Genomic DNA, 71,823 nt, shown 5'->3' with positions numbered 1-71,823 from the left:
AGCAAGCTCTCTGGTAAACTTCAGATAGTAATCGATAAGCTAAAAGGTATTACAAAGAGTTAGGAGAGACTCCTGGACGCCGCCATGTCCTGCCATGCAGGACTGTCCAGTCCAGCCCATGTGAGCATATCCTGGCCCTAAAGCCACCAAGGGACTGTCCTGCTATCAGCTCACCATGCAAGCAGGGACTATTTTGCTAATTATTTTCCAAAGCCTAGGAAGAGCCTGGCTCATATTAGATGAAACTGATCATCAGTGAGGCAGAGTTCAGAGATAAGAGTATAATCATGAGGTGTGAACACAATAAATCCACTGTCATTGGCTTTTTCCTTGCAGGAACAATGGAGATGGATTTGAGCCTGACAGTGGACCAGTTTTCTAAAATTTTTAAACTCTGGGCTCCGTCTGGGTTGGGGAGAAGATGCAAGAAGTGAAAGAGGCTGCTGAAGCCTCAGAGAAATGTACCTTGAAAAACTGACCTGCCCTTGAGCCCATCAACTCCCTCTCCCCACTTTCAGTTTCTTTCCTCTGAATTTAGAGCCATCCCCTTAGCAACGCTTGTTTCCATGGTTTCCTCCTTGACAAAGATCCCCAAACCCCTCCTCTCTTTTTCCTTCAGACAGTAAGGGGTGATAGGGATCCTCAGGGTGGCCATTCCATGTAACCATGGAAACAATTAACTGAGCCTTCATTTGTCTTTTTGTGAAGAGAGCTAGGGAATATGGGAAGAGAGGGGCGGGGGAGGGTGCAGGCTACAGCTGCCATTGTCACAAACACGAAGTTGAGGGACTTGTCCTGACACTAGCCTGTAGGATTCAGTTCAGACACTTGCTGAGTCCCTACTTTAAGTGTGACTAAGCCCCAGGGAATCAAAGGTGTACATGACATAGCCCCTGTTATTGAAGGGCTTAGAGTTTGGTCATTGCCCCAGTCAGACTCTGGCATAGATGGAGTTGCTAAAATGAGGTGGCTCTTGTTGCACCATCATGGTCAAGATGCTGTCCACTCCCAGTATCCCCTCCAGCCAAGAACAAGAAAAGACTGACCAATGGGGTCTGTACTTACATTAAGGTTTCTCAGGTTGTTGTCAGATGATTTCTGTCTTGGAAGAGAAGGAACTTTGACGCGCCCTTCCTTTTTGAGAAGTGGAGACTAATGTGAGCATCCCTAAGCAAGACTATTTGGAAAAGGGAGAAAGAAAAAAAAAGACCTGCCCAACTCCAGCACCACGAGAGATTTGGGTAATCTCCAGTCCCAGGGATCTCTACCACCTACCTGTCACAGCCTTCCTGAAAAGTTATGTCTTCTCTTACACCAAATTAGAGGGTCATTGTCTCCATCTATACACCTTTTTGTCACTGAAAATGCAGGCCAGAAGACAGCTGTGAAGAATTAAAATAGAAAAACAAACAAATAAAACTACCAGGGACATCAAAGTCGGACAGAATGAATCCAAATGCTGAGATATATGTTCATCATAAAGAACAAAACTCTTTCCTTTTCTGGGTTCCCAACCTCAACTCCTCAGATTTTCACCAAATCCCTTAGGGTGAGGACCAATTCTATACTTCTAAGGAAAATCACAAAGATCCCTGGACCATTGGTGTGCTGATACTTATAATCTGCATGGACTTGGAAGAATGATTGTAATATATTTTAAAATAAAAAAAAATTCACAGAATAATGTGTAATTCAGGACTTCCTCATGGTCCAGTGGTTAAGAATCTGCCTGTCCGATGCAGGGAACAGGTGTTCGATCCCCAGTTCGGGAAGATTCCGCATGCTGCGGAGCAACTAAGTCCGAGCACCACAACTACTAAGCCTGAGCTCTAGAGCCCATGCTCCACAACAAGAGAAGCCAACATAATGAGCAACCTTCACATTGCAACTTGAGAGTAGCCTCTGCTCATCACAACTAGAGAAAGCCCAGGCAGCAAACCAGCTCAAGACCCAGCCCAGGCAGCTGAAGACCCAGCTCAACCAAAAATAAAATTAATAAAAATTTTTGAAAAAGAATAATATGTAATCCAGAGGTGTTCGAGTAAGCTACAAATAACTAGATAGCAAAATTCATCTTTGCAAGTCAAAGGAATCTGAATTGGCCAAAGCAAATAGCACATCCTGGGTCTCAGAACTCTGAGTTCTGTCCTTTGCTACTGGATGGTACTAAAGCATATTCAATCATTCTGGGTACCCTGCTCACTTAGCTAGTCAGAAAAGGATAAATGGCATCCTCTGATTGGTTGACAAGGCAACATACATCAACCAATGAAAGAATAGTTCTTCCCTTCTGGCCAGTAAGATCTCAGTTCTCTTCTTGAAAGGAAAGTAGACCCTTTGTCCATAAAGAAAATGAGCAGAAAGGGAATAATAATTAAAAAAAAAAAAAAACACTGTTGCTATGGGACTTTATTGATGTGATCAATGATAGCTGCCCCAGAGAATTCATAAAGGAAGGCACTTCTTTGAGAAGAAAAATACAAAAAGCAGACCAGCTGTCTGGTCTGAACTAAAAAGAAGTTTCTATAGTAACGTGTGAGGGGAAAGCATTTTAATGTAAATGTCCCCAAAATTATATCTAGCCAGCCCATGGAGGATAATTTTGGCGTTCAACTTAGTCTGGAATTATAATGATCTTTTAAAAATTTTTTTACATTAGCAATGAGTGAAAGAAAAGGTGAAAAGTAAAGATATATGTGTCTGTAATGCAGAGCAATAAAGATAAAAATGATAGTTACTGCCTGGAAGAGAGATTTCCTCTATTCCTCTGTTGTCAAGTGATAGCTCAGTTTAAAACAAGGTTTTGTTGTAGAAAAAGAAAGTTCATGGGTCTTAAGAAGTATTCTGAGTAAAGTAGTGCACAGAGCTCAGGCTGTTCTGTTAACTTACTGGCAATTTCCCCTTAAGTCATCCTGAGAATGTTACATCTTACAGCCTTTGAAAAATTATGGGTAAAGTGATTTTCTACCCAGATACTGCGAATGAATGCAGGCGGACTAGTCTGATAGGTGAAAAGCAGAATCAGTGTTTGTCAATCCAGGGAAATGGAACAGCTCAGAGGATTAGAAGCTTTAAGTGCTTCATTTCCTAATTATGAAGGCAGACCTGAAGAGAAAGAAAATAGAATTTTGAGGAATCTGATGCTGGTGATGCAAATGGCTTTTGCTAAGGAAGTCCCATTTTTACCACCTGTGCTTTCTGTGTGGTCTGTGGGAAGAGGTGAAAAGAAGGGGGTGATCAAGAATTCACCCTCTCCAGCATGAGGGGTGTTTAGGGAGGAAGGAATCACTGCCAAACCAAGGAAAAGGCCTCTCTCTACTGGAGACACTGCTGGACAGTTTTCTCTCTCCCTCCAGTTCATGAAGACCAAATGTGTCTTTCTCATGTAAACAGAAAAAAGCAAAGTGCATAGGGCTGGGGTGGCAGGGGATGAGCCCTTCTGTCTAAAGGACCATAGGCGAAACATAAAAGCCCCAGTAAACCCCAGAGAAAAGACAGGGTAGGATAGGATTACCTTTCTGAAGGAGGTGGGAGAGAGGAAAGGAAGGACTGAGGTGGCAGAAAGGTAGCTGCTTCGCCAGGCACCTTGACTTAAAAGAAAAAAAAATTTGCCTTCCAGAATTTACTCTTAACTCCCAGGAATTTTGAAGAAGTGGTTGTTGACTCACATCCAGACCAGGGAAGGCAAGAGCTCCAAAGCAGATATTTTCAGGAATAAAGGTGCTTACAAATAAATCAATAGCCAAAGCCCCTCCACTCACTGTAACCACTCACTGTAACCACGGAAACAAGAGGCTGGGGCTGGTTGCCTGGCAACCACACTCTAGTTGGGGGGGGGGGGCTTCCTGTCCCCCTCTCTTCCTTCCCCACCTCTGTTAGCCCTTTTGTGATAACATCTTCCCCTGGGTGGGTTTTTTCCTTCTTGGCAAAATAGTCATTCACCTCCTAACACAAAGGGCACTCTGTGCTCCTTTGGCTAAAAATGCCAAACGTGCAATTTGGACAGATTTCATCTTCACTAAGTTGTTGCAGTCCAAATAAAATGTGGTTTTTACCTTGGCCTCCATATCTCGATATCTTCTCCCACCATCCCACACTTTTCTCTTTATTTACCAGTGTTAAGGCCTATGGAGACTTCGGGGAGAGTGGGAGAGAAGGGGGGTTCACAGTAGCAAGAATGTGACTTGGATGTGGCGACCTTCCACAGGACACCAGTGCTGGGGTCCCCGGTAGAACCACTGTCCCACTTGTGCCTAAGTTCACCACTTACAGGAGCTCATATTTCCTCTTCGACATCCTGCCTGTGCTTGGCCCCCAGTTATTCCAAATGCTTTTAGAGGAGGAACGATAGAATGCACTCCCAGAATTTGATACTTAAAACAGGGAAGATGAAACCCTTCCCCTCCTTTTCTCCGTGAACCCTGTCTCGCCTCCTGGCCTCCCTCACGAGGGATCTGGGGAACTGGGCTAGGAAGCTGAGTACCGGCGGGAACCCACCCTTGGAGGAAGACCGGCAGGGCGCTGTCCACCCTCTGGTGCTGAAGCTGAAGTCTCGACCATCGGCCACCCCGTTTTAACTCCGAGGTAGGGACCTAAAGTGCAGCGCTCCGTCCGCCGCCAGGTTAAAAGGCGAGACTAGGACTGGTCTGCACCGAATGCGCTTTTTGCAGTAGACCCGACTCCCTGTCCGGCTCAATCCCCCGCTCCTCTCCTTTCCCTTCCCCGAGTTAGCGGGATGATTTGCCACAGTCACAGTGCGGCAGTTTGCAGTGGGATGATTCCCCGGTGGCCTCCCAGCACTTACACATTTTCTCTTTCGGCTCTAGGCTCTCTGGGCGTCTGCACGCAAGGTCTTGGGGGCTCCTGGCTCTCAGATCTCGTGGCGGGCGGAGGCCGGCAAGGTGGGGAGGAGAGGCCTGGAACACCTCACCCCGCCGCTTTTCTGCATGCAACAGGTCGACTTGCATCCGGAATCTGAAAAGCGAGGAGCGCGGGAGACCGGGCGGCGGCCACGGTGGGCTTGGGGAGTTTGCGGCCGAAGACCGCGCACTCCGGGGTCTGGGGGTGCTGCGCATCTCGGATGGGGCGCCGGACCCAGCCAAACAGACGGCAGACCGGGTTTCAGCGTCGCCCCGCGAGTGGGTACGAGAACTAAACGCCCCCACTGCTCCGAGCGGGTCGAGCACCCCCTTTGGAGCGCTGGGATGCCAGGTTTAGGAGCTGCTTCCTGCTTTCCAGGCGCCCTTACCGTCTTCCCCGCCCAGCTTCGTGAATTTGGCCGCAGCCGCGGCACCTTTGGCAGATGCCAAGCCCGGCTTCCCATTTCGGCCCCCCAAAGCAGCCCCAGGCTCATCCTGGGGAACCTCAGTTCCGCTCTGCTGTTCCTCCAACCCACGCCCTTGCCCTGAGGCAGAGAACTGGACCGGGGATCCTGGTGAGGATTTTACCTGGCTTGGGTCGCCACGGCCTGGAAGAAAGATCGTTGCTCTCCACTCCTCTCTGGGAGAAATCCCCTCACTACCCCGCCGCCGGCTCCTCCCTAGGAAGAGGCTTCTCCCCTAGGAGCTGCAGATCTGGGGGCGGGGGTGCGGGTAGGAGTGGGGAGGACTTGAGAGGGAGTTGGAGCTTAAGGAAGAAAACCCGTGAAGCATCCTTGAATACTTGCCTCTCTCCGGTAATCAGTGCTGTCCGGAGCAGTGGCCGCTCCGCTCGGGCGAGAGGCGGATCCAGAGTCCCGGCGAGGTACCCTCGGTGCCGACACCGTCGCTGCAGCTGCGGGGGCCGGGGGAGAACAGCAGCTTTAAAGGCGAGACCGACTCACAGGTAGCCAGTCAGCGCAGAGGACGCCCATGACGTCATCCAGAAGGCAAGCGGAGAAGGGAAGTTGGTGGGGGGGTGGTCACCGCACTTCACATCAAAAGTCCCCGGTGGCCATGGCAACAGCTCGCGGAGGTCGGGGGCTAGCAGCTCGCCGCCTTTCCTCTCTCCTGTGAAGCGACTGGGCTCCGGGATTCCAAGCCCGTGTATGGCTGAAGGCTAGAGTAGGGTTCCAAGCCAACTTTTCCCCAACAGGACAGGCACTAGAGCTAGACTCGGGTCCACCTCTCTGTCCTGGCCCCGGGTGAGGGCAGGAGAAGGGCTGCCTAACCCCCAGGATACGCTGGAAGGAGGATAACGCAGAAAGTTGCATTTCCACAGGGGCATCTCCTATAGCTTCACTCCCCCCAAATCGCCCGCGCCAGAGCAGATCAGACCCGGGTCACTTGACCACACACAGAGACTACTTCTCCCTGAATTCAAAGATGCAAACGTTCACCCTTCGCATCCACTCTTCGGGGATGCGCTGTGCCCGAGCCAGCACACCCGGGCAGCGCCCGCACGGAACCATCTGCCCCAGTCCCCGCCGGTGTACGCGGGTAAACCGAGGCTCCGAGGTTACCTTATTGGTCCGGAAAACAACCAAACCCACGAGAAGGAAAGCCACGGATCTAGGGTTCGCAAACTGGTGGCCAGGGGGCCAAATGGGGGCACAGAAGTGTTTACTGGGCTCTCAGAATTTTAAAAAATATGAAGTACTTGTCTTCAAGATTGAAAAGGTTCACGCAGAAATCTGAGATTTCTGTCTCTTGAACAGGGGAGCTGGCATGGTGCATGCCATGAAAAAACACTGACCCTGTAATAAGGGCTGAAATCGAGTCCAGCCTAGGCCCATCTCTCCTTTAAAAAAAAATTTTTTTTTTTAAAGGTAATTAATTAATTAAATAATTTTGGCTGTGCTGGTCTTCTCTGCTGCACTGAGGCTCCTCTGTAGGTGCGGGGCCCTGGCTGAGTTTCCCGCAGGCATGTGGAATACTCCCAGACCAGGGATCGACCCTGCGTCCCCTGCATTGGCAAGCCAACACCCAACCACTGGACCAGAAGTTCCCAACTCTTCTTTTTGTCAGTGTCACCAATGTTATCTTCTTTTTTTTTTTTAACAGTAGAGAGGAAAGTGAAATATTTTTGTCCCCACCTCATCTGCTCACTTTTTAAAAAACGGATTTAGTTATTATCGCTTATTATCATGAATGATTCTGTACAATTTGGTCAGTAACCATTTAGTTATCTATTACTGCCTAATAAACTACCCTCAAATTTAGCAGCTTAAGTAACAATCAATTGTTCTATGTTTCTGAGGCTCAAGGATTGGGGAGAGCCTAAGCTGGGTGATTTTTACTGTTACCTGGTTGTAGTAAAGGTGTCTCACCTGCTCACTTAATGTTACCTGTCAGGCCCTGCAGTCCTTGAGTTTTCTGCCCCCCTGCTCCCTAGCCCCCACCCCCATGTCTGACAGGAACTGGTAATGGCTTCGCTCAAGCTGAAATTTTTGCTTCACTACCTGCCCTGCAGGTCCAACCTTTGGCTGACACTTGGACATCTGTCAGAGAACACAGAGCAGGATATTTCCTACTAGTAAAGCTGTCTTTTCTCCCCACCTTCCATTTTCACATTTCAACTATGCAGCTTTTGGAAACATTTAAAAAACATTTTTCATTGATCACCTAGAGATTTGCTTACATAAGACATTCTTTGCATTTCCGTATCGCAGGAATAACATCTCATTAATAAAAATACAGAAAAATAGAAGAAAAAAATTTTATCACTCATCCCCTAAGCAATGTTTTACATTTTCTGATTGGCAGTTTAAATATAACTATAAAAAAAATTGTGAATACAACCAACCAACTAACCTGCAAACAAATGAACAAAACCCGCCACCATCAACAATAGAGCCATATAGTTGTGTCTCACATATTCGCTCTCACACAGCCTCACTTACTGGGACAACCATTTAATGTGCATTTTGAATATATGCAACAATTGGGAGGGCAATTATCTTTTCTTCCCCTTAGCAGTAGAATCCCCCTAAGGAGAAAGAAGTTTTTTTTTATATGTACTTACTATCCAGGCAATTCTAGTTGAAAGCAAAGGTAACTTTGTACTAGGTCAACTCCCAGTCTTGCCCAATAAGGATTATGTCCAGCTTATTCAGGAAAATGACGGCCGGAATAGATTCTGCATCACTGTCTCGGTGGGAAACTGTTAGGTTTCTGGCTAGTACATGGAGTCCTCCAGCATCTCATCATTGTCCTGATTTTGTTCCTTCACCCAGCATATTTTTCTTAGAGCCATTCTCTTTGTGAATTTTAGAACTCTAGGCTGTCGAAGTATTGAGAGTAACAATATTAATGTTCCATTCATTGTCTTTCTAAACCACTTGCAAGTTCAGCAACCATTTCACACGGTGTATTTCTGCTGATTCTGGAAACTTTTTGTTTTTTAATTAAGTTTATTAATTTTTAATTGAAGGATAATTGCCTTACAATATCATGTTGGTCTCTGCCATACATCAACACAAATCAGTCATAGGTATAATACATATGTCCCCTCCCTCTTGAATCTCCTTCCCACCTCCCACCCCTTCCTATCCCTCTGTGTTGTCACAGAGACCTGGTTTGAGTTCCTGAGTCATGCAGTAAATGCCTATTGGCTATCTATTTTACATATGGTAAAATAGATAGATGTAGAAACCACTTGTTTTATAGATGAAGAAACAGAGGTCAAACCACTTAATTCACCTTGCATTATCAGTACTCTTTTTGCTGTCGACCCAATTGTCTCCCTTATATGAATCATCAAAGTTATTTATTGAGCATTTAAGAGAATTAAACAGACAATGTACAAAAGTGGAAAAACAATGAGTATACCAACAGTTGGGAAATTTTTTTCTGCTTTATCTAAAATAGAAATGTGAATTATGACAATATGGGATACCATTTTTCACATATGATGTTAACAAAAAATAAAGATATCTACTTCTCAATGCTGGAGAGGGTATGGTGAAATGAGCACCAATAATTTTTGGAGAATTTAAGTTAGTTGAATTCATGGGAAGGTAATTTCGCAAGTTGTATCAAGATCCATAAACATATTGACTCCCTTTGGGTCAGGAATTTTTCTGTGAATCTATTCTAATAAAATAATCTTAACTACAAGAAAATCTAATTGCATAAAATTGTTCTTTATAGCATTATGTAATTTTTTAAAAATGGAAGGAACATAGATATCCAACAATGGGAGATTGGCAATTGTCTATTGAATGGATAGAATGTTTTACCAATTCTAAAAACCTATGCTAATATTGAAACATAAGCACAGAAAATGCTCATGATATAATTTTGAGGAGGGAAGTAAGTAGAATGTAAAATTGCCTTTATAGTTATGATTAAACTCACAGCTTCCTGCATTCAGAAAATATAGGACAGAGTATATCAAAGTGTGGTAAACTTTCTGCTAAAGTGAAGAGATCGTAGGTGGCTTTAAAATTTTCTTTTCTTTTATCATTTTTTCCAAATTATCTGAAGTGTGACTATGTAGTTTCTATAATTAAAATGTAATATGATATGAATATAGGAATAGATGACATTTATTTGGGATCTATTACTTATTTATTACTTACCTGCTAAAGTGAAGAGATTGTAGGTGGCTTTAAAATTTTTTTTTCTTTTATCATTTTTTCCAAATTATCTGAAGTGTGACTATGTAGTTTCTATAATTAAAATGTAATATGAAACAAATATAGGAATAGATGACATTTATTTGGGATCTATTACTTATCTAGCACTGTTCCAGGTGGGCCTAGTTGGGACAAGTGTGGAGACTGGATCTCAGACTCTGTAGGTTACTTCAGAGTTTGCCCAGGGTATTCAGTGACCACAAGAGGGTCAGACCTTATCATTCAAGTGCTGATACTGGACATTTGGTTGTTAGTAGACTCAGATGTGTCATCAGCCCTCATTGACCTCACTCTCCTTCCCAGTAAGCTTGGTCCTGCTCCTAGTATCTACTTCTTCACTATGCAAACCTGAAGTAACAATGATGATGATAATTACATTTTCCTTACATTTTTAATAGTACTTCACATTTTTTAGTGTTCTGACATTCAATATTTTACATAAATTTATAACAGCTAATAATAAAAAACTTAAATAGTGCAATATTTAATTATCACAATAACCCTCTTAGATTAGGTATTCTGTTCTCTCATTTTGTTGAACCTCTGTTTAAGTAACTTGCCAGGAATCACACAGCTGATTAGTGATGGTTCCATCCACAATTTGACTTTTAGACATTCCCTCTTCATAGGAAATAGACATCTTCTCTATGGATAAAAATTCTTCTTTAGAGTAAATTTTAACTGGAGGACAGAGCAGAAGCTTAGCTGACTTGAGTTCCATCACCTCTAGCCAAATAAAGATAACCTTGGGTACTGCTAGTTTCCTCAATGTCCTCATCCATTTATTCCTTGGAATTTGCAAACAACTTTAGTGTGTGTGTGTGTGTGTCTGTGTGTCTGTGTCTGTGTGTCTGTGTGAGTCACTCAGTCATGTCCAACTCTTTTCAACTCCATGGATTGTAACCTGCCAGGCTTCTCTGTTCATAGACTTCTCCAAGCAAGAACACTGGAGTGGGTAGCCATTCCCTATTAAAGGGGCTCTTCTTGACCCAGGGATCAAACCCGGGTCTCCTGCACTGCAGGCAGACTCTTTACCATCTGAGTCACCATGCAAGCCTTAGCCCCAAAATCAAAATATTATGGGAGGACTTCCCTGGCGGCCCAAGTGTTAAGACTCAGTGCTTCCTCTGCGGGGCGGGGGGTGAGGGGGGCAGGTTCGATCCCTGGTCCAGAAGTGCCACATGCCGTGGTGGAAAAAAAAAAGATTATGGAAAGGTCAGGTATTCTGAAGGTGTTACTGAGTTTCCATGTGGGTCAACACTTCCGAATGTTTTTCTATCTTGTAAGTTAATGAAATTAGATTACAGCATCTGAGAGGCTCACCTGCTGTCGGTAACTAAGAAGGCCCCTGTCCCATGACAGCAACCACACATCTCAAATGTGGAATCAGAGAACAAGTGCAGTGAACACAGTTATCTCTTCTCTACACACACGGTGGGCATTGCAGTGAACTAAGGCTCTCTCAGTGTTCATCCCAAATGAGTAGCAAGTATTTCTCAACCCTTCCCATCCCAAAAGAATGAAAATTTAATTTCAACGATTAACCCAACACTTAGTGGGATGTCATCATATCTAAAGATGAGAGTCTATTATTCTAAAAAGAGAAAATAAATATATTGGAAATGAACACTGGTCCCTTGAAAGGCAGTTCTAAAATGTAGACTATACTTACCTGTGGGACATTCAAATCCAATAATGGAGAATTATAAATATATAAATAAATATATTTTATAATTTTATGGTTCAGCTAATCTGGGCAATTCCAAAAGTACCACAGATAAACTGTAAAGAATGGAAAATTAATCATTTTCCCCAAGTGTGGAAAACTGTGCAAGACCAGGAGATTCTTTTTTAATTGAAAAGGAGGTGATTATATACTTATATGCGCGTGTTTATGGCAGCATTACTCATAAAAGCCAAGAGGTAGAAGCAGCCCAAAGTATTAGCTGCTCAGTCATGTCCAGCTCTTTCAGACCCCATGGACTATAGCCTCTGTCCATGGTATTCTCCAGGCAAGAATACTGAAGTGGGTCACCATTCCCTCCTATAGGGGAATTTTCCTGACCCAGGGGTCGAACCCAGGTCTCCCACATTGAAGGTAGATTCTTTACCATCTGAGCTACCAGGGGAACAACCTAAGTATCCTTCAATAGATGAATGAATAAAAAATGTGGCATATACATCAATGGAATATTATTCAGCCTTAAAAATGAAGAAAATTCTGACACACGCTGCAACATGGATAAACCTTGAGGACATTATGTCAAGTGTAATAAGGCAGTCATCGCATTCAAAGATAGTGGGACAATCGGTAAGCTTTTAAAAATTAGAGTATAAAATTAGGTATAAAAATATACCTAGTTTTTAAGGTCTTAGAAAGAAGGACTAAAAACCATGCTGAAAGAGTGAGCAATCATTTTTTAAATGAGCAAATATATTACAGAGAAACAGAATTTGAATAAATGAAGCATCTTTAATGGATAGGTTAAACAGCAGATTAGTTTGTGCTGGAGAGAGAGAATTAGTGAACTGAGTGATAGTGAAAAGAAATTATTTTGAATTTAGCTGAGAAATAAATTGATACAAGATAGGAAAGAAATATTAAGGGGCAAGAATGAATAAATGAGAAAGCCTAACGTATTTTTGGAGAAGGAAATGGCAACCCACTCCAGTGCTCTTGCCTGGAGAATCCCAGGGACAGAGGAGCCTGGTGGGCTGCCATCTATGGGGTCGCACAGAGTCGGACACGACTGAAGCGACTTAGCAGCAGCAGCAGCAAAGTATTTCTATTAGCTATTCCAGGAGAAGAAAATAGAGAAGCAATATTAGAAGGGACAATAGCTAAGACTGTTTCAGAACTGATTTAAAAAGCAACAACAAAAAACATGACTCAATTTAAAGAAATCCACAAGTCCTGAGAATAATAAATAAAAATAAATTCACACCCAGACACTTAATTGTGAGCCTACAGAACATCAAACACACAAAAAAAATCCTAGGGGTAATTAAAGATGAAAGACACATTAATAATAAACAAAAATGAGTGAATTGTTAGTATTTTTAACTAGCTTTTATAATTAAGGTCAAAATGACATTTTCAAAGTGCTGGAGAAAAATAAATGTCAGCTAGAATTCAATACACAACTAAACAATTATTTAAGAGTAAATTTGAAATAAAGAATATTTTAAAGAACCTGGAACTATAGAGCTTAACAGCCTTTCTTCATTACAAGAGCCACAAAAGGATGGGCTCTTTTGTTTTTTAACTTTTGGCTGTGCTGGGTCCTTGTTACTGTGTGTGGGCTTTCTCTGGTTGCAGCAAGCAGGGGCTACTCTCCAGCTGGGGTGCATGGACTTCTCACTGCAGTGGCTTTTCTTGCTATGGTCCGTGGGCTACAGAACACTGGCTCGGGAGCTGTGGGGCCTGGGTTTATTGCCCTGAGGCATGTGGTGTCTTCTCAGCCCATGGATCGAACCTGTGTCCCCTGCATTGGCAGAAGTATTCTCTACCACTGAACCACCAGGGAGGTCCAAGAATGGGTTTTGACAATGAAAATATTGAGTGTCAAAAGAAGGAATGAGATGAAAGTTGTAATAATGACAACAGAAATTAGAAAGTAAGCTTCCCTGGTTAAGACTTCCAGTGGTTACGACTGTGAGCTTTCATTTCATGATGCACAGGTTTGATCCCTGGTCAGGAAACTAAGATCCTGCATGCCTCATGGCAGCCAAAAAGAAAAAGAAATTAGAAAGTGTGTTCATAAATCCAACATTAGATATAAAATATAACAATAACAATTTCTAATTTCAAATGGGTGGGACCAAAATATGAGAACAACTCAAAAAATTATGAAGAATGAGTATCATACAGACCACATGAAAAACAGGAGGGTGGTTGTAGAGTTTAAGAGCTCAAATTTCTTGTTTTATTTCAGTATATCTTATTTACTAACTTTATATTGTGCTAAATCATGTATGGATGTTAATATGTTAAGAAAGCACCTTAAATTACAGAAATGATAAGTTTAAGTTCCAAACTAGTAGAGGGTAAAGAAAGAATGAAGAAAATTAGATTGATCAGTAGAAAGTTAGAAAGAAAAAGAAAAGAAGAAAAAATCCAAGACGAATCAAAAACAATAAATAAGATGGTAGAAATAATTTTAATATTTCTAATCACAATAAATGTATGTATTATATCATCCTCTTAAGAGACAGAAACTTTCAGACAGCTTCTAAAAAATTCCAGCTATAATCAAATTATGAGACATTCATAACTGCATGGATATAGAAACTTTGAGCATCAAGAGTTAAGAAAAAGTATATTTGGACAATACTAACCAAAACAAGCCTGGTGTAACAACTAGCATAGAATTTAAAGCCAAAAGCATTAAATGAGGCATGACAATGATTTTAATGATTAAGTAATTGGCCAGGAAGCTATAATTGAATTGGTGAATCTTTAACAAAAATCCAGCATGCTCTGCCCTAAAACACATAAACCACCAGCTTCAGATGGTTTTATACCAAATTCTACCATAACTTGGAGGAACAGGATATCTCTGTATTACAGAACCACTCTTCCCAGAAAAGAAAGGAAGGAAGGAAAGGAAATAAGGAAGGAAGGAAGGAAAGAAAGGAGGAGAAAGAAAAAAAGGAAGAGAGAGAACCAAAGGAAAGAAGGAAAGACAAAAAGAAAACAACAAACCACAAGATGCATGGATAATAAAGGTAGAGGCCCTTCTAATTTATAAACATAAGTGTAGAGAATCATAAATAAATTCTTAGTAAGCCAAATTCATATAATAAGTCAAGTTTATTCGAGGAGAGCAAGAATTTTTAACATTTGGAAAAATCTATATAAATTAATTCATTTTTAACAGAGTAAAGGAAAAACTCTTATGAGTTTCTAGAGTATCTAGAACTCTAAGAGTATCTAGTATCTAAGAGTATTTAGAAACATCTGATAAAATTAAATATTGATTTAAGATAAAGCATTTTAGCCCATTTGGAATGAAAGGAAATTGCTACTCCTTAATAAAAGGTATCTACTCATAGCTAACACCACATTTAATATTGAAATTAAAGAAACACTCTGTTTGAAGTCAGGAATGTGATTACTTGTAATCAATATGGTACTAGATTGAACCATGAAGATGCCAAATTGTCCTCATTTCGGAATACAGGATCATCTTTGTAGTAAATGTAAGAGAGTCACAGACAAATGCTATGAACTAATAAGACTGTTTGATAAAATATCAATATCAAAAATCAATAGCATAATTGAGAAAAATCGATGAAACTGAAAGTGGTTATTTTAAAAGCTCATAGAAATGAACAATTCTCTCAGTAGGTTGACCAAGAAAAAGAGAAGACTCAAATGACTAAAATCAGGAGTGAAAGAGGAAACATTACTACTAATCTTACAGAAATAGAAAACATTATAAGTGAATTCTATGAACAATTGCATGCCAAAAAATTAGATAACATAAATTAAATGGAAAATTCCTAAGAATACACAGATGTTTAAAATTGACTCAAGAAGAAATAGAAAATCTGAATAGACCCCAACAAGTGAAGAGATCAAATCAGTACTCAAAAAACTTCTTACAAAGATAAGCCCAGAACCAGGTGGCTTCATTGTTGAGTTCTGCTGTTTCAAGAAGAATTAGCACCAATCCTTTGCAAATTCTTCCAAAAAATAGAGAAAGAGGGAACACTTTCAAAGTCATTTTCTGAAGCCAATATTACCCTCCTATCAAACCAGACACAGACATCATAAGAAAAGAAAACTACACATTAGCAGTCCTTGTGAGTATAGACGCAAAAATCCTCAACAAAATATGGAAAATCAAAATCAGAAGCATTTTAAAAGAATTATACACCATGATAAAGAGGGATTGATTCCAGGAATGCAAGATTGATTTAAAATCTAGAAATCAATCAATGTAACTATCACCCCACATTGAGTACAGTGTTTCTTTTTGTTGTGAAGAAAACATTTCGGAATTGCAAACCTTGTGAATAGTCTGAAAACCACTGAGTTGTATACCCTAAAAGGGTGAATTTTACATCATGTGAAATATTTCTTAATTTAAAAAAATGCTTATTTATTTATTTTTGGCTACGCTGGGTCCTCATTGCTTTGTGTGGGCTTTCTCTAGATGCAGCGAGCTGGGGCTCCTTTTTCTTGCAGTGCTTGGGCTTCTCACTGCAGTGGTTTCTCTTTTTGCGGAGCACGGCCCTAGGTGCGCAGCTTCAGTAGTTGCAGCATGCGGGCTGAGTAGTTTCAGCTCCCCAGCTTACAGCACAGGCTGAGTACTTGTAGTGCACAGGCTTAGTTGCTCTGTGTCATGTGGGATCTTCCCAGGTCAAGGGTCAAACCCCTGGCTCCTCCATTGGCAGGCAGATTGCTATCCACAGCACCACCAGGGAAGACCCTATTTCTCAATTTAAAAAAATCATTAACATTCTTGCATAACACCTTATTTTAAAAGATAATTTAATAACTTATTCAGAACAACAAGAAAAATTCTTAGATGCCTAGGGATAAATCTAATCATGATAATGAATCTAATCATTGAGGATATTCTAAAATGTTATTGAAAGTCTTAAAAGAAGACCTAATAAATGGAGAGACAGCATATTTGTGGATTATGACAGTAATATTACAATGTTAATTTTCCTAAGTTAGTTTATACATTATGACAATTCCAATAAAAAGGAGATTTCTTGCATGAACTTAAAAAACTGATCTTAAAATTTATATGAAGACAAAGAGCCAAGAATATGCAAAAGAATTACGAGTATTAGGGAGGGAGGCTTCCCTATGAAATATCAAAGTTTATCACAAAGCTATACTAATTACTACCAGATGGAAAAGCATAGAGATATTATAATATGCTGACAAACTTAAGTAGAGAGCTCAGAAACAGACCCATGGGTAATATAGGAAACTGATATGTGAATGTTTGACAATTGAAACATTTATATGGAGACATTTATAAGGAAAATAAAATAAAATTAGTTTCTAACCTTATATCATATTCAAAAATAATTTACATTTGGGATTAAAACAAAAATGTGAAAAACTTATAGAAAGAAAAGGAAAACATTCAGGAGGACAGTCTTAGAACAGTGAGTGACTTCTTGAATAAGATACAAAAGGCAAAATAAAAAGATAAATTCAATAACACTAAACTTTGAGACTTTAGAGGAAGCAACCTACATAATCTAAGCTAAAATCAAGGTAAAAACTGGGAAAAGATATTTGGAAAGCATCTCATCAACAAAGAATTAATATCTAGAATCCCTAAGAAACTTGCAGAAATCAATTTAAAAACATTGGGGCATGTGGAATCTAGTTCCCTAACCAAGGGTTGAACCCAGTCCCCTTGCATTGGGAGCGTTGAACCTTAGCCACTGGAATACCAGGTACATACTCTGAAGAAGTTCTTATAGGTGGTCACCAGGAAGCATGGGGAAAATATTCACTGTGGCAGTGTTTGAAAGTAGAAAGACATGGAAACAGCTTAAATAATCATCAGTGGGAGAATGGATAGGGCTTTCGTGACAGCTCAGCTGGGAAAGAATCTGCCTGCAATGCAGGAGTCCCAGGTTTGATCCCTGGGTCAGGAAGATTCCTTGGAGAAGGGATAGGCTACCCACTCCAGTATTCTTTCCTGGAGAATCCCATGGACAGAGGAGCCTGGCGGGCTACAGTCCACAGAGTTGCAAAGAGTCATATACAACTGAGCGACTAAGCCCAGCACAGCACAGGAGAATGGATAAATAAACTGAAGTCTATTAATGCAATTGAATACTATAGCTCAGGGGAAGAATACATAGATCGATTAACTTGCAGCTCTGCATTAATTAACTTGGGCATCTAGAAAACCTGTTCAGTGAGAAAAGAAAGTTACAAAAAGATTCAAAAACTATAACATGAATAATAAAAAGAATGCACACATACTCTTAACATATGTTTTATGAGTATACAGAGTAGTAAATGCTTAATAACAAGGACTGAAGGATGGACAGATAGATAGAAACTTTAAGACAGCAATCACCTCTAGCAAGGAAGAGAGGAAATGGGGTGGTAAAAACTGTTATCTGTATCCTTTTATCTACTTTTTAAAAAGAATCTGAAGGAAATATGCTAACAGTTGGGAGATAGATAATGTGGCTTTTACATTTTCTATATTTTACATTCCTTTGAAATACTTAATACTTTATTTTTACAAGTAGACACAATCCTTGCACAAGATTGCTTCATGGTAGAAATTGATATTTGACCTTGGAGAGACGTTTAACCTCTGTGTCACAGGTTCTCTTTACTCAAATAGGACTGGTGACCCTTCCTTTTCTCTCTAATAGCATTTTACTGAGCATCAAATACACTTAGACACAAGAGAGCACTTTGAAAACTATAAATTCTGCTTAATGCTGATACTATTGTTATCGCATAAAATGAAATGGCAAAAATATAATGAGCTAAGAACAGCTTAATCTAAGATTTACAACTAGAGCACACACTAATTTTAAATTAGGTTATAGACAAAGAGACAGCACTCAATTTCCCCCTTCATGTGTCCCCAGGGTGTTCTAAGCAGTGCAGATAACAGGCCTTTTGCCTAAGGAGGTGGGTGAGAAGGTCCTGGGTTTAAGGGTGGGCATAAATCACTCCTTTGGCAGTCTTCTGTGTTATCCATCAGGGGAGCCTTTTAGTGGAAAATGCCAGAGGCTGCAACAGAAAGAAGCAGGTAGAAGTGATCAGTTCATTTGTCTAGGAGGCAGACCGTTCTGGAGAGGATACTAGTGAGTTCCCGGCATCCTCGAGGCAGGAAAGCTGGGGAGACTTGCCTCTGGGCCTCTGTCTTCTCTTGCCCTTGGGAAGGAAATTGATGAGTTAATTAATATGCACAGGAGATGCATCGAGGCTGACTGCTGCTGATCCTCACTGTTATTACTAAAATGAGCTCAGCCCTTCAGCTGGATTGGGAGAAACCAGTTTCCTGGGGAAATCTCAGTAAAATCATTGCTGTCCTCTCATCAGGTGGGAAATCTCATTAAGTGCTCCAAGAACCTTAGTTTTATGGGTTTGTACCACAGCCCCTGGCAGCCTTGGTTAGGATTTCATTCTAAAATAATATTTCCTTTTGGTAAAAAATGTTTTGTTGCTCCAGGCTCTGTGGCTCAATGACCTTCCTGAGCTTTTGACTCCAGGGGACCCAGAGGTGAACTGGAGGTTTGCAATTTATGTCAAACACACACACGTGCACACACACACACACACACTCACACACTCTCTTAGTTGGCCTACAGAAAGAAGTGGGGACTTCTGTGACTATCCAGACAGAGAGACCCTGTATTCTCATTGCATCGTATCAGGGGGACCACAGTGGTATCATCTTACAGCTGGTGATGTTAGCTTTTTATGACTGCACTGGGTCTTCACTGCAGGGCATGGGCTTTCACTAGCTGGGGAGAGCAGGGGCTGTTCTTGCTTGTGGTGGGCAGACCCCAGAGGGTGGGCTCAGCAGTTGTGGTACACGGGCTTAACTGCCCTACAGCATGTGGGATCTTCCCAGACGGGGTATGGAACCCGGGTCCCCTGCATTGGCAGTCTTATTCTTAACCACTGGACCACCAGGGAAGTCCAGGAGATCTTCACATATAAAGAAATGATGACTTTGTGATATAAGTTGCAAATTTTTTCCCCAGTTTATCATTTGCTTTTGCCTATTGTGGTCTTTGCCACATAGAATTTTTAAAAATTCTATGGTGGCTGAATATGTTAGTCTTTTGGGGAATCTGAGGCTTGCATCATATTTTCCTGTGCTAAGATTACTTTTTTAATTACCCATAGTTTGTCTAGTTTTGTTTATATTTAAATCTTCAAACTAATATGTTATCTTTCATTTCTAAATAAATCGTAATTTGATTTTTTTTTCTTAATGTAAGAATTATTTAAAGTGAAGTAAAAGTCGCTCAGTTGTGTCCGACCCTTTGCGACCCCATGGACTGTAGCCCTCTAGGCTCCTCTGTCCATGGGATTCTTCAGGCAAGAATACTGAGTATGTTGCCATGCCCTTCTCCAGGGGCTCTTCCCGACCCAGGGATCGAACCTGGGTCTCCTGCATGGCAGATGGATTCTTTACCACTGAGCCACCAGGGAAGAACTATTTAGGGGAATATTTAATTTTTCTAGGCAGATAATATTTTGGCTATCCCTTTAAAATTATTAATCTTGAATATTATTTCATTGTGCTCAGAGATTGTGTACTGCACGATTTTTGAATTTTTGACTTTGTCCAGTTTTCCTTTGTAGCCTAAGGCAGAGTCAACTTTTTGAGACTTTTCCTTATATGCTGTGTATTTACACATCATTTTATTAAATTTTGTGTGTCTTTTGTGTATATATTTGCATGTACATATAAATGCAACATACATTTATATATTATCAAATTTAATTATGTTAAGTGAAAGTGTTCGTCTCTCAGTCATGTCTGACTCCTGTGATCCCATGGACTGTAGCCCACCAGGTTCCCCCGTCTATGGAATTCTCCAGGCAAGAACACTGGGTCCCCTTCTCCAGGGGATCTTCCCAACCCAGGGATTGAAAACCGTGTCTCCTGCATTTCAGGTGAATTCTTTAACCGTCTGAGCCATTCCTTAAGTAATTGTGTTATCAAATCTCTTATTTTTACGTAGTATCTAATAAATATGTTCAAAACCTTCCACCGTGTGGGTTTATTGATTTTACTTTATTTTTCTATCCATTTTTTGGTCTATATATTTCAGTCATGCTCTTAAGTGCATAAGAAATCATGATTTGTATTTCCTTTTGTAGCTAAGCTGGTAAGGAATCTGCCTGCAATCCAGGAGGCCCTGGTTCGATTCCTGGTTGGGGAAGATCTGCTGGAGAAGGGATAAACTACCCACTCCAGTATTCTTGGGCTTCCCTGGTCACCCAGATGTTAAAGAATCCACCTGCAATGCAGGAGACCTGGGTTGTATCCCTGGGTTGGGAAGATCCCCTGGAGAAGGGAACAGCTACCCACTCAAGTATTCTGGCCTGGAGAATTCCATGGACAGAGGAACCTGGCAGACTGAAATCCATGGGGTCACAAAGAGTCGGACATGACTGAGCGACTTTCACTTTCACATACACAAGTTAGTACACAAATACATCCTCATTGTTAAAATGCAAACAATACAGAAATGGAAGTGAAAAGTCACTACTCAGTATTATGTACATTAGAACAACGAGATACAATTTCCCCAATAATTGATTGGCAGAACTTTTAAAGACTGTTAACAAAATAAATAAATAAAAAATAAAGACTGCTAACATTCTCTGATGGCAAGCATGTGGAACATATACCTAGTCTCATATTGCTGGTGAGAGTGTGACTAGGAGAGCCCTTACAAGCATTTCCTGGCACGTGTTAAATGTACAGTGAATGTCACCTCTTACGACAAGTGAAATTACTGAGTATGATACCACCAAGTTGTCCACCTAAAGAGCTTTACCCACTCTACTCTGCTGAGTCCCCATCTGGCTTCAGTGAGAGAAATACAATATAAATCATTGTTTCCTCCCCTATCGTCAGGCTTGTGCAAAGGTTCTGGGTTGCTGGAGAAGCTAAGGCATTGGGGTGACCCCTCTGTGGCTCCCCAGCTCGCCTGGATTTCCCTGAAGCCAAGGATCACTGGCCGCCCACGTGGTTACCCCTCACCACGAGGTCCTGTACTACACATAGCTTAAGGAACCCTTTGGTGAGGTTGGGAGCCCAGGCGCCTCAACCCACCTGAAACTGAATCCGAGCAGGACCCTGCGGGATCCTCCCAGGGACAGACTACCCCCTACTCCGCCCCTTCCAAGACTCTTCACATTATCCCTTGTTCTGTGGCTTAATATTTTCCTAGAGGGGAAAGGCCTTTGCCTATAGGCTGTTTCTGCTTTCTGTCCTGCTCTGATTAAGGAATTTCAAGTCCTGCTCAGCTACTAGAATTAAGGAGTCAGAAAAGAAAATTAAAGTGTAAGCAGATAAAATGTGATATTTCATAAATAATCCTGGCACAATATCCTTCATGGTGATTCCATCTTAAAGCCTAATACTCCTTTCTTCTTTCCCACCTTGCTTTGTGTATGTACCCCCAACACACACACACACACACACACACACACACTCCATTTAAAAAGACAGCTGGAGCAATGTGACTCAATGCCAGCCAGGCCTTTCTTGCACCTCTCAGAGGAGCAGAGGCTCCCATTCAATAGCTGCTAACTAGGCTCTCTGACCATGCCGCTCTCTTGGTCTTTTCTGTAGGATCATCAAGGTTGCCTGGCAACCACAAGCCCGTTGGCCTATCACATGGTTTCCTTAAAGAAAATGGCAAGCACTCGCTCCTGACGCAGTCCCAGCAAGGCCTAATTAGTGTGAACCGGGAATCAATCATAGAAGCGGGGGGGGGGCTGTAAAAGGGTGTAAAGAGCACAGAGGAGGGTCTGTGATGGGCGCCTGGGAGCTGGTGTGAAAATAGCTGTCGTTTCTTAAATTTACCCCTTGCTGTCTCCATGATGGAACCAGGACGGGGCACAGCAAGGTGGATGGCAGCAAGACTCGTGTCTGAGCTATTGAAGGAATTGAAGGAATCTTTAATCTGAAGAAGATTCCTTTAGAGAACTGGAGACATGGTTGTCTTTAAATATTTGGAATCTCAGAGTGTAAAAAAGGGATTAGTTTGGTCTTGGGTGTGGCATGAGGGAGAAGCAAATGTGGGCCCATTATGAGGTAGTGTTTTTTTTAACTTTATATTTTATATTGTAATATAGCCAATTAACAATGTTGTGATAGTTTCAGATGGACTGCAAAGGGACTCAGCCACACATATACATGTATCCATTCTCCCCCAAACTCCCCTCAGGCCGGGCTGCCACATAACACTGAGCAGAGCTCCCTGTGCTGACAGTAGGACCTTGTTGGTTATACATTTTAAATATGGCAGTGTGTACATGAAGGAGTGGTTTTGAAAACTGCATGTTTCCTAGAGGAAGGGGCTAGTCTTGGGGAGGTGGTGAATTCTCTGCAGCACAGGCATGCTTGCTGGGGAAGGATGTGCTCAGATGGACACCGATGCCCTTGATATGTCCATGTACATCCACAACACCTCATCTTGGACGAGTCAGCATTCCTAGTGGTTGCAAGTAGCTCATTGTGTAGGTACTGAGTCTGTCTCATCCATATCCTGGGTCCTAAGAACCAGATACCCTCTGGTCTCCATTGCCAAGTTCTGGGTATGCTGTTGACCTCCTCATACGCCATGAAAATCCAAGCCCAGGGTATCCTGAACGCACAGATGGGGTGGGGACCCAGGCTGGGGTGACCCGGGCTGCTGCTGGGAACACTGAGCGCAGCAGTGGGGTTTGGGTGAGCTCGTGGATTGGATGCTAAAAAGATCGACCCACTCTTGCTGGAGTAGGTGGCAGTATGAACAGGGGACAGGTCGAAGGTTATAAGAAGGACTTCTGAAGGTGAAGTCAGGACCAGAAGATCATGGAGTGCATGAGAGGAGGTGGAGAGAGAGAGAAGTTGGTGCCATGCAACATCAAAATTCACTTCAGATGCTGGGTGTGTCAAACTGAGATAAGAACAGGTAAGCAGGAGAAGCAGGCTCCCAAGGGGCAAGCTACTACACCCTGACCAGAGCTGCCATTTCCCGTGTATCTGCCACATGCCAGCGTCTTTCCATTGAACTGTCTTTGATCAGTTACAACTGGTAAGGCAGTCAATAATATCACCGCTTTACAGGTGTGGAAACTGAGGAATGGAGGGGCCAAGTGACTTGCCCAGAGTGACTTACAAAGAGAGGAGTCAAGATGCAAACACAGGTACGCCTCCTCCAAAAGTCATCTTTGCTACTGACCAACCGCCAACCCCTACCCATCTCCCCACCACCACCCCTACCCCCACATCAGCAAGCAGAGATCCAAGCATTAAAGCTCCAGTTGTGCACACACAGCCTGGCTCCTTGGTTGTGGGCTGGGGGTATGTGTCAAACCTAAGAGCTTAGCAACTTTCAGTTGTGCATTCCTTTTTTTAAATAGATTTTTTTTCTTTTACTTTCTAAAGTAGAAGGATAACACAGAGACAGTATGTGTATAAAGGACATTTAGGCATACAGCTGGATGATGTTTTACAAATGCATACGTCTGTATAATCCAAGGCAGGATGCAGACTATGCCTTTGTAAAACATCAAATCATCCAGGGACTTTTCTGGTGGCTCAGTGAATAATAATCTGACTGCCCAGCAGGGGATGTAGGTTCAATCCCTGGGGTGGGAAGATCCCCTAGAGAAGGTAACAACAACCCAGTTCAGTATTCTTGCCTGGGAAATCCCATGGACAGAGGAGTCTAGCAGGCTACAGTTCATGGGGTTGCAAAAGAGTTGGACACGACTGAGCGACTAAACACCAAGGCAAGATACAGGATATTTCCAGCAGCACCACTTGTGTTTTTCTTAACACAAATTGGAACTCTGTTGGAACAGCTAAGCATATACATTAATGGGTCATATGCCACAGACAGAGCCTAACAAGGTTTGCTAACACAGGCACTGTTTTCTCCCTAGATACTATGGTTTCCAGAGCCCAGGAGAGGTGGGAATGAGGTTATCGGTCAGTAGATAAGATCCTCAAGCCCAGCATCTGAAATGATTGATCGTCTCTGGGCTGCAGTTCCCATTTTGTCTGATAATGGAGAGAGGGCAGTCTTGTTTAAACTCTCCCTGTTTCAGCCCCTGTTATCTAACCACGCTGTCCTGTTATCTCAGTGAGGCGACAATTAACCTGTGTTTAAACTCCCAGGAGCCTCAGGGAGGGTGCATCATTGCTAAAAATCCATCTCTTAATGAAATTAAAGCAGTGTTCCTAAAGTGTTACCTGAGAACCCAGAACTCTGCCTTATAGCTCTGGGGGCTTTGGGGGTTTTAATTCCGCCCCCCCCCCCCCGGCAGTTGATCAGGACCCCTGCAGCCCACTGGCCTTGAGAAAGTGAGCAAGGAGGCCCGGGTGACCCTGTCTGGAGGATGCAAGTGCCAGATGGCGGGGCAGGTGCTCTGGCTGACTTAACCACTTATCAGATGCCCCGAGGGGCCCAGCCCCCAGCGGACAGTAATGTTTTCAGAAGGTGGCAGGAGAAGGTGTCCCTACTCCACCATCTCCTCCTCCCATCTCTTCGACCTGCCCCATTTGGTCAGAAGGCCATCCACTAGTCCTTAGCTGCTGGCTGTCCCTCGGTCCCCATTGTACCAGATCCCTGACAAAGGCTACTGGCTAGGTCCCTAGAAGGGCATTGGCTGCCTCCCAAACTCATCATTTATAGACTGCTGGGGGGAAGGGCTGTAAAACTCCCTCCCTGGCTGGTTATAAGTGGAGATTCCTATTGGAGTAGAGGGTGATTGGTCTTACTGCGGTCACATTGGGGGCTTGGACATCCACAGAGGTCACCCTCTATCTGCTCTGCCCTCCTGAGCTGGGCCAGGACTCCCAGCCTTTAGTTTTCATCAATGGGGTGGAAAGAAAAAGAGTGTAACTCTGGTGGCCTCACCCATGGATGGGGTGGCCAACCTCACATCCAACTACTGTGGTTATTGGCCATGTGTGTGTCTGTGTGTGTGTGTGTGTATGTGTGTTCAGTGTCTCGGTCGTTTCTGACTCTTTGTGACCCCGTGGACTGTAGCCCAGCAGGCTCCTCTGTCCATGGGATTTCCCAGGCAAGAATACTGGAGTGGATAGCCCTTTCTTAGGTGATCTTTCCCACCCAGGGATTGAACCTACGTCTCCTGCATTGGCAGGCAGGTTTTTTACCAGTGTACCACCTGGTACGCTGTGGTTTTTGGTTACAGATCGCAAATATCAATTTCCAATTCTGAATGCCCACCCCCCGTATTGGGACAGAACCCAACTTTTTTATGAATATACCTAAAGTGGTCCTTTTCTTGTATTCAACCTCTGGGGACCAGGGAGAGTGAATGTCCCCAGGGTCACAATCTTTCCCAGCACCTTCGCTCCTGGAGAAAGGAGCCTCTGGGTCAGCGTGGCTCCTTGCACACTTACATTTTTTTCTTGCCCTCTCTAATTCCTGTGGTGATGAACAGAAGGAAATAGACTCAGAATGACGAGAAGAACAGGAAGAGGGACCCACAATGGGTTAAGTGATTAACAAACTTCTGAAAGGTAAAAAGTAATGGGTAATACTGAGCCCAAACAGCTGAATACTCTCATAGGACACAATTGTCACTTCCCCCAGAAAACTGCCAAATTCAGAGTCTGATAAAGACAGTGGTAGGAGTGGCTAAAGAAAGAGAAAGAGAGTGAAGTTGTTCAGTTGTGTCTGACTCTTTGCAGCCTCGTGGACTGTAGTCTACCAGGCTCCTCCATCCATGGAATTTTCCAAGCAAGAGTACTGGAGTGGGTTGCCATTTCCTTCTCCAGGGGATCTTTCCGATCCAGTGATTGAACCCAGGCCTCCCAAATTGCAGGTAGATGCTTTACCTTCTGAGCCACCAGGGAAGTTACTTAGCATCAGTGTGGTTACTTAGTATCTATTCCAGGAGGAGGTGGAAGCACTTGTCTGGGCAGACCCCTTTGTCTCCTGCTGTGTTGGATGATGCTTAGGACAGTTGCTCTCAAACTCTACTGCACTTTAAAATGCCCCCAAATTCTGAAATATCCCCAAGTCCAGGCTGCATACCAGATCAGTTAAATCAGAATACTTGTGAATGGGGACTTTCCTGGCAGTCCAGTGGTTGAGATTCTGTGCTTTCCCAGCAAGGGGCACAGGTTTGATCCCTGATAGTTTATTTTCTTGGGCTCCAAAATCACTGCAGATGCTGACTCCAGCCATGAAATTAAAAGACACTCACTCCTTGGAAGAAAAGCTATGACCAACCTAGACAGCATATTCAAAAGCAGAGACATCACTTTTGACAACAAAAGTCCATCTAGTCAAAGCTATGGTTTTTCCAGTAGTCATGTATGGATGTAAGAGTTGGACCATAAAGAAGGCTGAGTGCTGAAGAATTGATGCTTTTGAACTGTGGTGTTGGAGAAGACTCTTGAGAGTCCCTTGGACTGCAAGGAGTTCCAAATAGTCCATTCTAAAGGAAATCAACCCTGAATATTCTTTGGAAGGCCTGATGCTGAAGCTGAAGTTCCAATACTTTGGTCATCTGATGCGAACTGACTTATTGGAAAAGACCCTGATGCTGGGAAAGATTGAAGGGGGGAAGAGAAGGGGACAGCAGAGGATGAGATGATTGGATGACATCACCGACTCGATGGACATGAGTTTGAGCAAACTCCGCACGGGGTCACAAAAAGTTGGACATGACAGAGCGATTGAACTGAACTGAGGGAAATATGATCCAGCATGCATGCGGTGTGGCCAAAACTAGGCAAAACAAAAGAGAATACTTGGGGGAGGTGTAGCCAGAGTTCAGCATTTCTAAAACTCCCTGGTTGTGTTTATCAGGCAGCCATGGTTGAGAAATATTGGTCCAGGGAAAACTCTTCTTTCAGGGCATTGAGAAGGGAGTGATTCATCTTGCTCCCTGGCTGCTGATCCATAAGAGGGGGTCCCTGGACACACCTTTTGGCCTGGGCCCTCATCACCTGGAAGGAAGGCCCAGACTCTCCCATCACTCTGGTCCCTGTTCCCACCCTCTTTGTCTGTCTCATGGTCCTTTGAGTGATCTTCCTAAGGATCAATGATAATCCTGTCACCCGCTTTCCCTTCTTCCTACAGAACAAGTCCAGGGAGTGGAGACCCTTCAAAGATTCCCATGCTTTTCCTTCCATTCTTCCAACAGCCCTGTGCTTTAATCACACTGAGGAGCCAGCTCATCTTATTCTTGTGTTGCTTCCCCCACCCTCAGTGCCTAGCCAGGCACCGTGCAGAGAGACGTTCACATAAAGAGCTTGTCAAGCTGAATTTAAAAAAAAAAAAAATTATGAAATGTAGTTGATTTATAATGTTGTGTTAGTTTCAGGTGTATGGCAAAGTGATTTGGTTTTATATACATATATATGTATTCCTTTTCAGATTCTTTACCATTATAGTTATTAAAAGAGAGGGAATAGAGTTCCCTGTACTGTACGGTAGGATCTTGCTGATTATTTTATCCTTAGTAATGTGCATGTATTAATCCTGAAAGTGAAAGTATCAGTCACTCAGTCATGTCTGACTCTTTGCAACACCATGGCTTCCCTGTCAGGGACGGCTTCCCTGACATGACAGGCTTCCCTGTCTTTCGCTATCTCCCAGAGCTTGCTCAAACTCATGTCCACTGAGTCGGTGATGCCATTCCACCATCTCATTCTCTGTCTCCCCCTTCTCCTCCTGCCCTCAATCTTTCCCAACATCAGGGGTTTTCCCAGTGAAATACCTTGTATCGTTCTTAAGTGAGGAATTCTACTGTTCTTAAGTGAACAATACAAAGAAATAAGAGGAACAATAGAATTCCCTCACTTAAGGACAGTAATGAATATTCTTTCCAGTCAACACAGACTCATCCGAGAGCTTTTAATCACTGCCTGATCTTCCACCCTTCTTTTTTAATAACCAGCATCCTGTTGGTAGCTGTTCCCAGTCTTACCTGTAACATTTTTAGTAGTGAAAACACAAAATGTAAAATGTGAAAAATGAAAAACATTAGAAGGTATGTCTTGTTTTGTCCTTTCTCAACTACTGTCCCCTCCGCTGCCCCCTCCCCGGACAGCCGAGCTCCAGACCTGGTTGGAGATCGCGTCCTCTTTCCCAGCGAAGGAACAGCGGGATGTCACCTGCTGTGTGCATCCTCATGGCCTGGTGCCGCCCTAAACCAGCACCTTCCCCGGTCCACTTTCTGTTTTCCTGTGTGAGTTACTTATCCGGATCCTCCGTGGGTGAAACAGAGGGAAAGAGACGGAGGGGGTGCCGGCCCCTCCCCCACAGATTGCTCCCTGGCTCCTCCCAGCTCCTCTAGTGGCCTGCGTTCTATTAAGCTGATCGGAGCCCTGGCTTAGGCATCTTTGTTAGCCTTCTGCCCTCACAGCCCCACAGTTCAGGGGTTCCAGGACCCCAGACAGGGTATGGTGGCTACGGAGAGGCTCGTGCCTTGTGAGTGGCCAGGCCGCCTCTCTCCTCTTGTTCCAGGTGCCCCCATTACAGAGCAGCCCGGTGTGGGGCCGGGAAGGACTGTTTGTTCAATCGTCACAATGGAGGGGCGATTACTGGGTGCTGGAGGGGAGGACCAGCTGTTTCATCTCCAAAGCTAGTCCTGGTCCCCGGACCTGAAAGCCTCCCTGGGTTTGATCGAATCTCCGTGTCTCACAATTGCCTCTAATTTCATTGCCTTCATGGGAAGAAGAGTGCTTTTCCTTGCAGTTAAGATTTTTTTTTATGTTCCCTTTTTTTTGTTTGTTTGTTTTTTACTTCCTGGGGGGAGGTGGGGACCCAGACTCTTCCTTTCATTTCCAGCAAGTAACATGACAAATCTTCTTCTGGGATCTCTTCCTGCACCCCACCCCCACCCCCACTCACACCCCAGCCATCCTCCCCCGTCCTGCTCCTGAGAAGGTGCAACAGGGTAGCCAGGGGGCCCGCTGGGGACCCCTGGTTTAAGGAACATGCTCCACAGGGCTCTGCTCTGGGGTCGAAGCAGCTACGTGCACAGTAAAGGGGAGGGGCTGGTGTATTTCCCATTTCTTCTTCCTCTCCAGAGACTTTCCTCCAACCTCCCATCTCAGGAACACCGAGAAGGACTTCAACTTTGGCTTAACTCATTCATCCATTCACTCACTCATTCAACACCTACTCATTAAGACTCTAATACGTGTAAGGCACTATACAGTCAAAAACTTCTTGTTTAACACAGACTCTGCTCTCAGCTTCCCTGGTGCCTCAGATGGTAAAGAATCTGCTTGCAGTGTAGGAGATGCAAGAGACCTGGGTTTGATCCTTGGGTTGGGAAGATCGCCTGGAGGAGGAAATGGCAACCCACTTCAGTATTTCCATGGACAGAGGAACCTGGTGGGCTACAGTCTACAGGCTCGCAGAGTCAGACACAACTGAGCACACACGCATCCTTCCAACTAGACAGCAGGCTTCTCTGAAGCAAGAAGCATGGTTTATTCATCTTGGTCCTGCCACACTCATCACAGCACCTGGTACAGAGCCAGTGTTCCAGAAAGATTAGCTGAACAAGAGATTGGTGAAGTCACTTGTCTAAAGTCACCCTTTGAGCATAGGGTAAAAATGAGATGTGAACATGGGTTGTTGCTACCAGAAGGCACCTTTGTGTGAATTAGGACAAGGCTCCCTTTCTAAGGGGATTGTCTGCAAAAATGGCAAGACCTCTGGACCAGAGAGAAAAAGACACTCCTTTCCTAGCAGATGCAGCCCTGTCCAGAGTCCCTGGGTCCCAGGGTCTCAGGGCTTGGCTGAGCCAGAAGAGCTAGATTTTAGCCCCTTCTTGGTCCCCACAGTTCCCAGCCCCGGCAGAGTGAGGGACGGCCTGTTTAAACCCAGATCAGCCGCATTCTGAAACTCATATTTTTCTTTTCTGCCACTCAAACAAGAGCAATTCTCCCCAAACATGTTCAAGTCAAGAGAAAGCTGCGTGTGTGTGTGAGAGACACAGAGAGATTTTTGGTAAAAAGTGAGTAAAATAGTAAAAGCTCAAACAGCTGCTGCCATGTTCCTCTTGACCCCAATTTGGAAAGTTATGATCCCCTCACCCCACCTCGAAACTGAACAGAACAAAACTCATCCAGTTGTCTGAGTATCAAGTTTTAAGTGCAAAAGGCAGTGGGAAGATGGCTGAGAAAGACTGAAGGTTGCAGACTCACTGAAGGTTAAGGAAAAAAAAGCTTCCTGGGGCAGGAAGCATTTAGCCAAGAGCATGGGGGAAGGTGCATCTCCACACAGTTGATAAGACTTTGGCTTTGAAATCTGAAAGCCGAGGAACTGCAGGCAGAAACCGAACATTTCTTGCAAACATCAATAAAGTAAGATAAAATAAATGCCTTAGAATAAAGTGAGCCTCATAAAGCAAGAACAGGGTGAAGTTTCCACAAGAGGGTTGAGTGAGACTTAGTCTCTGCACCTGTAAAGTGGGGATAATGCCTAATATACAAGGTTATCCAGGGGAGTGGGTGAGATCACCTAAGCGAAATGACTGACACGTGGTCTGGTATACAGTAAATATGTACTAACTGACAATTTCAATTGTTTTTTGGCCCCGCCACATGGCATGTGGGATCTTAGTTCCCGGATCAGGGATGGAACCTGCGCTACCCGCCCTCCCCCCACTCCCGCAGTGAAAGCACAAAATCTTAACCACTAGACCACCAGGGAAGTCCCACGGTTTCAATTATTTTGATTAAAGATTGATGATGACGATGGTGATGATGGTGATGGGGTGGTGGTGGTGGTGATGTAATTCTCAGGATAAGAAATGTCTGCCACTGAAAACAGAAGTGAAGAGAACTCACCAGCCTCCGCTAGAAAGGGAGAAAGAACAAGAGCCTCTTGTCCTGCTTCTTGTTCCCTTCTCCTCTCATGGCTAATGCAGAAAGCAAGTAGAGCTGCTAAAAGCCTTGGCAGAAGGGCCACGGGAGGACGGAGTGAAAGGAGAGAGGCTCTCCACCCCTTCAGCACCCCCATCACTCCAGCATCCCATCCCACCCCCCGGGGACCCTGTGTGTATGGAGACTCTGCAGAAGGACAAAGGAGGCAGGGGCCTGGGGTGCGGTGGGGGCGCAGGACTTCCTGTTCTTCCCAGGGTGAGAGGGCAGTGGGAGGCAGCGGAGGGGAATCAGAAGTTGGAACGTCTGGCAGAGGCAGTTCTGAAGAACTGTGGAAACAGTGGCATCTGCTGTGCTTGAAGACTGCGGCCCTGAGGCGCAGCCCTGCGAAACAGAGATGCAAAACAGAAAGGGTCCCTGTCTTCCTGCTGCGTGTGCGTGCAGCTCTTGACTCTGTGGCCCCGTGGACTGTAGCCCACCAGGCTCCTCTAAGCTGGCTTCAAATGCAGCCCGGTCTAAATATTCTGTTCCTCTCTGAGCAACAGCGTTCAGTTACTTAGGCCCAATACCTTGGCATATTTTTGCCTTTTCTCTTCCTTTCACACCTCTATCCAACCTGTTGGCAAGTCTTATTGACTCCATCTCCATATATATTCCAAATCTGACCACTTCTCACCACCTCCACCTCTCTGACATCAGTCCAGGCTACCATCATCATCTATTGTCCAGACTGTGACAGTAGCCTCCTGGCTGGTCTCTTAATAGCCCTCCTTTCCCTGCAGCAGCCAGAGTGAAATTTCTAAAACATAAGTCTACTTATGCTAGTCCTCTGCTCAAATCCTTCAGTGCTCTTGATTTCACTCAGGATTGAAGGCAAAGTCCTTGCAAAGACCTACAAAGTAGGCATGGTCCTGCCTCTAATTGCTTCTTTAACCACAAACTCTGATAGCAACAGCAGCTGGAAAAATGAAACAGAATCCACTTCCTAGAAAAGGCAGGCAGAAAAGGCAACCTGAGGCCTCCTCTGCCACTGGCAGATTTTCCAGGAAGCGCAGTGGAATGCCCTCCCCATATGAGACTCTGCAGTAAATAGACAAATGGCAAGAAAAGTCATGGGAGGTCGGGGCATTTTCAAGGCATCACTGTGAGTAAAGTTAAAAATTAAAGACAAGTCTCACACAGGGAGAAAATGCTTACAGTCCTAACAAAGGATCAATATCCAGAATACAGAAGTAACTTCTATGTATCAATAAAAAATAATATCCCAGTAGGTAAATGGGCAAAGGATATGTAAAGGCAACTCAGAGTAAAACTGTAAAGGGCCAGTAAACACCTGAAAAAATAGTCAACCTCATCATAATCAGGAAAATTCAAGTCCGAACAACAAAATACCTGGCATAAATAAGAAAGATTGATGATGTGAGCAAGGGTGTGGAGAAATGAGTGCAAATTAGTACAACCTTTTTGTAATTAGCATTCTCTACCTCAAAACTGGTTAAGGGTTTTCCTGGTGACTCAGTTGTAAAGAATCTACCTGCCAATGCAGCAGTCACGGGTTCAATTCCTGATCCAGGAAGGTCCCACATGCCACAGGGAAACTAAGGCTGGTGCCATAACTACTGAAGCTGAGCTCCAGAACCTGGGTTCTGCAACAAGAGAAGCAACTGAAATAAGAAGCCCATGTACTATAAACCATGTACAGTTAGAGAGTAGCCCCTGCTCGCCACAACTAGAGAAAAGCCCGCATAGCAACGAAGACCCAGCACAGCCAAAAAAAATAAATAGTCATTTAAAATAGAAAAAAAAAAAAAAAAAAAACCTTTTTAAATGCCTGACTTCCCTGGTGGTCCAGTGGTTAAGATTCCACTGCAGAGGGCATGGGTTGGATTCCTGGTGGGGGATGCTCCTCATCTGTAAGAACCAATAAACATTCTTTACTCACTGAGCTGCTGTAAGCCCTATGGGCAGAGCCATTCTTTCATGGACTGAATCTTCCTTGAGTGCCAGCAAGATGCCAAATCCTATTGAAGGTGAGGATATATGAGAAAACAGAACTAAACCCCTGCTCTCATGGAATTTACATTCTAGTGGGGGCAAAGAAAACAGAACAAAGAAAACAAAGCAAAAAACCAAAAAGGGTACTATCAGATAGAGATGAGTGCTATTAAGAAATAGCATGATGGAGGTGAAATGAGAGCACTCAGACAAGCCTTCTGAGGAGGTGGCATTTGCTCTGAGATCTGAATTATCTGGAAGAGGCTGACACCAGGAAGTTCCCAGGCAGACTCTCCAGAAATAGGACAAAGCAGAGGCTTCTGGGGAGGAGCCAGTTTGTAAGAGACAATGTTCTTTAGTCCCTCAGTGGTGTTCGACTCTTTGGCAAAGCCATGGACTGTAGCTGCCAGGCTCCTTTGTCCATGGGATTTTTCAGGCAAGAATACTGGAGGGGGTTGCCATTTCCTTCTCCAAAGAGACAATGAGATAACCTAAATGAAAGTCAAGTGAAGGTTACAGGATTAATTTAGCGCAAGATATTTTTACCATACATCTGCTGTGTGCTAGTAAATATCTTAGGCATACAGATCAGTACAGCACCAGTCTTTAAAGCACTCACTATTGAGGAGGAAACAACAGAAAACCGATAGTTTCTCAGCTGATGAAATGGAGCATATAATCGAGGTGACAATTAATTTTTAATTCATATTTTTGCAAATGTGCCCAGAGGGTGCAGAGACGTTCCCATGGGAGTCACTCAGTTGCCCAGTTTAGGGTGGTTGTTGTTCAGTCGCCCAGTCGCGTCGGACTCTTCACGACCCCATGGACTGCAACATGCCAGGCCCCCAGTCCCTTACCATCTCCCAGAGTTTGCCCAAGTTCATGTCCATTGAATCAACCATCTCATCCTCCGTCTCCCCTTTCTCCTCCTGCCCTCAATCTTTCCCAGCATCAGGGCCTTTTCAATGAGTCGGCTGTCCGCATCAGGTGTCCAAAGTATTGGAGCTTCAGCTGCAGCATCGGTCCTTCAATGTTTAGGGTGCCTGGTTCCATTTTTCCTTCGCAACCACTGGAACTGTATTGGCTTCGAGCTCCCCCCTCCGGGCACCAGGGTGCGCTGTAACGTCCCTTAGCGCCAGCTGGACTGTGCCGCGCTCTCCCCACTTCCTTTCTCGTTGCGCCGCACTTCCGGTAGGTCGCGGAAGCGAGAGCCCGCGGCTGCAGGCGCCGGGTCCCAAGGCATGGCGGGGGCGGGGCCGGGGACGGCGCGCACCCAGCAGGCCGGGGTGTCCCTTGCCCCTGCCCTTTGATCCCGGACCGGACAGGTGAGGACTTCTCCTTCCTTGTTCCAGCCTCTCAGCCCATCAGACTCTCCCCGAGGCCTCCTCGATTTACCGCTATGGGGATGCCCCCTCCCCGCATGAAGCCTAGGTCCTGCGGCCCCCGCCCCCCTTAGAATGCTCTTCCCTTTGAGGCCCCGCCCCGGGCTTTTCTTTCCGGGGGCGCCCCCTTGGGCATGTGTGCCCGCCCCTAGGTGTCCCCTTCCCGTTTAGGAAGCCGTCAGAAAGAATAGCGGGTTACGTGCACCTGCCGGCATAGAGAAACTGACCTAGCCGGGTACGCAGCTTAGTACCGCACCATGAATTAGTGGCCACTTCAGCTAGGCTTTCTTCTTTCGTTCATTTGATAACCTACAGGTGCATGTTATGGGCCAGCTCCAATGTTAGACTCTGAAAAAACTAAGGTGACTAAAGTAGGCATGGTTACTTCCTTTCTGGAGAGGTTATGGGGAGTCGAATATTAAACGCTTAGCTGTGCAAAGGAAAGTACGGATTCACATTATGGCAATGACTAGTAAGGACACAAACAGGAAAAGTAATGGGAAAGAGAAAAAGGTGTCTTTCAGCAAGGGTGGTCAGAGAAGACCTCCTGAAGGAGATGACACTCAAACTGCAACTTGAAAAATGTGGCAAGGGCCAGAGGAAATAACCTGCTAGGTAGAGGGAACAGAACCTGTGGATATTTGAGTTGGTAAAGAAGGTTCAGAAAACGAGGCTTACAATGGGTCAAATCCATGATGGGCTTACAGGATATAATGTTTGTGTACTGGTCAGGAGTTCACCATCTAGAGCCAGTGCCATTTGTTGTTTAGTTGCTTAGTTGTGTCTGACTGTTATGACCCTATGAACTGTAGCCCGCCCAGCTCCTCTGTCCATGGGATTTCCCGGGCAAGAATACTGGAGCGGGTAGCCATTTCTTTCCCCGGGGGAATCTTCTTGACCCAGGGATTGAATCAGCATTTCCTGCGTCACAGCTGGATTCCTTACCACTGAGCCACCTGGGAAGCCATCTAGTGCCACAGACAGAGGTAAAATGCAGAGATGAAGTTGCAAGTGTGGTGAGTGTTAATGAAGGTGAGCTATGACTGGTATACCTGATAGGAAGGTGAAGGAAGACTTCCCTGAGGAAGTGATGATTAGGCTGATGTCTGAAATAGGAGTTAACTTGGCAAATTGAAGAGAAGAGCTTTTTTTAGACTGAGATGAAGAGCATGTGCCAAGGTTCAGAGACAGGAGGTGGGCCACCTGTTAAAGAAATGATTAAATGGGCAAAGAGGAGGCATGTAAGGATTTTGATCCTTTATGTTAAGAGCAATGGGAAGATACTGGGTTGGCCAAAAACTTTGTTTCTTTCCCCCGTGGAACTTCCCTGGTGGTTCAGACAGTAAAAAATCCACCAACTCTGCAACCCTATGGACTGTAGCCCACCAGGCTCTTCTGTGTTTGGAATTCTCTAGGCAAGAATACTGGAGTGGGTTGCCATGCCCTCCTCCAGGGGATCTTCCTGACCCAGGGATTGAACCCAGGTCTCCTGTGTCTGCTGCACTGCAGATGGATTCTTTACCTTTGAGCAACCAGGGAAGCCAGTTAGTCTGCTAGACAGTGTCAAATGCCTATTCCTTCTTCCATTCGTGGGCCGTACTTGGCTCTCATCCCCTGTTGGTCTGTCTGATTCCAGCCCCCATCTTGGGTTTGAAGGATTCAAGTGGCAAAGATGTCCTGGACAGGGAGTGAGTGAGGTAGTTTTGTGCATTACTTGGTATTTAAAAATGCTTAAACCTTACCAGTATGTTTTTTGGACTATATCAAAATGTGCACGTAAATGGTGTCACTGTGAAAGGGAGTAGCTGTGTGAAGCTCAATATGGTTTATTTTTGCTCAGAAGTGGAGGATATTGCTTACTGAATCATGCCAAAATCCTTTTAGAAAACTCATGAGAGAGATTTTTTAAAAATTCAATGCTGGAAATTTCTGTGCTTCTTCCAAGCAGCTATTAAGTTTCTATCTTATTGGCAGTGTAGAGTTTATAACTGTGTTTTCCTGTGCCTTGTCTGCTGAGAAAGTCAGAGCCAACTTGGCAGTTCTGCAGGCTCTCATGGTCTGCATTTTTGTATCCTTCAGGCTTCATGTTATTGTCCTACCTCTGTTTTCCCTTCACAACAATTGTTTTCTAATTAAGAAAAATTCTGAGTGAGCACAAATATTACTTTAAAAAACACATGTAATTTTAAAAGAGTAACAGTACAATGAATGCTAATTCAAGAAAAAAAAAAAATACACACTTCAGAGTGCCGCCAGGGTGTCCCAAACTCCCATCCCATTTCTTAAACTTCCTCAAAGGTAACCACTTTTGAACCTTACATTTGTAATTCCTTTACTGTTTCTAATTATATGCCATATGTGCTTGTGTTCTTAAACTAGAAATTGTTTGAAGCTTATATAAAGGAAATCACACTGTATGTATTCTGTAACTTGCTTTTTTCATTCAACACTGTGTCTGAGATTCATCTATGTTGTTATATATGACTGTAGTGCATTAATTCATTGCTTGTGTGGGGGAATTGCCAGGCAGTCCAGTGGTTAGAACTTGGTGCTTTCACCGCTGGAGCCTGTGTTCAATCTCTGGTCAGGAAACTAAGATCCCACAAGTCTCATGGTGCAGCCAAAAATAAATAAAAACAAAAAGATTCCCCTGCATGAATGTGCCTGGATGAATTTAGCTAGTCTACTGTTGTTTTTTTTTTTCTTTTAGCTAGTCTACTTTGATGGACATTTGGAGTATTGTCAAGATTTTGTTGTTGCCAACAGTCCTGCTACAGACATCCTTATATATGTCTCCTGTTATTTACATGCAGACATTTCTCTAGGTCAGGATTTTAAGCTTGTGGGCTGTGTGGTCTTTGGTCTTAACAAATCAACTACGCCTTTGTAAGGCAAAAGCAGCCATAGGCGACTTGTGAATAAGTGGGTATGACTGTGCTTCGATAAAAATGTATAAAAATAAACAGGCAAGCTAGATTTGCCCTGAAAGCAGTGGTTTGCAGTCTTTTGCTACATCAATGAATTGTGACTAGTAGTTTGAGAAACTTGATTTGTTTAGTCATACAAGTATGCACATTTTTAACTTGACTAACTCAGCTGGTAAAGAATCTGCTTGCAGTGCAGGAGACCCTGGTTCAATTCCTGGGTTGGGAAGATCCCCTGGAGGAGGGATAGGCTATGCAGTCCAGTATTCTTGGGCTTCCCTGGTGGCTCAGTGGTAAATAATCTGCCTGGCAATACAGGAGACATGGGTTCAATCTCTGGGTCGGGAAGATCCCCTGGATGTGGGCATGGCAGCCCACTCCAATATTCTTGCCTGGAGAATCCCCACGGACAGAAGAGCCTAGCAGGCTGCAGGCCATGGGGTTGCAAAGGGTCGGCTATGACTGAGCGACTAAGGACAGCACAGATAGTGTATATACTTACCCCAGGCACTTCAAAGCTCAGGGGGCAGAATGTAAACAAATTCCCATTGTATGTTTTTATTGCTAAGGTACAGATTGACTCAGTCCCTCCTCTGCTTAAAACCTGTAATAACCTGCATGACATGACTCACAAAATATTTTCTCATCTGGCTCCAATCTGCTTTTTTAGGTTTCTCGTATCACTGTTTCCTGTGTTCTAATCACTTGGAATTGTGTTTCCCAAGTGTACCACACTACATTCTTTTTAAGTGTATTTTTAAAGCTACTTTCTTTCTGAAATGTTCCTTCTTTATTTTACCTAATGTGTTGTTTATCCTGGACGACCTTTGTCAAATGTTGTTCCATTCATTCATTTCTATTTATGAGCACTTGCTGTGCTTCAGGCGCTGTCCTAGGTGCTGGAGATTCAGCAAGGAATTAGACAAGGCCCCTGCTTGCTGTCCAGGGTGGGGAGACAGATACTAAAAAAGTAAACAAATGGTTTCAGAAAGTGATAAGGGCTGAAGAAAATAAAATAAGGTAAACTGCAGATTGATGTGGATGGACAAAGGCGTGACTTTAGGTAAGGTAGCCAGGGAAAAACTGAAGAGTTGCTATTTAGCTGAGATTTGAATGATCAGACAGATAGTTGGTTCAGCACTTTAAAAATGTTGCTTTGCTTCTTTCTGGCCTCCGTAGTTTCTCATGAGACATCCACAGGTATATGAATTGTTGTTCCCTTGTGGTTAATGTGTCATTTATGTGGTTGCTTTCAAGATTTTTACTTCGTGCTTTAGTTTTTCACAGTTTGAGTATGATATGTCTGGGCATGGATTAATCTTTGGGTTTATCATGTTTGGTGTTCTCTGAATTTCTAATCTTGGGTTTATGTGTGTGTGTGTGTTAGCTGCTCAGTCATGTTGACTCTGCAACCTCATGGTTTGGGGCCAGCCAGGCTCCTCTGTTCGTGGGATTTTCCAGGCAAGAATACTGGAGTGGATTGCCATTCCCTTCTTCAAGGGATCTTCCCAAGCCAGGTATCAAACCTGGGTCTCCTGCGCTGCAGGCAGACCCTTTACTGTCTGAGCCACTAGGGAAGACTTGGGTTTATTTCTCAGATCTTAATTCTCTTCATTTGGTGTATTTTTCTATCTTATGTCAGTACCACATTTTTTTGAAATCAGTAAGTCTGAGTCTTCTAAGTTTGTTCTTTTACAAAATTGTGTTTTAGGGTCCCTTGAGGTTGTATGTACATTTTAGGATGAATTTTTCTACTTTTGCCAGAAATGATTTTAGAATCTTGATAAGAATTGCATTGTTTGTAGATTCTTTGGGTAGTATGGACATCTTAACAGCTCAGTAACAGCTCTGTGTTTTTTAATATGAATTACACTCTGAATGTGGTGTTTACACTGAGAAAATTTGATGTAGTTGAAGGTTTGCTCTTTTGAATATTCCTAACAGCTGAGCATGCTTCGAAGGTCTTCCTAGAGAATTCGGTCCTTCCCTCAAATATTGAGTTTTGATAGACTCAAAGCTATCTGGACCACTTACTAACTGTAACTTGGCAAGGAGAAATGCCAATCGCTGTCATCTTGGGAGCTCCTCCGCCCAGGGTACATGGAGGAAATGTATTTGACTTGTGTATACACAGTTGATCCTTGAACAACACAGATTTTAACTGTGCAGGTCTGCTTACACATGGATTTTTTTTTTTAAGCCATTCATAATTTTTATTTTATTTTTAGTGGAGGATGATTGTTTTACAATGTTGTATTGGTTTCTGCCATACAACAGTGTGAATCAGCCATAATTGTTTATATATGCCCTTTCTCTTGAGCCTCTCTCCCACCCCCACTCCCACCCCACCCATCTAGATCATCACAGAGCACCAGGCGGAACTCTGTGTGGGACAGCAGCCTCCCACTAGCTGTCTGTTTTACACACGGTAGCGTTATGTTTGTCAGTGCTATTTTCTCAATTCGTCCCACCGTCTCCTTCCCCCGTACGTGTGCATTTTTTCCAACAGTAAATACTGCAGTACTGCACATCGGTTGAATCCATGAATGTGGAAGAACTGTGGACAGGAAGGAACCACATATGCTGAGCCGACTATAAGTTATACTCGAATTTTCAGCTGCAAAGCGTTGGTGCTCCTAACCCCCGCCTTGTGCAAAGGTCAGCTGTATTTATGTTTTGGTAAATTTTTGTTTTCTTGACTTCTGTTTTTTACTTTTCCATGTAGAGATGTGATAATGGATCATCATGTTTCCACCATCAAACCTCGAAGAATCCAAAACCAAAATGTCATTCACCGCCTGGAACGCCGGCGGATCAGCTCGGGCAAGGCAGGTACCCACTGGCACCAAGTCCGGGTGTTCCACCAGAACGTCTTCCCCAACTTCACTGTCGTCAACGTGGAGAAGCCGCCTTGCTTCCTGCGTAAGTTCTCCCCCGACGGACGCTACTTCATCGCTTTCTCTTCTGATCAGACGTCTCTGGAAATCTACGAGTACCAGGGCTGCCAGGCCGCCGAGGACCTCCTGCAGGGCTACGAGGGGGAGATTCTGGCCAACGGCAACGACCAGCGGTCAGTCAACATCCGCGGCCGGCTCTTCGAGCGCTTCTTTGTCTTGCTGCACATCACCAACGTGGCGGCCAACGGCGAGCACCTGAACCGGGAGTGCAGCCTCTTCACGGACGACTGCCGCTGCGTCATCGTGGGCTCAGCGGCCTACCTGCCGGACGAGCCCCACCCCCCCTTCTACGAGGTGTATCGGAACAGCGAGTCCGTGACCCCCAACCCCCGGTCCCCGCTGGAGGACTACTCCCTCCACATCGTTGACCTCCACACCGGCCGCCTGTGTGACACGCGCACCTTCAAGTGCGACAAGGTGGTCCTGTCGCACAACCAGGGGCTGTACCTGTACAAGAACATCCTGGCCATCCTGTCGGTGCAGCAGCAGACCATCCACGTCTTCCAGGTGACCCCCGAGGGCACCTTCATCGACGTGAGGACCATCGGCCGCTTCTGCTACGAGGACGACCTGCTCACCGTGTCGGCCGTGTTCCCCGAGGTGCAGCGGGACAGCCAGACAGGCATGGCCAACCCTTTCAGGGACCCCTTCATTAACTCCCTGAAACACCGGCTGCTAGTTTACCTGTGGCGCCGGGCAGAGCAGGACGGAAGTGCCATGGCCAAAAGGCGCTTCTTTCAGTATTTTGACCAGCTGCGGCAGCTGCGCATGTGGAAGATGCAGCTTCTGGATGAAAACCACCTGTTTATCAAGTACACCAGTGAGGACGTGGTGACCCTGCGAGTCACAGATCCGTCGCAGGTAGGAGCTGCTGTCCTGCCCTTCACCCCTCCCGACTCCTTGGGAAGGCTTCTCTCTTTGCCTGTGGCCAGCCTCTCAGAAATAACACATTTTGTGTGGATCTTGGAATTTTGCTACCCTAGGGCTCAGCCAAACTTAAAACAGCTCCATTTTTCTCTAGCCACATGTATTTATTTGGACAGTCCAGTTCTGTTCAGTTCAGTTGCTCAGTCGTGTCCGACTCTTTGCGATCCCATGAACCGCAGCACACCAGGCCTCCCTGTCCATCACCAACTCCCGGAGTCTACCCAAACCCATGTCCCTCGAGTTGGTGATGCCATCCGGCCATCACAAATGGAAGCTAAATCTCAAGCCATTGACATATATAGTCAATCCTGTGAATATTATCCTATTTCTTTTTATATATATATATATATATTTTTTTTTAATTTTACTTTTTGGGGGGCTGCACTGGGTCTTTGTTGCAGCAGGCAGGGGCATCTCGCTTGCCCCGTGGCATGTGGGATCTTCATTTCCTACCAAGGATCAAATCTATATCCCTTGCATGGAAGGCAGATTCCTAACCACTGGACCACCGGGGAGGTTCCCTACCCTAATTCTTCTGCAGAGCATTTTCAGTACCCTGGAGATGGAAGCCCAGATGCTCTAAGGTTAAGATTTGACTCCCTATGGATAGTGCCTTGATTTTGCGTGAGATTGTACTTATTGGTCTATTTTAGTTCTGGCAATAAGAATGAGCCCACCATACAAAAAAAGAAAATCTTCTAAAAAGTCTAGCCTTTTTTCTTATTTAAATGATATCAATATACTTCCTCACAATATCTTTTTTTTTTCCCCTCACAGTATCTTTAGATTGTAACTAATGGGACAGTGCATTTGACAGAGTTAAGCTCTATGACTTTACTCTGACCTTGCCCACACGCTGGAACATAGTTTGTGGAGCAGTGATAAGATGGGAAGGAAGCCAAAGTTTTTGATCTACCAGGACTGCAGGTTCTGAGGGTTTTTTAGTTTCTGTGAAAGATGTTGATAGGGAAGATGCATTTCATAAATAGGAATAAGATGTTGTGTTAAGAGTACAGAAACCGAGAAGATGTTTGGGTTGAAACACCATGCTGAACCTCAGGGCAATGTGGACATTTCCCTTTGAGGAGCTGTCTACTTTACTGTTGACCAAGTGAGAGATCTAACTTCTTTATAGTTCAGTGCAGTTACTCAGTCATGTCTGACTCTTTGCAATCCCATGGACTGCGGCACACCAGGCTTACCTGTCCATCACCAACTTCCAGAGCTTGCTCAAAATCATGTCCATCAAGTCAGTGATGCCATTCAACCATCTCATCTTCTGTCGCCACTTTCTCTTCCTACTTTCAATCTTTTCCAATGAGTCAGTTCTTCACATCAGGTGGGCAACATACTGGAGTTTCAGTTTCAGCATCAATGAACACCCAGGACTGATCTCCTTTGGGATGGACTGGTTGGATCTCCTTGCAGTCCAAGGGACTCTCAAAGTCTTCTCCAACACCATAGTTCACATCGCAGAGTACTAACCACTATACGATCACGGCTTAACACCACAGTTCAAAAGCATCGGTTTTTGGGTGATCAGTTTTCTTTATGGTCCAGCTCTCACAACCACACATGACCACTGGAAAAGCCATAGGCTTGACTAGACGAACCTTTGTCGGGGAAGTCATGTCTCTGTTTTTTAATATGCTGTCTAAGTTTGTCATAGCTTTTCTTCCAAGGAGCAAGCATCTTTTAATTTCATGACTGTAGTCACCACCTGCAGTGATTTTGGAGCCCGATAAAATAAAGTCTGTCACTGTTTCCATTGTTTCCCCATCTGTTTGCCATGAAGTGATGGGACTAGATGCCATGATCTTTGTTTTCTGAAGGTTGAGTTTTAAGTTGGCTTTTTCACTCCCCTCTTCCACTTTCATCAAGAAGCTCTTTAGTTCCTCTTTGCTTTCTGCCTTAAGGGTGGTATCATCTGCATATCTGAGGTTATTGATGTTTCTCCCAGCAATCTTGATTATAGCTTGTGCTTCATCCAATCCGGCATTTCACATGATGTATTCTGCATATAAGTTAAATAGGCAAGGTGACAATATACAGCCTTGGAATATTCCTTTCCCAGTTTGGAACCAACACCTTATCCCCCGGATCATTCTTCTGTTTCCACATTGTCTCCTTATATCCAAGTTTGGAAATGTAAAACAGAACAAACTAGTAAACTGCAGTCAGCTGAGTTCGGTTTCTCTCATTGACTTGTAGCTGATTCTGCTTTTAAGAGAGACGGTACAGGAAATAGTCTCCTGAGACCTTAGCAACCACGCGTGGAAAAATAGTTTCTAATATTTTTCTTCTGAATCATACCTTGTATATTCTAAAAAACAAAAGGGAGGGGAGGTGACTAAAATGGTGGTTGTTTAGTTATCAAGTCTTGTCCCACCCTTTGCAACCCTATAGACTGTAGCCCGCCAGGCTCCTCTGTCCATGGGATTTCCCAGGCAAGAATACTGGAGTGGGTTGCTATTTCCTTCTCCAGGGGATCTTCCTGGCCCAGTGATCCAATCTGCATATCCTGCATTGGAAAGCAGATTCTTTCCAGTGCCAAAAGGGAAGCCCACTGAGATCTGAGTAATAAATTTAGTTAGAGATTTTTTTTTTCTGAATTCTTTTTCTTCCCTATTAATGATGAAGTCACCATTGAGCCATTGTGGGAGAGTGTCCAGTTCATCTCAGGCGCCGTGAGAGGGTGTTGGTAGAGCCCTTGAATCTGTACCCTCCTGTTCTGTATTTCCCAGTCTGCCCTGATGGGAATGTTAGTAAATCTTAGTTTAATTCTATATTCACACAATCACGATGGATCCTGGTGAAGCCCTGAAGTGATCAAAGTGTCATCCAGGTTTATAGAAAGGGCATGAGTCCATCTTGTATTTAGGTTTGAGCTATAATTACCTTTTTATTTTGGAAGGAGTATGTTGTCTGGGACTGCCGCATTCGAGATTATCCTTTTCTCCTTCACTAAAACATGACCTCCTTATGTCCGGCAGCTACAGTAAGTCATAGCCAGCAACATTACTCGGGCTCTGTGCTTTGCTTACAGAATTTGTAACTTTAAACCCAAACTCTCCCCTCGTTGTCCTCCAGCCTCCTTCCCCAGTTTAATTTGATAGGTTCCAATAAGGTTAATGAGTAAAAAGTGTACCTCAACACAAAGCCTTGCTAATATTATGGGTATTATTCTCAGATTACCCTCCAGCCTCTTTAATTTACAGCCAAATTTAATTTACAGCCAAATTTAATTTCCAGGTGACCGCAAAAGTCATGTAATATAAGCTCTGGGAAGGACTAATTATTGGTAAAACAGGTGGGCCAGATGTCTCCAAAAATTGGTAATGAAGATTCAGGTTTAATCCTAGGAGGCTGAATACTAATCCTAGTGTTCTGGAAACTTCTAGAGTCCTGGTGGAAGACCCACACTGCCACATTCACTGTGTCAAAAACTCGGAGTACCTGGCACTTCCTTGTTAAGCTGAACAGAGCACTGGAGGTTCAGAGGTGACCAGGCACCTAGGGACCCGTTCAGAGAAAGCAGTGACTCTGCCTCTGTAGCATTTGAATGCTGTTCATGTTTCCCCCTGGACCTGAATTGCTGCAAATGTCCAACATATGTTACAAATGCTCTTGGCTAAAAGAACATTTATGAAGAAAGAAATGGAAAACACTTCTCTGATTTTCATTTGTTCAGCAGCACTTCCCCGCTTGGTTACAGCTTGCCTAGGTGGACATGGTGTGCTTAAGATGTCTCTCTGCATGTTGGAAATATTAAGAGAGAAAAGGAAATGCCCCCAAATTGAACTTTCTGCTATACACATACAAGAGAAAATAATTTGCCAACAGGCAGCTCCTGACTGCAAATCACTTTCTCAGCAGGAAGGAAAATTAAATCTGGCATTTTAGAAAAGTGTTTTTAATCTCAGAGTGGGTTGGGGCGTAAGTAGGGAATAAGCATATGGAAGGAAACATATTAAATCTGCACACAGTTTGAAATGAAAGATTGAAAGCTCTTTTATACATATATGCTGAGCAACTGACTAATTCCAGCAGCACAGGTACAGTGGGAAATCAGGCAGCTCTGAGGCCCTTGATGGCCCAAGCCCACTGAGGCTTCCTCCTCTTCCAGAGCCTCTTGGCATCACGTTGCTGCTGTAGTGCTGGAGTGAAGGTGTTGGCTTGTTTTACTTGGGGAGCTTGAGTTTTCAGCCAAATCATGAATATGCTAGGTGAGGTCTTATACTCAACTGTCCCTTGGGTCTCTCTCTCCTTCCGCAGGCGTCTTTCTTTGTGGTGTACAACATGGTGACAACAGAGGTGATCGCTGTGTTTGAGAACACATCAGATGAGCTTTTGGAGCTCTTCGAGAACTTCTGTGATCTCTTCCGGAACGCTACCTTGCATAGTGAAGTCCAGTTTCCCTGCTCAGCTTCCAGTAACAATTTTGCACGGCAGATCCAGCGCCGGTAAGCTGCTCCACTAGACTTAACAAGCTTAATTTTTCTGTAGAAAATGTGTCTATGTGGAGCCAGTAGTCGTTTACTTTGGGAAACCTTCCCGTGTTCTTTATGCTCACCTGGCCTTGGGTCGGTCTGCCTGTTGTAACCTCCTGTGTCATCCTAAATGTCCCTTTCTTAACACCCGAGGGATGACTTGTGTGTTGTCCGTGATTCCTCCTAGACTGTCTATTACTTGCAGAGAGATAGAGACTGTGTGTTTGTTTAGTTTATTGCTGTATCTGCAGTGGTGCACTGTCAAGCCCTTAAAGTATTTCTTGAATGAATCAGTGCAGTTCAGTTGCTCAGTTATGTCTGACTCTTTGCAACCCCATGGACTGCAGTGGCCCTATCCATCACCAACTTTGAATGAATAAAGAAACAATTTTATAACTTTTGGTTAAACATGTGCATTGAACACATGCATTTATCTCTGCTGTATCCCAAACCCCTACTTAAAGTGACAGTAAAGGATGAAGAGAGATAAACCTATAAGAGCAAAGAGAATGGGGAGATGTCAACAGAGTTTTAGAAGCTGAAGAGCCAGTGGTTGAATGATAACTAACTTTACATACCTCAGAGAACAAAAAAGACTACAGAGCTTACCCATCAAGAAGTAAGTTGTCTTGTACCAGAGAACTCTGGAAAAAGTCAAGAAACTGGAGGCCCTATATACCTCTGAAGGATTGGATGACATTCTTTTTTATTTGCTGTGCTTTGAAGTTTGTGGCATCTTAGTTCCCTGACCAGGGATCAAACCTGTGTCCCCTGCGGTGGAAGTATAGAGTTTTAACCACTGGACTGCCAGGAGTCCCCTAGATGACATTCTTAAAGAGAACAGTCAGATACTCTAGTTCCTTTCCCTAAGCCTCCAACTGCCAAATGACTGTCTGTTTCCCAACTCAGCAAAAGGCTAGAGGTTTATTCTCTGGAGAAATCGAACCATGCAGGCTCTGGTTTCAAGTTTGTGAAACATGGCTGAGAACAGAAATGAGACACATCATGCTTAAACCAAGAATTAAGTGAAAGTTGATATACTGATGGGGTAGAGTGCTATTCCTCTTATCAGATACGGCATCCAGGCATATACTCTTCAGGCAGGAGATTCGAGTTAATTCCCTAGGGAAACTGACCAGCCTGAAGAGGAGACCCTTGGAGGACCTTCTCAGAACACCTAAGTCACCCTCAGTTGATACCCACCTGCTAAGAACTAGAGCTTTTCATTATTACTGAGTATATTATTGTGAAATGACTAGTTATTTTGGACCAAGGGCCTGCCTGCAACCCTACTTAAGTCAGTCAGTGTTTCATCACGTTCCACATACCTCAGCCAGTTATAGAAAATAGCTGCTTTAGGTTCCAGTACAGATCAGATCAGAGTGAGTGGATGAATCAGAATAAGTATTACTGCTGCAGGGGGAAATGGGCAAAGCAGATATCTAATTCACTGGCATCGTATTCCTATAGAAGGAGAGTACGTGATTAAAAATAAATGGATATTGATTTTCAGACAACTAAACATGCCCTTTTATTTTTTCTGGTTCACACACATTTTCAGCCTGACTGGTGTCTGTCTTCAGTATAGAAGGATCTTTGGAAGCAAAATATGGATCAGGTTTTGCTTTTTTCATTTTGAAATGAATTTTTGTCTTTTAAAATTAACCTTAAAATTAAGTAGATTATTGTCAACTAGTAACAAAAGCTGGGTACAGTTAAAATATCAAAGAGATCACCAGAAGGTCCAAGCTCCATGAGGGCAGGGGTTTTCATCTGTTACATGTACACCGCCATATCTACAGCACCTCAGCCAGTGTCTTCCGTGTGGGAGGAGCTCGTTAGGCATTTGTTGAATTAATAACATCATCAGGAATTAGAGGAGGCTATGTTTTCTGAAAATTTATTTCACAGTGTACCCATAATTAAGTGAAATTGTAGGAAGCCGCAGAGAAAATAAACATTCTAGCTTCATGATCTTGAAAATTTTGCTTCTTACCAGCAAATGGTTTTGAAAACTGGAGATCTCACACATTAATGTTTAAGTTGCTCTTTAAATTTCTTACTGTTAAATTTAAATAGTGGCAGACGATGCAGTTTTCAGCATATTAAACATTGACATTTAAAAATAAAAGTTTTACAAGATATAATTGGCATATAACATTGTATAAGTTTAAGGTATTAAGACTTTTAAATATAGCCAAGGGACTCTAATACCATAGTAATTTCGTATTCATATTTGACATAAAAAGTACACGGTAAGTTTTTCCTGTACTGTTTGAACTTTTATATTTCTTCTTATTTTCACATTTATCCATCCTCCCCACAAAATTGTGTCCTAATAACATTTTATCAATCATCATACTTTGCTGCATTGAAAATATAATGTACATATAAATCAAAATTATTTTTGTTTCTTGTGAACACATGGTTCTAACAGGTCAATTTTACAGTCCTCAAAGAACTTCTGGTAAAAATGAGTGAAATGGATTATTATTGTTACTATTATAGGTTAGAATAAATGGTTAAGAAAAAATGGACATCAGAGATCATGAGTCACTTAAAGAAAGCCTTTATCTTGAAAGATAGAGACCAAAATAGTATAAAAAATGAACATGGTATTAACTGAAATAATTTAAACTATAAAAACAGGAACTAGAATAGTGATGCTAAGTGAGATAGTTCAGAAATCTAAACTCTGTTAGATATAGTTTAGAAACTCTCCAAGAAAGTAGGGGAAAAAAGGTAATAGTAAGAAAATGGGAGAGAAATGATTTTTTAAAAAATTTAGAGCATTTCCTCAGGAAATCCAATATGTGGCTACTTCCAGAAGGAGCAAGAGAAAAAATGAAAAGGAGGAAATGATGTTAACCATTTCCTAATATTGAAAGATCCACATTTTCATGGGAGTTGCCTGGTGACCTAGTGGCCCAGCTTCAGTCCTTGGTTGGAGAACTGAGATCCTACAAACCACATGACATGGGCAAAGGAAAAAGAGGAATACACACGCACACACACACACACACTCTTCCAGATTGGCAAGCACCATCACACACACACACACACACACACACACACACACACACACACACACACACACACACACACACACACACTCTCTCTCTCTCTCTCTCTCTCTCTCTCTCTCTCTCTTCCAGATTGGCAAGCACCATCACACACACACACACACACACACACACACACACACACACACACACACACTCTCTCTCTCTCTCTCTCTCTCTCTCTCTCTCTCTCTCTCTCTCTCTCTCTCTCTCTCTCTTCCAGATTGGCAAGCACCATCACACACACACACACACATACACACACTCTCTTCCAGATTGGCAAGCACCATCACACACACACACACTCTCTCTTCCAGATTGGCAAGCACCATCACACACACACACACACACACACACACACACACACACACACTCTTCCAGATTGGCAAGCACCATCCCATGGTGTGCTGGAGCTGGCTCATTCTGGCTTGTGAGAGCAAACCGTTAAACTTTCAGGAACTTCTGAACACAAGTTGTTAAACATAGCCATTGTTAAAAATTAATTATTTCCTAATTATTAGTTCACAGTTATTTTATTATTGTACTCTTGAAGTTATTTGTATCTATTTCATCTGTTCTGTGAAAATACCATATAGCGATGTGCTACTGCTCATCTCGTGACCGCTCTGCATTCCGTGATGCCACTCTGATGCCTTGAAATTGACCACAGCAGAAGAATTTCCACCACAGAAATTGGCAAGCACTGCAAACCATGGCTTTTTTCACTTCAGGGAAATTATTATTAAACCTATCATCACATCACAACTCCATCAAGTACCCAGTACAGTCAATAAAGAAAAGACCAGACTGAGACATATCATCATGAAATTTTAGAACATTGGAGATAAAGAGAAAATTGTAAAAACTTTCAGAACACATACATTTCACATATAAAAAATTAAGCCATTAATGGTATCAATGTAATAATAATACTGAAAACTTGAAGCGATTACAATCATGCCTTCAGAATTCTGCAAAAAACAACAACAAAAAAAGATTTTAAAACTAGAATTCTACATCGAAATAATAGGGTTTAACAAAGACATTTTCAGACACGTAAGTTCTCAAAAAACTACCTACCATGTTCTTTTTCTAAGGAAGTCTCTGAAAGATATTATCCCCCAGTAAACCACAAAAGAATGATAGAGGAAGCAGAGTCAAACAGTGGAGAGAAGCACAGAGGATTCCAAGGATGATGTTACAGGGAGGTTCCAGGATGACAGGCCACGGGTTGGACCAGGTGGAAACAGGAAGGGGAAGGTGTCCATCACGGATGTACCCAAGGAAAGGTTACAATTACTAGAATATCTGTTGGGTTAGAATGTATTAAGATGAGATTGCCCGTTCTCTCTCCCATTCTGTCTCAGCATAGGCCTCACTGAGAAGACGATATTTGAGTAAAGCATTTGAAGGAGGTTAGGGAGCAAGCCATGTGGCCATCAGGGGAAAAACAGAGCAAGCAAAGGGAATAGTAAGTGTAAAGGTCCAGGGGTGGGCCTCAGACATTTGAGGAACACCTGGGAACTCAGGGTGGCTGGGCTGGAGGAAGCAGGAGGCAGAGTAGGTAGAGATGTGTGGTGAGAGACAGGACCAGACACGTATGGCCATTCTGAGGCTTTGGCTTTAACTGTAGCTGAGATTGTGTAGTGTCTGAAGTATCTGAGCAGAGGAGTGACGTGGTCTCACGGGCATTTTTTTTGGCCGCACCCTGTGGCATGTGGGATCTTAGTTCCCTAACCAGGGACTGAACCTGTGCCCCCTGCAGTGAGAACTTGGAGTCTGGACCAGCAGGGCAGCCCCTCTCACTTATGTTTTAACAGGGTTACTCTGGCTGCTGTTAAGAATAGATTGGGGGATAGGCTGGAAGTTAGTAGACTATCGCAGTGATCCAGTAATAAGAGCACTACATTCTGTTTCCTGATGGGAGCTTTAAAAAGTTTTTTTCCATGGCTTCTGTCAGTTACAAAGGAGGCAGTGCCATCCAGGAGGGTGAACATGGAGGGTGGGGAGGATGAAGTAGCCATCTAAGGGAGAGGGTGGCTTGCCGGACTGGGAATGCAGCATGAGTGCCTTGCAGCTTTACGGCAACATTTATATCCATGCGTTCATGGGTGTGAAATCTGTGATTTTAATGATTGTGAAATTTAAGCTGGCTCAGGAAGGAAAAGAGGTCGTGATGAAGGCATAGGATGGCGAGAAGTTGGTAGAATCAATGGCTTTTCAGTCCCATTTCAGTTGAAGGATGTTGAAGCTGGGATGAGCAGGGTGAGTTATCTGGAAAATTAGGAGAGAAGATAACTGGAGTCTACGTGCTGCTCCCTGAGATTATGGAGGTGCAGTCATTGGTAATAGTGAGACTGAGGGTATGATGTGGGGATGCGTTGCTGAGGCAGAAAGGAGGTCCAGGAACTAGGAAGCCATGGTGTAGGGAGGATCACCTCTGAGAATTGAGAAATCGTGAATTGAGAGAAGGGTGGTTGGGCAGAGTGACAGTGCGCCAGGAGTTAATCAGGTGAAGACATCCGAGGGGTGCAGCTTCTTCTTTTAGTTGTTGGGGCTCCTCAGAGTAGAGGTGGTGGGCGCTGTGGGCAGTGGGGACTGCTGCAGCCTGTGGATGGTCATGGGGGCTTTGAATTGTGGTCATCACAGCCACGGGCCAGCCCCGTCATTTGAAGTCCCCTTTTGAAGCCAGTGAGCCAGGCAGGGTGGAGAACTAGATCTTGGGTGACGAAGGGGTGAAAACCAAAGAGCCCAGGATCTTTGATACCAGCTCAAATGAAAAGGAAAGAAATAAGTTTTGTGTGGCCCAGGGTTTAATTTTATGATTTACACCGAGGCTGTGAAAAATTACTGTTAAGAGAAGTAATGGAAAAGCAGTGTTGACGCTCGGCTTCCTTCTAGGGGAACTGAGAAGTGTTAATGTCCATCTAGCCCTGCAGGTTGACAGTGAAAACAAAAATCAAAACCCATCTCATCAATCTCTCTAGTCTCATCAAAATTAGGACCATTTGCGTTTTTTATACCGTTAGTTTCAAGGATGAGATGTTATATCGCATTTCCCCTGGATTAAAAAATTATTTATTTTCCCCTTGATTATTAAACTTTGTGATATACTTCAGTGTAGAGATTTTAAAAAATAAAACTGATAAAAACAGCTATGAGCATTTTGATGTATTTCCACCACTGTTTTTTTTTAAAAGACGTTAATTTTTGTGTATGTTTTCAGTCATACTGCATATACGGAACATAGCTTACTGGTTTTTTTTTTCTTTTTTGGCCATGCTGTGTGACTCGCAAGATCTCAGTTCCTCAAACAGGGATTGAACCTGGGCCACAGGCAGTGAAAGTCTGGAATCCTAACCCCTGTTCCACCAGGGAGCTCTTACTTCTTCTACTTACCATTATTATAAACGTTTCTTCTGTTAACCATGTTATCTTTGAAAATAATAGTTTTCCATTAGGTTTTTAATATTCCTGACATTTTTTTTTCATTGTCATAACCACTGGTATATTAAATGTGCACAGAGATTTTTCTTCCCTAGGGCAAATTTCCAGAAGAATTGAAATACTGGGTCAAGGGTATTAAGTTTAGTATTCAGTATAATTGTGAGAAATAACTGCTTCATTGTTATTATTACTATAATTAAAGATAAGTGAGATAGATGACTCTGTGTTTATATTATGTACTTCTTGATTCTGGTGTTTCTGCAGAAGTATCGGTAGCTAGTTCCCAACTTTATTTTTATTTTTTGGCCACACTGCATGGCACATGGATCTTGGTTCCCCAGCCAGGGATTGAACCCGTGCACCTGCCAGTGGAAGCCCAGAGTCTTAACCCCCGCACTGCTGGGGAAGTCCCTCCCCAACTTTATTTAAACAAAGATCAGTAATTTTTCAAAAGATTTGATGCAAGTTGGCTTATAACTGATCCCAAGAAGTCAGACTTCTGACTCCCAAGGAGTCAGACACTACTTCTGTCCAGGATTCTTTGCATCTCCTTGTTAATGCAGTCGAAGGCTCTAATTTGGGAGAAATATGTAAGCATCAACAGAAATAGCTGCCAGAGGTTAGTTATCCTCATTTTTAACTTTTGTAGGGTCTTTGCTAACTTTTCTTAAGTAACTTTGTGTTTCCAATTTTTCATTCTGTTTTCTGCTTTTTTGAGAGTATTTGTAGGTATATAGAGGGGCTTACCTGGTGGCTTAGATGGTAAAGAATCTGCCTGCAATGCCGAAGACCTGAGTTTGATTCCTGGGTTGGGAAGATCCCCTGGAGGAGGAAATGGCAACCCACTCCAGTATTCTTGCCTGGGAAATCCTATGGACAGAGGAGCCTGGTGGGCTACAGGCCATGCGGTCACAAAGTGTCGGACAAGACTGAGCGACTTTCACTTCTTCAGTTTGTAGGTGTGTAGACTTGGGAGGTGTGAGAGTTCAGTATCTAGATTCTGTTTTCAGGATGTGTTGTTTTTAGACATGTCTGTCGATTTAAAACCAAGGCAACCTGTGCGCCTCTAACACAGCCTTCCTCCCTGGTGCTTTATTTCAGGTTTAAAGACACTATCGTCAACGCCAAGTACGGAGGACACACGGAGGCCGTTCGCCGGCTGCTGGGCCAGCTCCCCATCAGCGCCCAGTCCTACAGCGGCAGCCCTTACCTTGACCTGTCTCTCTTTAGCTACGACGACAAGTGGGTGTCAGTCATGGAGCGGCCCAAGACTTGCGGGGACCACCCTATCAGGTACACACCATCACTGCTTCAGCTGCACGCTGCCTGGGGGTGGGGGTGTCTGCTTTCCCTTCTCTTGCGCATCACTTCACTATGACTCTGTCCACTTGTACTCACGGGTTCAAGTCACAGGGAAGGGTGTTTCCATAATGTGGGTGCTTTGGCTTACTTTGTGGCTCAGCTGGTAAAGAATCTGCCTGCAATGCGGGAGACCTGGGTTCAATCCCTGGGTTGGGAAGGTCCCCTGGAGAAGGGAAAGGCTACCCACTCCAGTATTCTGGCCTGGAGAATCCCATGGACTGTATAGTCTGTGGGGTCACAAAGAGTCGGACACTGAGTGACTTTCACTTTCACTTTGACCATTTAGGCGTTAGTCTCAAAAATGAATTAGTTCTGCTTTTTGCCTCTCCTCAAAACATCCAATTCAGTTAAGTATTGTTCTCTTTTCAAGGTAGCCAGGGAAGGAAATCATACTTTTCAATTTAATGACCTAATACCATTTCACAAGAAACTTAAAAAGAATTGAGACTTACATTTTACCCAGCTCAAGTTATTTTATCCCCTCCTGTTCCCTGATGGGAAAGAGAGACAGTTTGGGGAACAAGCAGGTTTTGGAGAAACTCATGCTTCCTCAGTTGGAAGAATTTTGGAAGGCAGGTGGCCATGTTACTCTAAGAAGCTTGCAGTTCCTTCGTCACGGGCGTCCAACTCACAGACCGCCCCCGTCCCTCCGTGCCAGGAGCTCGGGTCCTGCTGTGTGCTCTGACAGGTGCTAGAGAGAGGAGCTGGCACCACTTCCACTGTGGGCTTATTTCAAGGGAGGTGTGCGCTGGGCTCTGGAAGGTCTTCTTCACGTAGAAAACAGTGGTAGGTAGTATTTCATAACCCAGCTTCACTGTGTATTCAATAGTCTTGTGTAACACATTCTGTGCGATGAATTACTGTTTGTAATATTTCCTTTGGGAAATTGTAATCAAGTTCCGAAAACCAGTTAATTCTTCTATTACGGAAAATTTTAAACATATGAAAGTGGAAGACTGTGATGAACCTCTCTGTATGCATCACCCCACCTCAGCAGCCATCACTCATGGTCAGTGTTGTTTCATCTCTTTCTCCCACCACTGCTCCCCTCCCACCTGCCACTCTGGATTCTCACAGCCCAGGTGTTAACAGCATTTCACTCGTAAATATTTCAGTATGAACTTCTAAAAGATAAGGACTTAAAAAAATATAACCTCAATACCATATTCCATCTTACGAAAATTAAACCTGTATTAAGATCACCAATATCAAGTGAGTTTTCACATTTTCCTATTGTCTTGTATATATTCTTTTTACAGTTTGTTCCAGTCAGGACTTAAAGAAGGTCCATACGTTTTTTTTGGTTGCTGTCCTCTTAAGTCTTTTTTATTTTATGGGTTCTGCTTCCCTGTTACTTTCTTTGTAGTGAAGTTGTTGAAGAAACCAGGTTGTTCGTCTGGTAGTATTCCCCACATTCTAGATTTTTGCTCATTGCATCCCTGGCAGTTCTTATTGCCCCCTATTTCCTGTAAACTGGCAGTTAGATTTAGGAGCTCCAACAACTAGCTTTACATTATAAGCCCTTTGTGTGCTGGGGACTGTGTGGGTGAGGGGAAGGTTTTCACACATAAAAGCAGATAATTGGACTCATTTGACATTGTCATAGCCCGAGATAACATTTCTCTCCCTTTTGACTGCCCTGCCTTTCTGATTTGAAAAGATTAACCTAAGGAACATATCTGGAAATGCCACTGACCCTGAACTTCTTGTAATTCTTATTTTTTAATTTAAAATGAGAAATGAAAAGATATTAAAGTCATTTGAAGAGGTAATGCCATTACTCTAACACCTTTATTGTATTAAATTTATTCCATTCTAGTCTTTGCCAGTGTGTGTTTTTACATTTATGCAGTCGTAGTTGTAGTTGGCATGGTACCTTGTAGCCTGCTTTTATTTAATAAACATTTTTCCATATTGTTATATAGTCCTTAAGTTACAGTCCTGATGACGGTGTATTATTCCATAAAATAGATGTAGCATAATTTATTTAGCTGTTCCCCTATTACTGAGCATTTATTCTCTACCTACATATTTACATTAGACCTCATGCTATGTGTGTGCTAAGTTGCTTCAGTCATGTCCAGCTCTTTGCAACTGTGTGGACTGTAGCCCACCAGGCTCCTCTGTCCGTGGGATTCTCCAGGTAAGAATACTGGAGTGGGTTGCCATGCCCTTCTCCAGAGGGTCTTCCCAACCCAGGGACCCAACCACATCTCTTATGTCTTCTGCATTGGTAGGCAGATTCTTTACTGCTGAGCTACTGGAGAAGCCCAAATGCTATAGTAGTCATCTTTATTCACATCACTATTTACTTCACTTAAAATAAATTCTGAGTATAAGCTCTTGGATTATTGAGTCAAGGATACGGATATCTTTGTATCTCCTACATATTTGCTTTCCAAGAGGGACATGCATTGTAGAACTCTTTATTTCAGAACTCTTTGTTTTCTAGAGCTTCCTCCAATTCAGCCCCAACCCTGCCAATCATCTCTGGTTCCCAAGTTCACAGGGCACTTGCTTTGCATATGGCAAAAGGCATTTAAGTACTGGGATGGATGAAAGCATCTTTGTTCTTATTGTATTAGATGAAAAAGTAGAAACTAGTTAGTATTTTGTTTTCGCGTGTGCAAAAGAAGAGCCTTCCAAAAGGATTTCTTCTTAACAGTGAAACACTCAGGACTTCCCTGGTGGTCCAGTGGTTAAGACTGCAGTGCAATTCCTGAGCCCACTCGCCGCAGCTACCGAAGCCCAAGCCCTAGAGCCCAGGCTCCTCAACAGGAGAAGCCACTGCAGTGAGAATCCCTCACACTGCAACCAGAGAGTAGCCCCTGCTCACCACAACTAGAGAGAGCCTTTGCACGGCAACAAAGACCCAGCACAGCCAAAAACAAGTAAATAAAATAAATTTTAAAAAGAGGAAAGAAAAACTCAAGATATGGGCCTAGATCTGCACTGTCCTCTAGTAACCACCACCCTCCTGTGGCTGGTGAGCACTAATGTGAGATGTGCTCATGTGTCAAATACACATCAGACTTCAAAGACTTAGTACAAAAAAAAATGAAATCTCTCTTTAGCATCTTTTATATCATTGGTTGAAATGATAATATTTTAGATGCTGATGTTAGGTTAACTAAAACATTATTAAAATTAATGTCACGTTTTCCTTCTTACCTTGTTTGACGTGGCTGCCTGAACATTTAAGCATGCCTCCTTGGCTTGCATTATCATTTCCAGCCCTGGCCTAGGCAGGTAGGTAGCCGGGCAGATAGCTGCTGGAAAAGGGGAGGCTGTAATCAAGGCCATAACTAAGGGTCATCTTGGGAAAGACAAATGACCCAGTGATTCAGGCCGGCATAGTGAAGTTCATAATCTCCCTGTTCATAAAATGAACTGATCAGACATAGCCGATTTTGACTGGGGGCTGACGTTAGAGGAGATTTCATCAGTGAGGTTAATTCATGAGTCCCTTGCTATTCAGGTTTCAAGGTGGTGGTGAATGTCTGTCCCATGCTCTCCTCCTCTCCTTGTTCTGTTTAGGTTCTACGCCCGGGACTCTGGTCTGCTGAAGTTTGAGATTCAGGCGGGCTTACTGGGCCGCCCCATCAACCACACGGTGCGACGCCTTGTTGCCTTCACCTTCCACCCTTTTGAGCCTTTTGCCATCTCTGTGCAGAGGACTAATGCCGAGTATGTTGTCAACTTCCACATGAGGCACTGCTGCACGTAGGTGCGTCACGGAGCTGGCTCCTCTGGGTCCCAGCCTCTGGCCCCTCACCCCTCCGCCCCGCCACGTCTCAGAGGACCGTGAAGCAGAAGCTCCTGATGCCCAGCCTTGGGGTCCCAGGCTGTGTACCTCCGATGTGGAGAGCTGGAGACAGGAGGAAAGAGGCTTGAGGGTGGCTCAGCCCTGTACCCAACACAACTACTGATCGATCGACTTAAAAGTCCTCTTGCCTTTTCCCTGTGGGAATGCCCAGCATTAATTAAGTCCATTTAATTTTTTGTCTCATTTTGCACTTTTTTGCTATGAAGATGAGAGCATTACACCTCTGCCCCCTTCATGTCACTTCTTTGGCATTACAGTATACAGCCTGCAGCAGGAAACTCTTGTTTACTCATGAGAACTCTGTATATCCTTTCAATTAGCCAACAGCAGGGCTGTCTTTATAAGGAAAAATAAATAAATAAAGCCTTGGTATTTTCTTACTTAAATATATCCCGTTTGAGGACTGCCTTCTGTTCCAATCTCACCAAATGATTTTCAAATACATGGGTTCCAGCAAGGCCTGTGAAAGGAACTGGAGGCCGCGGACCCAGCAGCCCCTGCTGGTAGGACTAAGTTTAGGGGTGGGCCAGCGTGGAAGCCGGCTCTCTTCCAGGCTTATGTCCTTCCCCAGGGTGTTCGCCCGGTAATTGTTGCAGCTGGAGGAATGGAACCTAATTGCCCGTCCCCGTGTGGAAGCATGCTCCCATCTGTGCCATCTGCGTTGTGCAGGTGGAGAGCAGGCCGTCCTCTTCAACCACAGCAGAGACAAGCTCTGTGCAGCACGTACTGTCATTTGGGGGGGTGGGAGCTGACCGGCCCCAGGCGTCCCTCAGGAGATCAGCCGGGCTGTTCCTGGATGGCTGAGCCATCACCACGCTCCTCTAAACACCTGGCAGGCGCCAGGCAGCACCCCTCTGTCACACTCTCAGCTGGTCTGCCCCCCAAGGCTTGTCAGGACGTGTGTGTTTCATCCTCATAAATGTGTCCACCATTTGTGAAGTGAGTTTGTTGTGCAGCCTCTGACTTTGAAGCTCGCTCTGGAGTGTTGGGTTTCAGAGAAGGCAGGGAGAGGAGCCGTGGATGCAGACAGCTGGATCCTCCATCCCTCTCCCGCCTAGGGACGAGCTTCCCTTGGGAGCATAAGAAATATGATATGAAATGCTCCACCAAAACCAGTTCCACTAATTTCATCATCTTCAGTCTTGAATAGCTAAATTCATTCTCATTAAGCGATCAAGATCATAGGATTTGAGCACCTACTATGTGTCAGGTAGATGCTGTGCCGAGATGTTGAGGATGAGGAGAGGAATAGGCAAAAGGCTAAAAAGCCCCTGAGGTGTGTATTTGGGACCAGTAGAGGAGATTGGAGGAGAAGCAGAGAAGGACAACTGTACTGGGGAAGGGACGCTAGAACTGGGTAAGTGGGAGTGTGTCATGTGGGCCAGGACAAGAAGACTTGGGTCCTCACCTCTTTTTCTCTATATATTCTTTAGTTGATTTCATCCACTTTATGGTTTTAAATTCTAGGGATAAGCTGATGATTCTCGAGACTGTAACTCTAGCCCTGACTCCTTCCTTGAGTGCAAAATGCATATATCTCTTGGCTTATGTGGCCTCTTCATGTGCAGATCTAACAGGCATTTCAGAATCCGTGTATCCTAAACAATATTCTCCATTCCCCTGCCCACCCCCAACCTATTTTTCCTACAAGGTTCCCAAATGACTTAAGTATCTAGCCATTTACTGCAAAACCTAAGGAGTTACTCTCAATTTCTTTTTTTTTTCCCCATCTCCCACGCATCTGACTTCAATCTAGGAATGTGCCCTGAGCAGTCTCAGCCAATCATGGTGGTCTCATACGAATTGCTAGTTACTAGAACTAAGCTAAGACCAGTTGGCATAGGGGTTAGTGTAGGAATGTCATGTGATGTCGTTCAGGTCAATGATACCCTGAGATAAAGGTGTCTAGTGCCTTTGAACATTTTTCTTTAGAATATGCTAGTGAGGGGGAATTCCCTGGTGGTCCAGTTGTTAAGAATCTGACTGCCAATGGTGGAAACATGGATTTGGTCCCTGGCTGGAGAAGACTGCACATCCCACAGAGCAGCTGAGCCCGTGCACTGCAGCTACTGAACTCTCAAGCCCGAGAACCGCAACGGCTGCAGCCTGTGTGCCGTAGAGCCCATGCTCCATAGCAAGAGAAGCCACCGCAACGGGGAACCTGAGCACTGCGACAAAGGGCAGCCCCCGCTCCCCGCAACTAGAGAAGGCCCGTGCACAGCAGCAAAGACCCAGTGCAGCCAAGAGTAAATAGATAATGTAAAAAAGAATATGTTCGTGAGGAAACATGTAGCCCACACTCCCGCCATCCAACACCCTATGATCATAGTTCACTGAGAATCAGCCTTAGGATGAAGCTGTCCTTCTGGGTGGTAAAATGAAGAGAGAACCTAAATCATAGATGACAGAGCTGGCTGATTATATCAGCCAACCCTGAAACCCACCCTACATCTGGAGTTCCATTTCTGTGAGACAGTAATTTCCTTTCTGTTTAAGCCACTTGAATTGGATTTGATGTTTCTTGCAGGTGAAAGCAAACTAATAGATGTGAAGAGAAAGGCACGTTGCCCATGGAAAGAGTCATAAAGTTCCTGCTGTCTGGGGACCTTCTTAGATCCAGTTCCAGTGTCCATGAGGCCCCATTATGATTCCCATTCTCAGATCCCTATTCTTGAATTTACGTCAGATTTCTGGCTCTCCTGTAGGCCTCTGCAGCCATACCTGAGCTGGGCTGGCTGTTTCTTGTACCTAAAAGGATTTAACTAAAATGGGAGATAAAGCACTCAGCACATTGAATACTTGGCCCATAATTAGTTCTCAAATCCTATGTATTTGTTTACATTAACTTTGTTTCTAAAGGATTTAAAGCTGTGTTAAGTAAACTCTAGTGTCTTCTCTCCGAAAATGTTCATCCAATAAACCTCGAGAATCTTTGGAGAAATAAGCTCTTTGAAACCAAAATGTTTAAGAAATGCAGAGACTTCAGATTTAAATTCTTCTCTGAACCTCTTTCCTCTATTTCCTACTCGGCAGGGAGCTGGCATGTCAACAGTCAGCTTGAGGCTGCTGTGGACCTTTGAGAGAAAGCTTCCATGTAAATTCAGCAGAACCTCTTTCATTTAGAGTTCTTACAGAGAAGCACATAAATCAGTGAAAAGCCTAAATTAGATAATTTTTAAAAGAACCGTAGCTTCATTATTTTCAAGTACACAGAGTAACTCCATCTCAGCCATGAAGTGTTCCTTTGCAGAAGCCCTGAGGGATGTTCCTTAATGAGTAGGTCATAATTATTGGTAATCAGCATAACGGTTCTCCTCAGTGCATGCTTTCAAGGCATTTGAGTGTATTGAGTGGTTTTGATGTTCTGTGCGGTAATTTTGTTTACAACATTAAACAACACTGCTCAGTGTATACCTTTATAGCTATAACCCTCTGTTGTTGTTGTTTTTTTTTTAATTCTGAAGACTGACTCCACTGTACAACATTTGATTACCAGAGGCAGAAATAATGTAGGAAGCAGAGAGATGCATAGTAAGACTCAGATGCTTTACAGATGGAGTCCTGATAGAATTATGAGAACAGCTCAGGTTTGCAAATGAGGTCTGTGCTACTAGCTATGTGACCCTGGGGTTGATAATGAGAACCTGATGGAGTCTTAGTTTCTCCTCTGTCAAATGGGGATAATTTCTCATTTGCAGGGTCAATGTGAACACTGAATGAGCATTAACTAAACACTTCTTCATTCCTTGGTGACCAAGCAACATAAGCTTGCCTTCTCCAGGCCCAGCTCCTGATCACCCCCAGGAGACTGGTAACGTTACCTCTGTCCTCACTCACCCATGTCTGAGAGGATCAGAACATCCCTAACCCTCTTTGCAGCCAGACATGTTTGCTAGAAGGGAGCTTTGTTTGCTGAGAGTTTGTTATCATTGATTGTTAGCATTTAGTAAGAGCTTATTATCATGGACCTGGTGGTTCAGCTAGTAAAGAATGTACCTGCAATGTGGGAGACCTGGGTATGATCCTGGACTGGGAAGATCCCCTGGAGAAGGGAATGGCAACCTACTCCGGGACTCTTGCCTGGAGATTTCCAGGGACAGAACAGCCTGGCGGGCTATAGACCATAGGATTGCAAGCAGTCAGACATGACTGAGTGACTCACCACGTCTATCATGGACCAGAGGCTCTGTTAAGCCCCTCACACAGGAAGGGATTTGTGTACTACTGCATCCATTCTGGGATGCAGTTTGCAAAACTGGACCTTATCTAAAGTTGGCATCTCCTGTCAGCCAGGTGACAGTGTGACTTCACTATTGTCGCCTGCTCTGCGTGAGCACGTGGAGCATAGTCATCATGTTGCCATCATTTCTACCGAGTAATACGCATTACTGATGTGACATGGGTTAAAGTTCTGTACTGTTTAAAGTGTCTTCCAAGAGACTGAACTGTAATACTTGGTTTTTTCTTTCTGACTGACTTTACTCTGTATGACAGACTCTAGGTCCATCTACATCTCTACAAATGACCCAATTTCATTCCTTTTTATGACTGAGCAGTATTCCATTGTTTACACATGCCACATCTTTATTATCTGTTCATCTGTCATTGGACATTTAGGTTCTTTCCATGTCCTGGCTAACGCATACATGTGGAATCTAGAAAATAACCTATTTCCAGGGCAGGAATAGACACACATATGTAGAAAACAGACGTGTAGGCGCAGAGCAGGAAGGGGAGGGTGGGATGAAGTGGGAGGTGAGGGTTGACACGTATGCACTGTCGTGTGTAAAATATACAGCGAGTGGGAACCTGCTACATAGAACAGGGAGCTCAGCTCTGTGCTCCGTGGTGACCTGGAGGGGTGGGATGGGGGTCTGGATGTGTGTATGCGTGCAGCTGATTCACTGTGTTCCACAGCAGGAACTAACACAACATTGTGAAGCAATCACACTCCAATTTAAAAGAAAAAAGGCCTTGTACCATGATTGGGTGTTACAATCAAAGATTATTTTGTACTCAGAAAGGTACAGAAGCAGTTTGAAGATCAAAGTGTTGGTTGATCAGTTGTGTCTGACTCTCTGTGACCCCGTGGACTGTAGCCCACCAGGCTCCTCTGTCCATGGGATTTCCCGGGCAAGAATACTGGAGTGGGTAGCCATTTTCCTCTCCCCACCCAAGGATCAAATCCACGTCTCCTGCATTGCAGGTAGATTCTTAACCATCTGAGCCACCGCAGAAGCCCATAGAAGCAGAGCAGTGGGATTCATTTTGGTATTAATGAAGCAGAGGTTTGCCATTTTAGGAATGAACATGAGGTAGTATTTTTTGCAAAACAGCAATCAGGTGCATCTTGAAAGTGATGTGAAAGTGTTAGTCACTCAATCGTGTCTGACTCTTTGTGACCCCATGGACTGTAGCTCACCAGGCTCCTCTGTCCATGGAATTCTCCAGGCAAGAATACTGGAGTGCGTTGCCATTTCCTTCTCCAGGAGCTCTTCCCAACCTAAGGACTGAACTCGCATCTCTTGCATCTCATGCGCTGGCAGGCAGGTTCCTTACCAGCTGAGCCACCAGGAAGCTTATATCCTTCATTGTGTTTTAAATTATTTTTTACTGGGGTATAGTTGCTTTACAATGCTCTTGTTAGTTTTTGCCGCACAGCGGAGTGAATCAACCAGATGTCCGTTATCCGTGCATATCCTCTGTTTCTTGGACTTCCTTCTCAGTCAGGTCGCCATAGTGCGTTAAGTAGAGATCCCTGTGCTATACAGTAGGTTCTCATTAGTTATCTATTTTATATGTGGTATCAATACATTGGCTTCCCTTGTAGCTCAGTCAGTAAAGAATCTGCCTGCAGTGCAGGAGACCCGGGTTCGATCCCTGGGTTGGGAAAATCCCCTGGAGAAGGAAATGGCAACCCACTCCAGTATCCTTGCCTGGAAAATCTCATGGACAGAGGAGCCTGGTGGGCTGCAGTCCATGGGGTCTCGAAGAGTCGGGCACGACTGAGCGACTGACAATTACTTACTTATCAATATTCAACTAATTGTTGAAAGAATAGAGTGGGGTCTATGTTTCTACTGAAAAAAAAAAAAAAAGAAAAGGAATGGAAATATTCTGAACAGTTGAAAAAAGTAAAAGGTAATTTTCAGGCTTCTCCCTAATAGTTTTTGTTGGGGTTATAAGGATTGAAATATATCCTTATGGAGAAATGTGTTGCTCAAAATAAATTGCCTCTGGACTGTTTTCCCAAGTCAATAATTTTTTTAAACTTTAAATGCCATTCTGTTTATATTTTTTAAAAAATAAAGTTTATCTGAAAAGTGATTCTCAACTCAGCATCCGTTAGGGTTGAGATTGAAGCAGTGGGCATGTTCAAATCTTGAGGGAGATTCTGTTGAAAAAACAAATTGGTAACCATTTTTATTGAAAAAATGAAAAATATGCATAAGTTTTCACATTACAAACTGGAGACATTGGAAAAAATCTTATCTGATGAGGTTAAGCAAGAAGACACAGGGATTCATAATTGGGACACATCCTTTAAAAAATCCTAGAGGGACAGAAGATTTTCCTGGTTATCAAATAGGCAGATGTGTTTTGGGAGGTTGGAAAGCATTGTGTTAGAAAGATGTTGGATTTCATAAAAAAAGGTAGAATGGAAAAAGCTGGAGAAGGAACATTTCTTTCTTTCTTTTTTTTAATCTTTCAGCCTCACCATGGGTCATGTGGGATCTTAGTTCCCCCACCAGTGATTGAACCCCACCCCCTGCATTGGAAGGCAGAGTCTTCACCAGATCACCAGCGAAGTCCCTGAGAAGGAACATTTCTATGAGCTCCTGAAGAGAAGATTCAGGGAGGGGCAGGCAGCAAGTGCCAAGGTCAGAGAAAGATAAGGGATACAAAATTAACATGTAATTGCTGAGGTGCCACTGTCTTCCAGATTTCTATTTATAATTTTGCAGTAAGTAAGCCCTTTTTAAGAAGGGGAAAAAATGCTCAATAAAAATTGAATACATGCAAATAGAAACTTGGGAAAAGTTACCAAAATAAAATCAAATGGCAAATAACAACCCGTTTGTCAAAGGATTGATTTCCTTAGTTTAAAAACATTTAAAATATTGACTATAGTTCTCTGTGCTACACAGTAAACCTTTGTTGCTTGTTGCATATTTTTTTGTTTTAATTAGAAATCTAGCATTCTTTTCATTCCAGGTCAAACAAAAAGATGAACTATCCCAAAGGAAAAATGGGCCCAGGGTATTATTAGCAGGGTGTTCACAGAAAAAATAAATACATGATCAAAAACTATATGAAAATGTTTATAATATTTATTTTTCACCTATCAGATTAGCAAAGGTTAAAAATATTTGATGACCCAGTATTGTCAAGAAGGTAGGGTGGTCTCATCCACTATTAGTGGGAAAGAAAGTTGATTCAGATTTCTTAAAAGACAAAGAGCAGCGTCTTAATAAATGTGCATATCTTTTAGCTCAGTTAAATGGTACATTATTAAGCCAAAACATATGTATATGTGCCTGAGATATATGCACGAGGCTTTTCATTGCAACTTTTTTATTATGAAAAAGTGGAAACTACTGAATGTACATCAAGAGAGACAGACTAAATAGATTATGAAATATCCATAAAATGGGATCCAATACCGCTGTTAAAAGTAATGAAACAGATCCATACATATTGATTTGGAAAGCTCTCTGAGACATATTAATTGAACAAGTGTGTTTAGTGTGATGCTCTTTTCTGTAAAAAAGAAAAACGAATCTGAAATGAAATTGAAATCAGTACAGACATAAATACATACATATTTTTAGAGTCATAAAACATTTTTGAAGGCCCACAGAAGACACTATTATGGTGGTTCCCTCTGGGCCTGGGGCTGAGGGAAGGTGGACATTCACTTTTTAACTTATCCTCATTATCTTTGTGATTCTTTTACTGTACTGTGAACATGTATTTCTTAAAAATTTTTAATGAGTTTATTCCTAATTTGTAACTGTGGTAAAAAAAAAAAAATGACATGAAATTTACCATCTTAACTGACTGTACAGTATTTCTGAGTGTAGAGTTCAGTAGTGTTAAGACACCCACATTGTTGAGCAGCCCATCTCTACATTTTCATTTTGCAAATCTGAATCTCTACAACTTTCTCAACTTGCGAAACTCAAACTTCTATACCCATTAAACAGTAATTCCCCCATTTCCCTGTCACGCCACCCCTGGTAACCACTATTCTACCTTCTGTCTCTATGAATTTGACTACTTTCATTACTTCAGATAAGTAGAATTACACGGTATTTGTCTTTTTGTGTCGGGTTTTTTTCACTTAGCACAATGTCCTCAAATTTCATCCATATGAGAGTCTCAGTCAGAATTTCCTTCATTTTAAAGGCTGAATAATAATCCATTATATGTATATACTGGGGCTTTCCTGGTGGCTCAGTTGCCCTAAGGAATTTTCCTGGAATGTAGGAGACCTGGGTTGGATCCCTAGATTGGGACGATCCCCTGGAGGAGGGCAAGGCAACCAACTCCAGTTTTCTTTCCTGAAGAATTCCATGAATGGAGGAGCCTGGTGGGCTATAGTCCATAGGGTTGCAAAGACTGATAGACTAACACTTTTTCACTTTCAAATGTATATACTATTGAATACATTAATCTATTCATTCATCCTTGCTGGACACAGGTTACTTTTACCTCTTTGCTATTGTGAATGATGTGTCTATGAACATAAGATGAGCATATATCTCTTTGAGATCATGCTTTCAGTTCTTTTGGATAAATACCCAGAAGTGGGATTTAAAGAGCTTTTCAAAAAGTGTTTAACCAGTGAATTTGCTTGCAGCAACAGAAGTAGCCACTCTGTGGGCTTAGTTGAGCTGAGTAGTCTGAGGTCATGATTTTCTTTACTTTACCAACCTCCTGGAGGTTGAGCAGTTTCATTCTTGCCCCCTGAGCCTTTCCTTTGCCCAGACAGAGGCCTTAACACGCTTATGAACTTGCTGCTCCCTGCCTGCTCCTACCTGCATTGATTCGGCACATTTCTATAGCTCCCTGAAGGAAGAGACGTGCAGCAGCATTTAATTAGAGGCCGAGAACATGCTTTCCCAAGGACACGACTTATTCCTCAGCCAGCTGTTGCCAGTAGCTCCCTAGCAACGTGGGGCACTCTCGCCTGATTGCTTCTCCCCAGACCAGGTGGGTGGCCTGCCCACCTGCTGTCACAGCCTGGTGTGGGAGGGGGTGGGGGTGGTCCCTGGGTCTCAGGCTAATTCTCCTGGGGAAGTGGGTGATCTGAACCTATTATTCCTGTAAAGCCCGAAAGGGGCTAAAACCTCTGACCTACCTGCTCCACCCCGCTCCCTCAAGTTCATGATTAGAGCAGAGAGAAGGTCACCAATTATAACGCAGATGGAGCAATATGATCCAGGAAAGTCTGCAGGGCTTGTGAAGTGCAGCTGGGAGACTCTGGGGCATGAGAGGGGGAACTTGCCCCATAGTAGGCAGAGCCTGGCTTTTGGGTGGTCGTGGGGGTGTGGCGGGGGGGGGGGGGGGGGCTGGGGGTTCCTGTCCTGGGCACAGAGAAAAAGGAAAGCCTCATTCCAGGTGGCCCCAACTGCTTTGGGTTTCCTGGGCCTTTGGAAAGGGGCTGAGGGTGGGGAGATGTCAGCAGAAGCCACACCCTGTATCTGAACTCACCACCCCTCCAGGGTGTGAGCAACAGCTACCCAGGAGCCAGACTCTAGGCCTGATTTCACCCAAATGCTTGCACAGAGTTTGCAAACTGGACGTTGTGAGTTGAGATGCCATTCAGTGACATGCCTATGGTGTATGTGGGTTTTTTTTAAATAATTATTTGGCAGGGCCAGGTCTTTCATTGTGGCATGTGGGATCTAGTTCCTTGACCAGGAATTGATCCCAGGCTCCCAGCATGGAGTCTTAGCCACTGGACCACCAGGGAAGCCCCTAAGTGGTGTTGTTACAGATTTGAATGTTTATAAAATATCCTGCATTTTCACATTGCCATTAGGCAGCCTGAGTCCCATGGCTGGGGTTATCTTAGACCGGGCATGCGTGTCTCCAGCTTACGTAACCCACTTCACTCATGTATTGGCCCATTTGCCCTGTGACCCCTGCACCTTTCTGTATCCATGGTGTGAACAAGGTTGCTTCTGCAGTAGTCCACTTGCATTTACTGCTTAATTCCTTTTTTTTTTTTTTTTAACTCAGTTCTTTCCACACATTTCTTGAGCTGCTTCTGAGCATCACAGCCTGAGCTAGGCACTCGGCTGAAAGGACGGGAAGGCATGGTCCTTGCAGACATGAGTTTATGGAGCGGATAGGGAGACAGAGAAGGAAGCAGGCTGGGGTGAGGGAGGTCACTGGGAGCAGGTGGGAGATGGATGCGCAGGGAACAAGGGAGCGGAGACCCAGGCACCTGACCCAGGCTGCTGGTGTCCAGGAGGGTTTCTGAAAAAGCTGAGACCTCAGCTGAATTCTGAAGGATAAGAGGGGTTAGCCTGATGAGAAAAGGGGAGAGGAGGAGACTCCACCAGAGGCATTGACCATCCCAGAGGGAGGGAGGTCAGGGAGTGGCTGAGTCTTTGTTCTGTGGAATTCTCGTTCCATACCTTCTCAGTCTCTGACCCTAGAGTGTGGCCTCTCGGAGCCTGTTTCTTCACATAGAGGTGCATGTGAGCTCAGTCATGTCCGACTCTTTGTGACCCCATGGACTGTAGCCCGCCAGACTCCTCTGTCCATGGGATTCTCCAGGCAAGAATACTGGAGTGGGTTGCCATTTCCTTTCCCAGGGGATCTTCCCGATCCAGGAATTGAACCCACATCTCTTGCATCTCCTGCATTGGCGGGTGGATTCTTTACCAGCTGAGCAATCGGGGAAGCCCCATAAAAAGGCATAACAATACTGACTTTCAAGGGCCATTATGAGGATGGAATTAGAGCCTGCACATCTGGTCCCTATCTTCAGTATAGTGGGTGCCCACTACCCGGGGCAGAAAACACTTGTCAAATGCCAGGCTGGGCAGCCCCTGCCTCCCTCCCAGGGAGCACACACCCTCTCCCTGGGTCCGGGTGGGTACAAGTGAGTGTTTGAAGGGTTAACCTGGCATTTTCAAGTCATTCTACCCATGGCGAGCCAGGACTAGCTTTTCCCATTTCTAGAGAGGCCGTGGGAGATGGCAACCCATGTTTCTGCCTTCCTTTCCAGCTGCTCCTTGTGGCTGAAGTGAAAATAGGAAGCCGCCCCCTCCGGGTTTGCCCACCGCGAAGGCAAAGGCCAGCTTGTCTCAGCCTGCGGACACCTTCTGGGTGTGGGTTTTACATTGTGCAAGCCACGGCACAACAGCACGCCCGCTGAGGGGTGGGTGTGGAGGAAGGCCGGGGAAGAGTGCGTCCTCAACACACCTTCCCTAGGAAACAGAACAGAGCAGCTGGGTTCGGGCCACCGGTGCTGCAAGCAGCACAGGGCGGAAGGCAGTCGGGCATCGTGTTGTCCCAGCGTTGACCTCATGAGAGGCCGTGAGATTCAGACACGCCCAACAGTTTCAGTGCCTCCATTCACCCTTATATTGACTTCAGTGGCCTCTCCCCCACGGTTCTGCTTTCCAGACCACAGAGTGCCTTCGTCATCTTGACTTCCCCTGGCATTTGAGCCTCTTTCTGGGTTTCTAGATTCTACATCTTATGAGTTCTAATAGGGGGCCAGGTCTTCCCTGGTGGCTCAGCAGTAAAGAATCTGCCTGCCAATGTAGGAGAGATATAGGAGATGCATGTCCGATCCCTGGGTCGGGAAGATCCTCTGCAGAAGGAAATAGCAACCCTCTCCAGTATTCTTGGCTGGGAAATCCCATGGACAGAGGAGCCTGGTGGGCTGCATTTCATGGGATTGCCAAGAGCGGAACACGATAGTATGAGACAAAGCAATAGTGAGCAAAGACCAGCTTACTCTACGGGGCCTCAAAGCTGAGGCTCTGCCAGTCGGCCTACAGCGGCAGACTTCCTGGGCCACTGGACAGGAAGTATATGGGGGGAGCCCCCTTCCTAGGGCCGTGGCCCCCAAATACTGATATTTTAGTATAAAACTTTGCTTTCTAGATCCAGTTCCCATCAGGAAGCAGCGTCTACTATTGAGATGCTGCTGCTGGAGTGATGGGGCTCAGGCAACATGTTACAGACCAGGAAACCAGCTAGAGAGCAAGAATGACTGAGTCACTGATGGGGCCAGCATTAGCCTGCAGGCTTTCCACTAGATTCTTTTTTTGTTTTTAATAACTTTTAAAAATTATTTATTTATTTATTTTTGGCTGTGTTGCGTGTAGTTTTTCTCTAGTTGCTGCTGGCAGGTGCTAATCTGTAGATGTGCCGCGAAAGCTTCTCCTTGTGGTGGCTACTCTTGTTGCAGAGCACGAGCTCTTAGCGTGCTGGCTCATGGAGCACCGCGCTAGTTGCCCAGAGGCAAGTGGGATCTTTCCGGACCAGGGATCTAACCCGTGTGTCCCCTGCCTTGATTGACAGGCGGACTCCCAACCGCTTGACCACCAGGAAAGTCTCTCCACTGAATTCTTAAGGTCCTCATAGACTTCAAGACATTTTCCAAAGAGGGTTTTAAAATGACTTCTTTGACTCTCCTTAAGAGAGTGCAGACAGCTGGAGTTGAAGGCTCTGCTGGAGTTAAAGGGGAGGTCTGCGGCCAGGGGTGCCTCGTAGAGGTCAGAGGGAATGCAAGGGTCTAAAAAGAGTGAACATTTCTTGGGCATGTGAACCAGGCACTGGGTCGCACATTCTTGATGCATATTAACTAATTGACTTAGTTCTCTGAAGTGCCTTGTCTCCATCGTAGAGATAAGGATTCAGGCACAGAGAGATGAAGTAACTTGCCAAAGTCACAGAGCTGGAGTCAGAATTCAAATGGACTTCAGCTTCAGCAGCTTAGCCCTGCTCCGCAGCTGTGTGTGATCAGGGGCCCAGGGAAAGGGCGTGAGATCCCTGAGGGCAGATGGCATGTCTGGGACTCACTGCTGGCAGCCAGCCCTGTAGGAAGGGTGAAAAATCCCCATCTGAGCGACACAGCCAAGGCAGAGGGACAGAGGAGGGATGCTGGGAGGGATAAGGGCCATCTTAAGGACACCTGAGCATCTCTGGCTAGGAAGGGTGGGTGACAGATGGGCAGCCATGGAGCCCGGCCCTAACCAGCTGCTGTTTGCAGAGTGCGTGGTGACAGCTGGATTAGGTGTACCCTGCAACCTCAGTGACCACCAGGGGGAGGGGGGAGGGGGGAGGGGGGGAGGAGACCCGCCCTGGGCCCTTCTGGCTGGTCCCTCCAGCACCTCCAAGCCTGGGGAGCTTAGTGCTTGCTAATCTCTGTCCCCATGGCAGCAGGAGGTGACAGGGCCATCGCTAAGGTCGTGGAATCTTCCACTTCTTGATGGCTAGGGAGCTTTTCCAGATGATCAGAGAACCTCCTCTCTCCTAGAAAGTAAGATGTTCAACTAAGACGATGGGCCCAGGGTCATCTGTAACTGTGGTGAATGGTCTCTCTCCTGTCCTACTCAATCCCTCTTTGGTCCACATGCTTTGTATCTGCTTTGATTTGGGGCTGCACATTTCATTGGTTTTGTCTGCCCTCCTGTTTCCCACCTTATTTCACAAAGGATTTGAAGCAGCTCTCAAAAATATATTGAAAATAATGTTGTTCAGTCGCTAAGCTGTGTCCAACTCTTTGAGACCTCATGGTCTACAGCACACCAGGCTTCCCTGTCCTTCATTCTCTCTCAGAGTTCGCTCAAACTCATGTCCATTGAGTCAGTGATGCTATCCAGCCAGCTCTATTGTCCCTTTCGCCTCTTGCCCTCAATCTTGCCTAGCATCAGGCTCTTTTCCAATGAGTCGACTGTTCACATTAAGTGGCCAAAGCTATAGCTTCAGCATCAGTCCCTCCAATGAATATTAAGGGTTGATTTCCTTTATATTCCTGGTTTGATCTCCTTGCTGTCCAAGGGACTCTCGAGAGTCTTCTCTAGCAATACAGTTTGAAAGCATCAATTCTTTGGTGCTCAGCCTTCTTTATGAGCCAACTCTCACTTCTATACATAGCTGGTGGAAAATAGAATAATGAAATATGCATTTGAGTAACTTGGGGCCAGAGGACTGTATGGGTAAGCCATCAAAGGTGTGTATGGAATGTCACTAAGGGATTAGTGACCCCTTTTCTCAATACTGTTTCTGGAACCATTCTAGTCTGTCTAAGACTTTAAAACTTAGAATGACATTTGGGGCATATTTTCTT

The 71,823-nt window shown here is 44.1% G+C and overlaps 1 protein-coding gene across 8 annotated transcripts; it reads left to right on the top strand.

Moving 5' to 3' along the window:
- Positions 1-34,281: 34,281 nt before the first annotated feature.
- Positions 34,282-64,516, top strand: DET1 (DET1 partner of COP1 E3 ubiquitin ligase). 8 transcript variants are annotated; one of them, XM_065906664.1, is made up of 7 exons: positions 34,282-34,448; positions 35,409-35,537; positions 39,939-40,055; positions 40,155-41,247; positions 45,589-45,776; positions 53,414-53,605; positions 64,213-64,516. In XM_065906664.1, the coding sequence occupies exons 3-7, from the start codon at positions 39,976-39,978 to the stop codon at positions 64,238-64,240; spliced, it is 1,581 nt and encodes a 526-aa protein (XP_065762736.1). In that variant the 5' UTR covers positions 34,282-34,448; positions 35,409-35,537; positions 39,939-39,975; the 3' UTR covers positions 64,241-64,516. The 8 variants fall into 8 exon arrangements, with proteins under 8 accessions (XP_065762736.1, XP_065762729.1, XP_065762728.1 ...); XM_065906657.1 differs by lacking the exon at positions 64,213-64,516 and adding an exon at positions 57,212-57,879 and having other exon boundaries at positions 35,438-35,537; XM_065906656.1 differs by lacking the exon at positions 64,213-64,516 and adding an exon at positions 57,212-57,879.
- The last annotated feature ends 7,307 nt before the right edge of the window (positions 64,517-71,823 follow it).

This window comes from Muntiacus reevesi, chromosome 15, assembly GCF_963930625.1.
Source record: "Muntiacus reevesi chromosome 15, mMunRee1.1, whole genome shotgun sequence".
Taxonomy (NCBI): domain Eukaryota; kingdom Metazoa; phylum Chordata; class Mammalia; order Artiodactyla; family Cervidae; genus Muntiacus; species Muntiacus reevesi.
Note: the sequence above shows the minus strand (reverse complement) of the source record. Positions and strands in the feature narration are given on the sequence as shown.

Excerpts from the sequence above, each read along its gene's own strand:
- DET1 (XM_065906657.1), top strand. The coding sequence starts at position 39,976 with ATGTGGAAGAACTGTGGACAGGAAGGAACCACATATGCTGAGCCGACT. Across the intron at positions 40,056-40,154 it reads CGAATTTTCAGCTGCAAAGC|AGATGTGATAATGGATCATC; the intron begins GTTGGTGCTCCT and ends TTTTCCATGTAG. Across the intron at positions 45,777-53,413 it reads GCACGGCAGATCCAGCGCCG|GTTTAAAGACACTATCGTCA; the intron begins GTAAGCTGCTCC and ends GCTTTATTTCAG.